The following is a 72,089-nucleotide window of genomic DNA, read 5'->3' as shown; positions in this document are numbered from 1 at the left end:
CTCCCATATTGGCTATGAAATACCAAATCTTTCTTTTACTCTAAAGAATGAAAAATAGTGTAGTTGGTAATCCTATTTGCACAATGGCATGTATGGTAGTAATAATTTTGGTATATATGCTAGTCTTTGAAATGCTTGTATTGCTTGCATCATTACACATTCCTATAATTGGATTTATGATTTAATAGGCTATATGGGACTCGAACCCATATCTTTGTGCAAAATTTGCACATTGCTCTACCATTGAGCTAATAGCCTTTAAAATACGCTAAACAAATACGAGTCTGAAATAAATGACCAAAGTACACTGAAATGTTTCTCATATATTAGTAAGATAAGTAATAGATACACTAAAATGCTTTGTAGTTACACAAAAAGGCCGGTCAATGCATTAAATCTCCTCCACAATCATTTCCCTTATTTAATGCACATAGAACCGTATTTCATGCACATAGAAACTTATTTCATGCACATTTAAAATTGATGTCCTTAACCAAAAGTAATTAGTATTATAATATAACCAACTGATTCAACTGAAGAATTTTTTTTAATGCACATAGAACCTTATTTCATGCACATAGAACCTTATTTCATGCACATATAATCTTATTTCATGCCCATATAAAATTTACGTCTTTAAACAATAGTAATTAGTATCATAATATAACCAACTAATGCAACCGAAGAATCTTATTTCATGCACATAGTACCTTATTTCATGCACATAGAACCTTATTTCATGCGCATATAATTTTATTTCATGCCCATTTAAAACTTATTTCATGAACATAAACCCTTATTTCGTGCACATAGAACCTTATTTCATGCACATATAAAATACATCCGGATACATTCCTCACTGAAGTTAACAACTTATAACATGAACGTTCCTTGTCATTCACCAGCCATTCAGATTATGAGTAATTGGCCTGAAACTAAAATTCCACCAACAGTACTAAACGATTTGCAAGTTATTATAGTCCATATACCTCAAAATGTTTTCACTTTTCCTTATTGTGAAGTGTGTACCTAGCAGACTATAAGTATTAATAACTTGATCAACTCTAACAATAGAAGAAGTTACATAATAGTTAATCGTGTAAAGTAGACACAATTGTGAGAATCCATGATACCAAGATATATGGGTCTAGCACTACACCCAACAAAGAGTAGTAGAAGAGTAAAAGAGACAAAAGCTGTAGAAAATTCATAGAAATGAATGCTCCTGTTTGCTATACTACATTGACATAATATCATAAAATGTTGATGCATAATGATCTAACAAACTCCAATCGTCAATGCCTCAGTTTCCGAGATTTAGTTCATTCTACAAACACTTAAAACAACTTCTGAACATGAAATTATCAGTAGCTCATTGTTAAAGAGTAAGCTCAAATTGCTTCATTTGAAAAATGTTTGAGCTAAGCACAAATGAGGGAGTAGGTCTTGTTTAGGTGTTCTTAGACAATAACTCGTTCATAAAATTTCATATCCATAAAATGTAACTTACTTACTGAAATTCAAAATACTGCAACAAATGAAGGCGAAACAAGAACGATTTATCGGACTGCTACAAATCAAGGAGGTTGTTGTCAACGAGACAAAGACGATTGTTCGCTTCAATTAAATGAGAATTAGTCAAAAAGGATCATACATTGTGAATTAGGGTTATAGAAACGAACTGGTATAAACATTGAGATATATGATTGTGATTGAGATGAACGTGAAGAAAGAGAGAAAGAATCTAATACCTCTGTTGCTAGTAACTGTTTCTCCTTTATATATATCTCTTTCGTTTTCTAATGCGATCAACTGATAACATTAAACGAAACTAGAACATCAACCGGCATCCACAACCTGACCACACCAAAATTTTATCAATTGAAATGCATTTCCTCTTAAATAAACTACAAAATAGATCTAATTCAAGCTCTAGTAAGCAGCATAATTATGAAAATTCACACCAGCAGAACTTATAAACAAGAAAATAAAATAAAAGAACAATCATACTGAACCTACACTTTAGTAGAACATTAGCAAATAAAATCTATCTGAAGAAAATTAAAGATAATTGAAAGAGAGATTATACGATGTTCCTTTATTGTAGATATCAATGGAAACTAGAAGACGTTCAGCGCCAGATCGATTTGAGATGCTTGAGAGTGAATGTTTTGTGTGCAACGATGAACGAAGTTTCGGAAGAGGCGTCATTCTTCAATAAAAAAGAAGAACAAAATCAGGAATGCAACCCTAATCAACTAATTTGCTCATAAAAATTGAGGAATAAGAAATAAATTGGGGAAATTGAATTACCTAAATTGTAATTTGCTCGAAATCGGAAATCAGCAAGAACGAAGAAGGAAGCAAAGTTGAAGTCTGATGTACAGAGTAAGCTTGAAGATGGCCCAGTAATGTGCTCAAAATCATAGCAATGGTGGTTGATTGTCGTAGGACAGCTTGATAATCGAAAGAGGGCGAAGAATGAGTGAGAAAGGAAAGTTGTAAAAATGAATTGAGTTACAGGGGTTGGGGATTGGGAGAGCGTCCGTTTGATGGATTAGAATAGTTTATCAAATCCGTCCAATTCGTCTTAGATCTAAGGTTTATGAGTGGTTCTCACAGTTCTCATTATCTTAGTGGTTCTCATAGGATCCCGAATATATATATATATATATATATATATATATATATATATAGAGTGAGCATCCCATGAGTCTATCATCTTAGATGAGTCTAGCATATCAATAAGGACCATTGGATCAACAAGATCCAACAGCTCTCATTGAGCCACGTCACCCTAAAAAAATCCTCATAAGAAAAACCCATACCAGTGATTTTTCTCATTCACGTTTTCGAAATTTCTAGAACTTTTTTTTTTTCTCTCTCTCTCTCTACCAAAACCCTAAAAAAAGCTAAAATCCCCAAATTCAAGAAGGAATCTGCAAAAATCAATCGAAAATCAATTGAAGATGTAAGAGTATAATCAAAATCTCTCAAAATCAAACATGCTTCTTATTTTGAAAAAGTAAGTCAATCGAAAATCTGCAAAAATCAATCAAATATCAAAATCAAATATGCTTCTTATCATGAATCTCGTTTCTTACACACAAATGAAGAGGTAAGAATCAACTCTCTTTGCGCTATTTTAATTCTTATTTTCTATATATTCGATCTGATATTTTATATGTTCTTATTGTTATCGTCGATTGTTCATATTATTATTGTCGATGTATGTATTCAGAGTGTTTCTGCGAAAAGTTAGGGTTATGAGATGGTGAAATTGAGGAATAATTTTAATTTGTAGTTATTATTGAGGAATATCAGTTATTATTATTAAGGAATATCAGTTGTTATTGAATTGAATCTGAAATATTGGTATAACATTGTTACAAACTCATAGTTTTACTTTGTTTGTTTTTGTTAATTTACGATTAAATTATGTAATGGTTACGATTTTATGAGTTGTTAAATCGTGTTATAATATCATTTTTTACTGTTCGTTGTTGATTCTAAGTATAAATAGTATTTGACAAAAATTTAGGGTTATGACATTGTGAGATTCATATCTGGATTTGTTTTCATGAAAATTGGGGCTAAACCGTGACGATTAAATTATGTTTTGTAAAATTCTCGGCACATGTTACTTTAATATTGTTACAAGAACATTATTTTTATTGTAACATTATTACAAAGAACATTATTATGTAACATTATTATCGTAACATTATTCTTGTAATCAGTAAAATTATTACTTTGTAACATTGTTAGTGTTACATTATTACTGCATGCTATAATGTAGTTATTATTGAGGAATCGTCAGTTACTGTTGAATTGAACTTGAAATATTATTACATCATTGTATATTTGATATTGTGTGATTTAACCTAATTAATTAAATTTGTTGGTATAACATTGTTATTAACTAACAAGAGATGTTGATAATTAATCATGGACCATCGACTTTCACATATGTTTTAATTATTAATGCTACAATGTTTTGTTTTCAATGTCGAAATTCAAGAAGGTTTGAGAAATGAAGCAACATAAAACAAGTCGCGTAACGAAACGGTGTATACAAAGAAGAGAAAGACACCGACAAATCCGTCATGAAGATAGGAGTGAAAAAGGCAACGTTATTGAAGTTGAAATGCTAGTAGAGACTTTTAACATTATGTGTGATTATGATGTATATTTGCTGTAAACTTGAATCAGTGTTGTTATAGTAACATAAGTACTATATTTTTTGTTAACTTAAATCAATGTTGTTATAGTAACATAATTATTGTTCCATTGTTACTTTAATGAGCAAATGATGTTATAGTAACACCGTTACTTTAAATATGTTTAAAATTAATCTTTACCATTACATTTTAGAACTACATTATACACCACCGTCATATAATTTACTTAAATAAATAATACTCGCTTCAATAACATTAATGAATCAATATGTTTACAGTAACACTGTTATAGTAATATTGGTGCACCTTTTATGTATTAAATAATGAAACAAGATGTTACAGTAATACTGTATTACTCTGATAAATGATTGATGTTACTCTAACACTATTACTGTAACGTGACAATATAAAGATTGATTGTATCAGAAATAAGAGAAACGCACAAAGTTCTCTAATAAACTAAAGCAATAAAATGGCGTTCACCATTTAAATAAACAACATTTGACTATATGCCATGTTTGAAAAGATGACAATACAATCTTAAAGTAACTAGAAAGGCTATATGGGATTCGAACCCATACCTTTATGCAAACTTTGCACATTGCTCTCCCATTTGAGCTAATAGCCTTTAAACTAACAATTGGATTATAAGGGAACTGAAACTAGAATATAATACATACAAAACAAGAATACTTGGAGAAAACATGATAAACATTGACAATACCAACTACATTATGTCATGTAGTAACAATAATACAGTAACATTGTTATAGTAACAATAATACAGTAACAATTGTTACAGTAACAATAATACAGTAACATTGTTACAGTAACATGTGCCGAGAATTTACAAAAGCTAATTTAATCGTCTCAGTTTATCCCCAATTTTCATGAAAACAAATCAAGTTATGAATTTCTCAATATCATAACCCTAAATTTTTGACAAATAATATAAATACATAAGATCGACAACGAACAGTATAAAAATGATATTATAACACGATTTAACAACTCATAAAATTGCACTATGAACACCAGCAACATGCAAATTAAACATAATTTTTTGACGAAAAATCAATTACTTAGTTTGAGCAAAACATTAACCCTAATTTTTTTTGTTGAAAACGAAAACCTAAATTAAACAGAAATTAATTAATAAGAACAACCACAAGAACAAGCGATAACATCAATCACAACTAAAATTAAAAGAAAGACATGAATGCAAAAACTAATTAGGCGCATCAAATCTGAGATTCTCGCATAACAACAACACACAAAAAATACTTCAAAAGTATGCGTTAGAAATTGTAGATTAATATCAATTGAGTAAGAAATTCGAAGGACTAGAATTGAATAACAAATGCGAGAAGCAAACGAAAATCACCTGGAAAATCGACAGAAAGTATGCGATGAATTGAATCTGACGAAATTCAAAAATCAATCGAAAATCGATCAAGGTTAGCGATTAATTGAATAATATGACACGACTTTGATTGAATTGTTCAATTAATTGATTCCTGAATTGTTAGGTTTGTATAATTGCAAAGTGGAATTAGGTTTTGTGACGGGAGGAGAATGAATAGATGTAGCAGAGTGAAATTAATCTAGAGGGAGAGTGATTGAAGAGAGAGAAAGTCAACACAAATTATGAACGTGATTGTGAATGACATAGCTTATATACTTGATTCCACATTTAATCTCAGCCGTGTATCAATCACAAAATCTAATGGTTGAGATTCGCGGGACGGACTCACCTAAGATACCTAGACTCACTTGATGCAATTTATATATATATATATATATATATATATATATATATATATATATATATATATATATATATAGAAGAGATCATGTAAGGCCATGATATATATTGAGTCCATAAGGTCTTTTGTGAGCCATTGGATGGAGGGAGATGGAGGGATGAGATGAACCCACCAAAAGTCATTATACAAGCAAATTAACACACTTTACTAATCCACCCTAATTAACCACTAATTTACTATATATTTGTTTTCTACCCACCCATTTCTCTCTCATCTCACACATTTCACTCTTCTCTTCTCTCAAAACCTCAAAAAAAAACCCAAAAAATCCAAATAAATAAAAAACCCAAAAAATCCAAATAAATAAAAAAAAACCCAAAAAATTCAAATAAATAAAAAAACCCAAAAAATCCAAATAAATCAAAAAATCCAAATAAATCAAAAACCAAATAAATCATTCATTTCTCTCTTCCTCATTCACCACCACCCACCACTATCCCAACCGACACCACCCACCGCCCACATCCACCGCCACCTCCACCACCGTCGTCGGTAATTATATAAACTCGTTTTTTTTTTTTTTTTTTTTCCAGATTTTGCGTCTCGGTTTATTTCGTCACTTTTTTTTCTTTTTTTTTTTTTTTTTTTTTAAGATTTCGTGTTTTAAATCTCGTTTTTTTTTTGTGAGATACTTTTTTTCATCTAAGACAATAATGGACTAAAGTTATACAAAAATGAACCAAAGTTATACAAAAATAGACCAAAGTTATACAAAAAAAGACTAAAGTTATACAAAAATTGGACTAAAGTTATACAAAAAATTGGACTAAAGTTATACAAAAAATGAACCAAAGTTATACAAAAATGGACCAAAGTTATACAAAAATGGACCAGAGTTATACAAAAATGCACCAGAGTTATACAAAAATGCACCAGAGTTATACAAAAATGAACCAAAGTTATACAAAAATGAACCAAAGTTATACAAAAATAGACCAAAGTTATACAAAAAAAGACTAAAGTTATACAAAAAATTGGACTAAAGTTATACAAAAAATGAACCAAAGTTATACAAAAATGAACCAAAGTTATACAAAAATGAACCAAAGTTATACAAAAAATGAACCAAAGTTATACAAAAATCGACCAGAGTTATACAAAAATGCACCAAAGTTATACAAAAAATGGACTAAAGTTATACAAAAATGAACCAAAGTTATACAAAAATGAACCAGAGTTATACAAAAATGAACCAAAGTTATACAAAAATGAACCAAAGTTATACAAAAATGGACTAAAGTTATACAAAAATGGACTAACTTTTGTATAACTCTGGTGCATTTTTGTATAACTCTGGTGCATTTTTGTATAACTCTGGTCCATTTTTGTATAACTTTGGTTCATTTTTGTATAACTTTGGTTCATTTTTTGTATAACTTTAGTCCAATTTTTTGTATAACTCTGGTGCATTTTTGTATAACTCTGGTCCATTTTTGTATAACTTTGGTGCATTTTTGTATAACTTTGGTTCATTTTTGTATAACTTTAGTCCAATTTTTTGTATAACTTTAGTCCATTGTTGTATGACTTTAGTCCAATTTTTGTATAACTTTGGTGCATTTTTGTATAACTCTGGTCGATTTTTGAATAACTTTGGTTCATTTTTGTATAACTTTGGTTCATTTTTTGTATAACTTTAGTCCAATTTTTTGTATAACTCTGGTGCATTTTTGTATAACTCTGGTCCATTTTTGTATAATTTTGGTTCATTTTAGTATAACTGTGGTTCATTTTTGTATAACTTTGGTCCAATTTTTTGTATAACTTTAGTCTTTTTTTGTATAACTTTGGTCATAAAATGTATAACTTTAGTCATAAAATGTATAACTTTAGTCATAAAATGTATACAAAAGGTCGTAAATAGTAAAAAAATCAAACAATAAATATGAAAAATATGAAAAAAAAAAAATAATAACAAAAACCAAAAAAACTCATAATAACAAAAACCAACACTAAATTTAAACCAACAATAATAAGTTTAAACCAACAATACTAGATCTGAAAAAAAAACCATTATTAAATAACAACAGTAACATCCAATAAAAAACCAAATCTCAAATTACTAAAAAAAAAAAAGAAAAAATTGGCAAAGTTGTACAAATATGTTATGCAGTAACTAACTAGAGATGGTCTGGGGATTCACTTTTTTAAATATCCTAGAAAAGAAATGGGCCAACAAGGATCTCGGACAATGTAAATGAGATAAATTCGGAATTTCGGCCGCAACAATGCATTATGAGCTGTCAAGGTTTAGAACATTATTGCAACCGTATTTTGAATCTGTATCGATTGCATTTATAGCTGGGACTAATTATTTAGAGATAAAGTTTCAAACCGAGAGTTAATACCACCATTGACATTAATAGATTAAGGTGCAATAACGGTACCTCGCCTTCATAAAAAAAATCCAATTAACGAAAACACAGAAATTTTTTTTTTAAAAAAAAAATTCGAAAACCATCAGTCACAAAACCAACACAAATAAACACACTCCAAAAACAACACCATCGGCCGCCATAAACAACACCATCGGCCGCAACAACCAATAACAATCGACCAACAACCTACCATACCCAGATCTGAAATACACAAAAAAAGGAGGGAGGACGGTTGTTATCGCGGTGTTGGTGCGTCGTCAGTGCGGCGGTGGCGGTTGGAATGGAGGACGGTGGTGGTGGTGGTGGTGGTCACCGAGAAGGAGGACGGTGGTGGAGGATTTGTGTAGGATTTGTTGTTATTTTTTGGTTTTTGGTGGAGGATTTGTGTTTATTTTTTGGTTTTTGTTTTGGTTTTTGTTTTGGTTTTTTTTTGGTTTTGTTTTAGTTTGGGATTTTTTGTATCAGCTTGGGTTTTTTTTTTGTTTAGAGAGGGTGGGAAGAAAATGAGAGAGAAAGAGTGAATGTGAGAAATGAGAGAGGATGAGTGAATGAGGAAGTGAGTTGGGAGATTAGAATGGTGGTAGAGTTATACACAATTAGGTAGAGTTATACACAATTAGGGAAGGAGATTAGGGAGGGAGAATTGTGACCCTTCAATGAGATGTAATCTCATCCCTCCATCCCTTCCATCCAAGGGCTCTTATAAGGACTTAGGGCCTTATATGGTATGAAGGCCTTATAAGAACCCTTCTCTCTCTCTCTCTCTCTCTCTCTCTCTCTCTCTCTCTCTCTATATATATATATATATATATATATATATATATATATATATATATATATATATATATATATATATATATATATATATATATATATATATATAGGATCCGGTGAGAACGATCATTCGGTGAGAACGGTGAGAACGAAGTAGGTACATTGAAAATATATGTTAGATACACTTTTTTTTCTTTTTCTTTAAATCTCAGATACACTTTATAATATCATAAGTATGCTTTTTACAAGAATTCTAGATACATTTTATTATAATGTAGATACATTTTTTTTACAATTTTTTATATACACTTAAAGTCGCTAGATACATTAGAATATATTGTAGATACACTTTTTTTTACCAATTCTTAGATACACTTTGTAATATTGTAGATACGCCTTTTTCCATTCTAGGTAAATATTTCCCATGTGTAATACAAAAAATACGAACTACTTAGAGATGCAAAATATTATTTTAAATACGTAAATAACATGACTCATATTAAAAACATACATATAAAAATAGTACAGTATACTAAAATTACAATCCTTATTCTAAAATTACTAAAGTACACTAAAAGATCCTACAATTTATTCGATGATTTCATCAATTCCCTTCTTTAATTAATGAGAAGATTAACAACTGGGTTCCACTGACATTTTTCATAAAGGTAACTGATCTCACACTCCTTTATCAACATCACAAAACAACAAAAATTCAACCAAAAAAATTGCAATAACTTGATTACAACAACATTTACCACCAAAATCAAACAAATCTCAAATATTTACCTGATAATATCAAACTAATCACAGAAACATCGAAAAATTTACGAATAGATTTACATTGCAAAAGCTAAGCGATATGTTCCTTATAATGCGAGTTAAATTTCTGAATAGATGCCAGTTAAAAGAAGGAGTTGAATCAAATGTCGTCTTCATGAATGTTGTTTTTGTGGGTGGTGGGGACGACGGAGCTCGACAGTGAATTAGTACAGTCGATGGGTAGCTAGTGATGTTAACGTTGTCGGTGATTTCTTGGGTAGATGGCGATGTCAGCGGTGTTGGTCGTGGTGGCTGCCGACGATGGGTGGTTGTGGTTGTGGTTGTGGCCATGGTAATAGCTTAGTCGGGTGTTAGTGAGTTATTGAGGAAAGCATTAAAAGTGATTTGTGGGATGAAACAAAAGATGTGGGTAAATTGGGTGTAATCTCAGCCTTTTATGTCACCCTCATCCAACGGTGTATGAATGTTCTCACTATTCTCACGAGTGGTCGGTATATATATATATATATATATATATATATATATATATATATATATATATATATATATATATATATATATATATATATATATATATATAGAGAGAGAGAGAGAGAGAGAGAGAGAGAGAAAGAAAGAGAGAGAGAGAAGTTCTTATAAGTCCCTTATATTATTTGAGTCTCTAAGTCTTTACTAGAGCATTTGGATCATCTAAATAGATCATGTAGATTTGGAGCAAATATAGGCTTATTAGGCGTGTAAAAAAAGGGAAATAGGTTGAGCGTGAGAGAGAGAGAGAGAGTGTGTGCGTCAGGGAAATAACTATTACCCAATGTATACACACATCAATATACAGACTTCTTAAACTACCTTCCTCAACACAATACTACACAAACCCCACCAAAACATAATTTAAAAAAACCTCAACTTAGAAAATCCTCCTTCCTAACGATAATTTTTAGCAAATAAATATCCTACTTTCTTCCTTCATCTTGAATTAAATAAGAGGACCACGAAAACATACTTCCAACAACAACAAGTAGCCAAACGAAGACCGTATTCCAACATCAACAATGGCTGACTTGAAGATGATACCTTTTATCGATGGTAATTATTGGAACTTTTATTCGTTTTAACCGCGTTAAATATTCCTTATTTGTTTTATAAATAAATTAGGTTAAATATCAAAACTAGGTTAAATATGAAAACTCTCTGTAATTTAGGTTATTTAAAAGCTCTTTTTTTTTTATTATGTGAACTCTTTAATTTTTAGTTTAGACAATTTTGATTTTTAGGATTAATATTTATATGATTCACAATGTAGTGTTCAAAGAATACAAATATTTCATCGTTGAAGCTTATATGATGAACATTTATATGATTCACGATATAATTGGTCGTTAAAGTGAAAAGATGTAGAGAGTAGTGTAGGTTTTTTATGTTATCATAATAGTCATACTAGATCAATGAAGTTCTACGTTTAAAGAATTACACTGTTTGAAAGTTAAAGTTAGACTTATTGTATTAAAATCACAACTATTTTGTCCTATATAGTTAAAGTTACATTATTGTCCTATATAGTTACACTTGTTTTAGTTAAAGTTACATTTTGTTTTTGATATTTGTTAGAGTCACACTTTCCTTTATTAAAATTACATGTTTTTTTGTTTAAAGTTACTGTATTGGCCGTTACAATTACTTTTTTCCTAGATAATATTAGAGTTGTTTGTCATCTGTTAAAATTACACTTATCCTTGTTGAAATTATACATTCGTTGATTGAAGTTACAATATTGTCCTATACAAATATTTTTTTTCCTAGATAAAATTACAGTTGTTTGTAATCTGTTAAAATTACACTTTTCTTTATTAAGATTACAGTCAACATAATAATCATTAAGGTACAGTTAACTGACTACAACAACACAAATAAAGTGTAACTGTAACAGACAAAAGTGTAATTCTGACAAACAAAAGTGTAATTCAACATGAAATAAAAAGTGTAACTGTAACAGACAAAAGTGTAATTTTAACAAACAAAAGTGTAATTTTAGCAAATAAAGGTGTAACTTCAACATGTTATAAAAAGTGTAACTGTAACCCATATGAAGTGTCCTCTACGGGACTATTGATGAGATAGAGTTGTTAATCATTGGACTATTAACAGATACAATTGAGGACAATGGAAAAAGAAAGCCGAATGAGGAAGAATTTTGCAGGGAAGTTGAACAAAAGTTTACCACATATGTTGGACAGGAATTTCTGGAAATCGAGGAGGCAGTGACATTTTATAAGATTTATGCTATTGCTTGAGGTTTTGATGTACGGAAATACACGAAAAATAAACGGCATGGCGGGAAAATAAAATCTAAACAGTTAGTTTGCAACCGAGAGGGATTCACGCATAAGGGACAAATGGAGAGTAGTGGTCGCCAGGATTCGATTAGGAAACACAAAGTCAGATGCGTTGGGTGCAAAGCTAGGATTAGGCTATTTATGAAGAATGGCGAATTTTTGATTGACCGATTTCACAACGGCCACAACCACGTGCTCATATCCGCCAGGGGAGAGAGAGTTTCAAAAGTTGACATGCAACATAACTGATTATCACAAAATGATAATCCTTTATAATTCAAGGGTGAGTATTCTAGTTATTTATTACTTTGGCTAAAATTATTGGTGTTACAGTATTATGAATTAATGTTACACTTTGTAGGGTTTGCTGAAGTTACACTTTTCCTTCCTAAAATTACAGTTTTGTTGGTTAGAGTTATACGTTTATGGGTTTGTTGAAATTACACTTTTCTTTCTTACAATTACAGTTTTTTTTTTTTTTTTGCTTAAAGTTACACTTTTAAGAGCATGTTTGGCCTCGATTCTCAAAAATGAGTTTTTGTTTTTCAAGCTTAATTTTTCAAAAATGTTTTTCAAAAGCAGAAACAACAAATATCTGCTTCTATTTCTATGGGCAAAAATATGGATTTTTAGCTTTTGAGAATTTTTGTTTAACTTTTAGAAAATGTTGTGTTTGGCCAAAAAGTGTTTTTGAGTTCAAAAACACTTTTACAAACTAGGCCATACACACACTAAATATTTCTAAAAGTATGTCATTAATTAACAGCTGAAGATAGGAGTAACAAAGACTTACAAAATGCTGAAGGAACACGTAAATGGGTTTCAGAACATTGGAAGCTTAAATGATTTTAGGAACTTTCACAGAGATATGAAATGCTACATTCATGAACGGGACGGTCAGATGTTCGTAGACCACTTTAAGGAGATGGCTGTTAATAGGCAAGGGTTCTTCTTTTGACTATGTTGTTGACTCTAATGGTAGCCTGAGTAAAGCTATATGGGCTGACGGTATCGCTAGAAGGAATTACTCTGTTTTTGGTGATGGAGTGTCCTTCGATCCGACCTATACTACCAATAAGTATGATATGACCTTTACACCGTTCAGCGGGGTAGATCACCATAAACGATCAGTCACGTTTTGTGGAGCGTTGGTTGCACATGAAGACACGGAATCATTTCAATGGGTTTTCAGCCGTTTTTTGGCTGCGATGGGTGGAAAGGAGCCTAAGTATATTATCACCGATCAGGATCCTGGTATTCTTAATGTGGTACCCCTCGTGTTCAAGACAACGCGGCATCGATATTGTATGTGGCATATCATGAACAAAGTGCCAAGCAAGTATGGAGTGACGAGAGACGATTATTCTGAATTTCTAAAGAAATTGAATGCCATTATATGGGATGAAGACATTGAAGCAGCAGAGTTCGATGCCAAATGAGAAGAAATAGGCAGAAAACACGCAGTTAATAACATTTATTGGTTTAAGGAAATGTACGCTAAAAGGAACCAGTGGGTTATGGCACATTGTAGGGACCTAGAGATGGGGGAGTGTTATGAGGACAACCCAAAGATCAGAGTGTGAAAATAGTTTCTTTAATATATTTAAGAGCAAATCGGGAACGTTAGTTGAGTTTTCGTTGTGTTTTGACAGCGCTATGGACCAATAGAGACATACGCAGAAGAAGTCGACAACGATAACAAGCACACTTCCCCTTGAATGTCGACGCATCTGGCTATTGAGATGTACGGGGCGAAAGTGTACAGTCATAAAGTATTCGAGGAATTTCAAGAAGAGGTCAAGTACTCAATCGATGCTTGTAAAAGTAAGGGGTTTGCCAAGGGAGACTCTATAGAGGTGACAACTGTAAGAGATGCAAACAGAGACAGGAATTATCATGTTACGTATTGCCCAGGTAGACTTGTCTATTGAAGTAAAACATATCTGTAACTTGTTGGAGTTACACAATTATTCATTACGGTTACCATTTTCTTTATTAAAGTTACACATCATAAAGTTACACTCTTTGTTCATTAAAGTTACATTTTGTTTGGTTAAAGTTACACTATTTCTAACTCTGTAAACTAATATTTTACTCTATATTGTTGATCTAGTTACATTTAAAGCAAGTTGTAGCTGCAGAATGCTTAGAAGGAAAGGCATTCTATGCCGGCATGTAATATGGATTTACTCATCTAACGGACTGAAGACTATACCGGAGGAGTGTGTTGTGAACAAATGATGTAAAGATGCAATCCGCTCCAAAATGTTCGATCGTAATGGTGAAGCAGCGGAGAACATTTGATATAATAGATGGAAAACAGATTGCGATGTCAGTAATGTGCTCAAAGGTTCATCAGACAGTTGGGATGTTTTTGGGTAAATGCAAGATGATCATTATAGACCTGGCAAAACGGGTCAACGGGTCGGGTCGGGCCAATTCGGGCCGGGTCTGTTCGGGTCTCTCGTTGAGTTCAGGTTAATTCGGGTCAGGACGGGTCTTTTCAGGTTTCGGGTCTGTTTCGGGTTTGTTGTCGGGTCTGTTTCGGGTCAAGCGGGTTGGGTTGTTTCGGGTCGGGTCATTTTCGGGTCAATGAATAATAGAGAAATAGTCATTTCAGGTCTTTTCGGTTCAATTAGAGTTATATTTTGTCGGGTCATTTTCGGATTTGGTGATTTCGGATCAGGTCATTTTTGGGTCGGGTCAGTTAGGGTCAAGAAAACACGGGTCATGTTCGGGTCGGGTCGGGTCAATTCGGGTTTTTGGGTCACATTCGGGTGATGTAGTTCGGGTCACTTCGGGTCTCGGGTCAGTCTTTTCGGGTCGGGTCAATCGGGTCGGGTTACTTTTGCCAGGTCTAGGCTGATGCCGACAGCTTTTCTACTCTAATTAGAGAGTTTAAGGAGAAGCTATCACCCTGAGAATCACCATTGACTAAAGAACAACAATTGGAGCAAATTCTTTGTCGTTTTGCTAGTCAGGAGGTAACAATTTTTGCCCCCTAAAAAATCAAAAAACAAGGGAAGTGGAAAGAGAATGTTGTCGCTTAAGGCAAAAGCAGTTGCCTTGGCAAGCAAGCCAAAACGCATGTGTGAAAATTGCAAGCGATTAGCTAATCATGACAAGAGGAACTGCCCTAACCCTTTTGCAGAGCACCCACCATTGTCACCATCATTAGAGGAATCGTCGGGAGAAGATGAAGAAGAAGTGGAGGAGGAAGAAGATGACATCTTAGAATAGGAACTATATTAAGTTATTCCACTGATCAATTTTTTTGGATGTATTATGTATCATTTTCACGGAACATCAAACTGCACTGAAGTCTTTTCTTTAGACATCAAGCTACAGTGAAGTCATTTGATACCCGTTGGTACTAAAGCTGATTTTGTTGAGGTCTTATGTTTTTGACAAAACTATTATTAATTGTAACATCAAATTACTGTAATTTGCAAAATCAGAATTGCCTGAGGTATCACTTTAATACATAATCTTACATACAATTTAATGTTATGCCAATTACAGTTACACTTTATCTGATTAGAGTTACAGTTTGTCTGGTTAGAGTTGCAATTTATATTATTAAAGTTACACTTTGTCTGAACTAAAGTTAGATAAGACAAAGTTAGATACACCCACATAGTTCTCAGATAACTTATTGAAGTACCCTGACAATTTTATATTCTACAAAATGTTAATTACACTTTTATGTTATAGCAATTAGTGTTATACTTTATCTGATTAAAGTTATAGTTTATATGACTATAGTTACACTTTATCTATAGTAAAGCCTTTTGACAAAGCTTGGTAAAACTACATAAATATCATTTAGAAACATGACATTGTCTTACAAAATGAGGCAAAGCTACCAAGAAGGATCTGCTATCATTGTTTAACAAAATTAACCGCCCAACGATACCATATATCAGCAAGATATTTACATACACAAGGCATATTACAAAAAATGGTTATCCACTAGCTTTGGATTGTTATTTTTTTTTACAACGACCCTGGATATTTTGCGCTTGAGTTGTAATTCCTTCCATAATTTGTCTTTGTTGTTAATAAAAGCTTTGACCTTTTCCAGGACACCTTCACGTAAGACGTTCATGTCAGCTAGAATAAGGGTAGCTATTAACTGGATCACCAAATAATGCCTTGCTTTCTTCTTCTCTAGGTTCTCATGCTGAAAAGGAACACCCTGATACAATGGCATTGCCATCATGGGTGAACAACCCAGACTCTTGTAGGTTGAGAGTAGGTGAGCCTCCGCTAAAAGGTATCTGGCGGACCGCAAAATCGGGAATTTCTCTTTCTCTAGTGTTATCTCTGGTTTGATCTCGTGATTCCAAATAATCACTCACTGCACTAGCCTACATATGTACGAATTTACGTCAAATTCTGATCAGGGAAAAAACATTGTTTTAAAGAAGATATTGGACGACAACTTACAATTAAACGCGCCGTCTTGCCCATGGGTGACTTCTGCAAATCAGAATGCCGCTGGTGGTCAAGCAGGTCGATCGAACGTGATTTTTAATTGATACATACGCATGAAAAATGGTCGTTGATGCAGAATGGGACAAAAAGGAAATTCGTTTTCAAGTTGACGGTTTGCCCACTGTCCACAATGAAGGTGTCCCAAAGTTGGTAAAGCTTATCATAGATACTGTCGTATTGTGTGTCTGGCTGCTAAAACGTTCCAAAAAATACCAATAGAAGCTCCTAAAAAGGCAAGGAGTGAACATGCTTAAAGTGTTAACTTGTAAACAGGCAAGTAGTGAAATAATAACTCTGACGAACGTAAGTGTAACTCTAAATAACTAAACTGTAATTCTAGTGACAGAAAGTGACACTTTAACAAAGTGTAACTGTAACAAAGAAAACTGTAACTCTAACAAACAAAGGTATAATAGTAGTGGATATCAGTTTAAAGCAGTTCTTTATCAGTACCAACATGTCACATTAATTTCCAACCACTATAATCAAGCTATTATGCAATGGTTAATGGCAGTACCATGTGACGTATACCGAAGAATGACATCCTTGCAAGATCGCTATACTCCCTCTTTTTCTAAATGGTTCAGCAATATCGACCAGCACTCGATGACATTCAACGACATTACATTTTCAGGGGCCAGGGACATAATGTCAGCTCTCTGTAGCGTAGCGTGTCAGCTGAACTAAACCAGTTGTTCACTGCACTTATAATATTAAAGCACTCTTTGATTAAAACATAACTAAATGTGGAAAGCGTATTTTAGAGTATTATTAATTCAGAACAACTGACCGATCATCAAAATTGTGGTCATCTAACAAGCAATAGTCAGCAACGTCCTTTCTCTGCGTTTTAATATCATTGATTAACGCTTGGTTGTTCCGGAGCAGCTTCTACACAACATGAGTACTGTAACCCCCATACCGCAGTGGAGCGAGCAGCCCAAACCGCCCCCTTTCCACGAGGCTAGCGCTTAACAGAGGAGAGAGCTTTACCAGATAGAGTCTGCATGGTAACAGGCGTCGCTTTCATGGCGAGCTCTTCAGAATAAGGAGCGCGGGCACGTTTTGTGGGACTCGTCCCTATGTCACCATCTGTTTTTATCTTACCAACATTCAACTTCCTCGTCAATGGATGCCCAGCAACCTCTTTGAACACATCAATCCAACGCAATATGTCTCGCTTTTGAGTGTTAATGTCACAAAGGACTTGGGTCGCAGCAATCTCAGCACGGTAAAGGTTCATAGCCTCCTCTTTACCGATGTCACATTGAAAAGGCTTCCCGCGGTAAAACATCATATGTAGCATCATGTAAACACCACAGTTATTTCTGGAATACCCGATGCCTTGCCAATTGAACTCAATGTTGACGATCTTAAACACGCTAACCTTTGAGTCTTTAGACAGACCTTCCGACAACAAATACTTCCCCATTAAGTTTGCCTGAACATGAATATACGTCTATGTGTTAAGAATATGTACCTTCAAACAAATAAGAAAGAAGTCCTAAATATTGGACATCGAAAACTTACCGAAATACGTGCAATTCCTCCGTAAGGTAGCTTTTCTATTGGATCATCGTATTTTCGGTTGTAAAGGTAGTCAATCTTCTCAGTTAAGAAGTTTATGCAGCCACAACTGTAATGATCACCATCACCAGATAAGACAGGCAGGAAGACCTGTATCATATATTGCGTTAAATCAAACATTGTAGTCCGTTAAAATGCTACATATTATCTATTTTGGTATATACAATGTCCGTGTCAAGCTGAAATGGTGTAAAACAGGATTCAACCCAATTATCCCAGCCACCAAAAATGTCTTCATCTTTCTTCAACACTTTTCCAAGCTTTTGGGCCTTCCAAATATCCCGCACGGGGTCCTTTTTTTTGAAAAAATAACAGTGTTTTAGGGGGACTTATCATAAAGTTAGAGTTAATTGGTTACTACTATAATGAAGGTATATGTTAAGTGTAACTGTAACAGACGAAAAGTATTACTTTAACAGGGAAAAGTATCATTTTAGCCACAAAGAGGAGTGTAACACCCCCGTATACCAAGGTGCCTTACCAAGGACCACCCCAGTGTATGAAGGTGTTACCATCTCGGTTGCCCGAGGTAGTAGATCAAATAAACAATAAAAGAACAATTACTAAAATAGTTTAAGTCTTTACAACATAGAACAGCGTGGCAAGATACAACAGGAATAACTATAAAGACTACTAAGCTTGAGTGTCAGAGACATCTACTCCGGTAGCGTGGTAACTCGATTCCCTTCCAAGCCCGCAAGCAACAAGACCAACTGTACCTGCTAAACCAACTGCTCAACATCCCGGAATGGATCACCACAGTTTTGAAAACACAATACGGGGTTAGTTTACTGAATAACCAAAAATAAGACAAGTACGAAAACACAAACAGCTGATCATCATCCACCTCCAACTCCCAATCACATAAAGTAACTGACTACACACTAAAGTGTGTAGCCCTGCCAGATTACCCATCGCAACGGATAATCCTCACCGCCAGTGGGGGACCGCAGCCTTTCCCACCTAAGCCCCGCTCATTAACGAGCGATAACCCTGTTCATTAATGTGCACATCCCCTTCTATGGTGGGTTCCACAGAGTGCGAAACTATGGCGTGAAGCCACTCCCGCAAGTGATTCCACTCAGCCGAGGACACACCTGGTAAACATCATCATCAACCATCACAACACCAACAACAATTACCACACAATCTTATAACATTTAAACAGTAAACCGAGTAGGGAAACCCTACCTTATCGCTAATCCATAAAAATGCACCCAACAACTAGCCAGGCAAGAGTCCGAGATGAATCCTACAAACGATAACCACATCCTATTACAAAACTACCCCAAAGGCCTACTGAAAGACAACAACGAAAGGATAACTTACCTTGAGACGCGGACCGAAGTCGACAACGATGACATCCATACTTGAATACTCGACGCATAAACCATTCCCCCTTCTTGGGTTAAAGTCTAGGCTAGGTGAGAGTGTATAGAGAGGTGGGTGATAGGTGAGAGAGAGTGGTATTAGGGTTAGAGAGATAGGGAACCGTTGAAAAATGGAATAAGATTTACCAACTTGCGTTTTATAATAACGCGTCGACAGCGGCTATACTCGGTCAAGTACTCTCATACTCGGCCCAGTATGCCTTACTCGGTCGAGTGTTACCACTACTCGGCCGAGTAGTCTCTACTAGGTCGAGTAAACAGATATATAAGTCCCTTATCCTCTCACCTATCCCCTCCTAAGGTCTTCTCTGATCAAACGGTCGGTCAAGGGGTCCTTAAACAAGGCGGGTATTACGAGGAGAACTTCATCAGTGGCTAAAAAGTGTAACTTTAACAATTAAAAGAGTAATTTTAATCAGAAAAAGTATAACTTTAGCAGGTAAAAGTGTAATTTTAGTCACAAATAGTGTAACTTTAGCAGCTCAAGATAAATGTAACTTTAACAGGAGTTAGAGTAATTTTAGACAAAAAAAAGGATCACTTACAGTGTGATTAAGGCCAAAGAAACAACAGGAAATGTCCGAAGGTTTCATGATGTGGTTGAGAAGTAAGCACCAACCATCAATAACACTAGTCATGATTTGCTCCCCAGGATTCAAAGTTCCAATCTCTTCCCGGCTTATGAAATAAACTTTGCTAAATGATACCAATTTTTCCCTACAACATAGTTATTTAATTAGCAAACCAAATTTAATTAATAAGGAATGATAATGACTCTTTGCATAAAATAATTGACTTACCATTGGTTAAACGCATCTGATTGATTAAACACATAGTCAATAACATATTTCCTTTCACTAAACACTGGCGCGACGAGCTGCTGACTAAATGTCAGGCTTCTCGTAGGAAAGCACTGATCAAGAGCAGGTGCCCCACAGTCAATCGAACACCCGATGTTCTCAATTCAAAGACGTGATCCATGCACAATAAGGTCTCGCTTGAGTGAAGTAAGAATGGATGGTGGTAAGATCACTATGAGGGACGTACGGTTTCGGGATAGAAATCTCCACATGGTCTGACTCTGGTAATACAGCAGAAGTTGCCTCGCCATGATCGAAAGCCCCTTTATTTTTTTCCGCAACCCCATGGAAAGCCTCGTGTAATTCTGTAGCAAAATAAATTGTGCTTGTAAATTTTAGAGACTTGACGGCCGCATCCTCCGCTGCCGCATCTGTAACAATAAAGGAAAATGTCAGCAGACCATAAATTGTATTTTCATACAGAATTGAATTTTCAACCAGGGAGAAAAAGTGAAATACTAAATCCAAAGAGTATAACTTTAACAAAAGAAAATGAAATTTTTAACAAAGAAAAGTGTAACTTTAACACAAACAAGTGTAATTTTAAGACAGAAGAGTGTAAATTAATCTGTCCAAAAAAGTGTAACTTTAACAACAAAAATAGTAATTTTAGTGGAGAAAAGTGTAACTTCATCAGGAAAAAGTAAAGTGTCACTTCAAAACTCTAAACTTCAATGGATTACCTCCATGATCCTTCAGTGCCGTATCAACCACCACATTCTCCACCACCTCCTGAGAAGTTACATCCATGCTTGGTCAACATTCTGCCCCCTGGCTAATCGAGAGCACAACAAGATTTTGGGGCCCCTTGATAAGAAGCGTTTAATTTCGCACTAGAATAGAGGGTACTTGTCTATTCTAGGTCCATCACATCCTTTCTCTACACCATATTCGTAACTTCCGGCACCTCGACAACCTTTACCGACAACTCCCTGGACACGTTGCATGGGCCGGGTACAGGTACCTCTCCAGATCCTTGAGCTTTTGCTACGGACAGTTCAGCTGTGCGCTGTGCTTCACTAAGCTTAGCAGATGAAAATAAGAACTGAGTTACAGGGGGCTCAGATTCCGTGGACTTAGCCTTCACAATTCCATTCTCCGCTTATTTAGAGTCCACCACAACAGGCCCCATTAAAATTACAGATGTTGGGGCCCCTTGATAAGCCTCGTCTAATTGCGTACTAGAATAGATGGTACTTGTCCATTCTAGGTCCATAACAGCGTTATGTTCCCCAATCTGGTCGACATCCTTATCCATCACAACATTCGTAACTTCGGTCACATCATCAACCGTTCCCGACAACTTAGCGGACACGTTCCAAGGGGCTGGTACTGGTACTTCTCCAGTTCCTTACTCTTCTGTTATGGGTTGTTCAGCTCCGCGCTCTGCTTCATTAATCTCAGCACTCGTAAATAAGAACTGAGTTAGAGGGGGCTCAACTTCCGTGGACTTAGCCTCCTCAATTTCCTTCTCCGATTTTTCAAACTCCCCAACAACAGGCCCCTTCGTAATTACAGGTTGCTCTTGTTCCTTCTGAGCCGCAGTAATCGCAGCGAACTGTTGGAATATGTGTCCTCCGACAATAATGCGATCACGACTGTTGATCATGATGATCACATGTTTAAATCTCATTATATAGAATACAATTGGGAAGTAATTTTTTGTTCACAATGGTCAACATATATCGGTAATGATTGGCTGACTAGAGTTTGACATTACTGTCGTGTGACGGTGGTGATCAGTTGACCCCCTAGGTCATACCTATAGGGCAACACTCTTAATTGATTATTTAATTAATCGTATAATGTTACGAGTTAATTAAATTACTTGAAAATTGACGGAAGATTTTGGAAGTAAAATTTACGTATCATATTGAAATGTGATTAAATAAGATACGGTCTGAGTAATTGAATTGTATCATTACTCGGATGAAATAATTGTTTAATGTAACAATTAAATTGGATGAATTGTTATAAATACAATCAGTTGTAATTTATAAATGGTAAAATATTTTGGCACAAGTAATTATAAAATTACTAAGTCGATTTTTGTATGTGACGTATTTTTGATAATACGTTGATTTTTAATATGTTAAAAATTACATAACAAATTTATGTCACATATGACATGTGACATATTGACAATTGACAAAAATAATATGGAATCCATATTATGTAAAGTGCCGAAAAATTGGAGGAGTATTAAGCTAATTAATTGTTTTATTTAGTGGTAAACACAATGATTAAAAAGCAAGCCTAGCCATGCAAGCCTATTGTTCATTGTGAAGAACAACTTCTCCATGCATTGGCTCCCCTAATGCCCTCCTCTTACACGGTTTTGAGAAGGCAAATGCTATCATTGTTTTTCCATAATTTTACCTAATAATATACTTAGTGTAGTGTATTATTGATTTTATGCTATCCATCATCCAAAAATACAATTTTAGAGAGAATAAAAATCCTCCTCTCTTTCTCTCTAAAAACCGAAATATTAAAAGTGTTAAAAATATTTTGGTTCAATTTTCTACTTGATTAATATTATACTAGTATTTGTAATATTAATTAAAATTAAGAGAAGCCTTGGGTATAAAGCTTAGGGAGAGATCTTATACTTAGATCTTGTTCATCCATAAGGAAAAGCTCAAGATCAAAAGAGAAAGGTGATCTCTTTTGTGCCCTTAAATCCGAAATCAACAATGTAAGGACATGATTTCTCTTCTATTATATTATTTGTTTGCATGCATAAAATCCGTTTTAATTTTATGACAAATTAATTTAGACATATATGAGTATGTTAGTATGTATATGAATCTACATTTCCTTCAATCGGTATCAAGAGCCACGGTTGTTTGCATGCAAATTGGTTAAAAGTTTTTCCGAGTTATAAGAATAACAAATAAAACTTGTAAAATTTGTGTTATTATGATATATCACGAAATTAATCCATGCATGTTAATATTTCTGGTCCTAAAATGTTTTAGGATATTTTGGTTAATTTTTCGGATTTTTATTGTTCATAATTTACAATAATGGCATTTAAATGTGATTTTATGAGTAAAAATGTCATTTTTGGTCTAAAATTAGCTATACTTCGAATTTTCACTTGCTTTTTTGGATATGTTGTTACATATATTATTTTGAGATAACCTGTAAATTTTCATAATTTTTGAACTTGTTATGCTCGAAAAATGAATTTCACATTATTAAATTCGGATTTAAGTGAAAAATAGGTTAATATGAGTTAAATTTCGAATCTGGTCATTGAAAATTAATATGTTGTCACATGCAATTTTACAAGATGTGTGTAAAATAATTGGCTATAAAGAAGTCTTTTTGCATGATTTATGAATTTTTGAAGAAAAACAGCATAAATAGTGACATTATTAGTGGAAAATTAATAAAACATAATCTATGACTTAGGAAAAACGTCTAATGTTGCATTTTATTATATGTTTCAGATCTAAAATTGAAAAGTTAATGAAAATAATTTTTCCATGTTTTTTATGATTATTTTATTAAAATCGATAAACCGCAACATTGTTTTTCCGGAAAAATTTCGAAATTTTTAACCTAAGATTTTGAACATTATGAGTGTCATGGAATTTTTCCAGAATGTTCATGAGTTTAAATTTCAAATTTTGAATTTATTTGAAATTTTGTGATTTATTTGAAGTTTAATAGCTTATTTTTTGTAATTTTTAATCCATTTATGAACAATTTTATAAAATATGGGTTAATTATGGTCAAATTATTAGTGAAGACTAAATTTTGAGTCCTAAGAGGTTAGGGTAATTAACCTATGCATAAATATGAGTTTATGTATTTTTGTGATTGTAAAATGTTGAAATCACGCAAATCCGTAAAAACCGGGTAATATACGATATTGGCAATTTAAAGGCGATTTAGCATAAAATTGAGCATGTTCATACATATTATAATGCTGCATTTTCTTTATGATTGTCATAATTTTAATTTATGTAATTTTTGAATTATGTAATTTTACTTAGTATGGCCTTAGATTTAATTGGTATTTCCCGAAATGTATGGGAATATCGATTCGGTTGTAATTTTTATTGTGATCTCGTATCACCGTTTTGTAATTTAATAGATTTATTTTATTTTAGTTACAAATGTATAATAGGAAATTATGTAATTTATTATGTAATTTTATTCATTCCGGAGTTCCAAAAGACGGATTTCTTCAAGAATGACGATACATAAAGACGGTGTTACCTCGAGATGCGTGCCACAACCGAAGTTCAAGGGACCAATGGAGTTGGTTTCCGAATATGTAATAGTTAAATAGTTTTTCTATTTTAGGAAAGGCCATACTAGGATTTATTTATCTTTATGCTTGCATTTTATTTTATGTCACATGCATCGCTAAATCGCCATAACTAAAACATGCATCCTCATTTTATCGAGTTTATCGACCGTGTCAAATATAATTATCGTAGTTCACCGCTTTAGTTCACTTAAAACGTGATAGATAATAATTTGACATGACCTCTCGCTAAAACAATTAATTGAGACATAGCCTTACCAAAGAGTAGAAACCATGAAAACCTATTTCGTGAGGGAGTGCACTCGGCCACACCGGGGTACAAACCTTGTTACGTAGGGGAAGTGGGTGATAAATGTCTATCCACCGAATTCATGTTGATGAGGGTTTCATCGGCCACACCGTGCCCAAGTTAATGTGGGTTTTGATCATGGACACATTTATTCGAAATTTGGATTGAACTCAACAAAAGTTTTTCAATAAGGGTTTTATCGGCCACACCGTCCCCTTGTTGAATGTGTTTTGGGCTATAGATAAATGTTAATGTAATATTATCGACCAAGAGTTCTAAAAGTAGAATCGATTAAAACGTTAATCCACCGAGTTATATTGATGAGGGTTTCATCGGCCACACCGTGCCCAAATTGATATGAATTTGGGTCTTGGAATCATTTATCTAGTTGGGTAGAGGTCACTAGAAAAATGCATAAAACTTGTTTAAATCATACATTTTTACGAGTATTATTAAAACGACAATTGTTTTATTCCTTATATTTTATTTTGTAGACCACTTCTTTTTCATAACAAATGGCAACATCAACACCAACTCCTAATGCTACACCACTCGCTAGTTCGTCTTGGCTCCGATCCTTTATGGATCGATGTAAACTTGAAAAGAATGGGTCAAATTTCTCCGAATGGGATGCCCAACTCAAATTAGCCACCGAAGGTGACGACAAGCTTCGTTACCTTACCGAGGCCTCTCCACCCGAACCCTCCACTAGGTCCACCGCGGCCACTAGGGAAGCCTATGAGACTTACCAAAAGGAGTCCGCCGCAATGAAAAATGTCTTGATATTTGCGATGGAGGCGGACCTCCAAAGGAGAGCCTTCAAAATGGGCAATGCTAATGAGATTTACTCCAAACTTGTGACCATGTTTTCACAAACTCCGCGGATCGTCCAATATGAGGCGGCCGCGACATTCTTTGATCTAGACTTCAAAGAGGGCCAAAAGGTTAGCCCTCATGTGCTCAAACTCATGGAGCTTGTCGAGACCTTGAAAATTCAAAAGGTTGAGATCCCCAAAGAACTCATCGTAGATAGGATTCTACACTCCTTGTCCAAAGTCAAGGCATATGTGCAATTCCGGGTGAATTTCAACATGCAAGACAAGGATGTGTCTCTTGAGGAGTTGCACAAGTTACTTGTGCAAGCCAAGAGGGACATGGGGTTAAATGTGAACCCTCCCAAGGATGTGCTTAACATAAGCACAAAGAGTAAGGGGAAGTTCAAGAAGAATGGGAGAAAGGGCAAGAAGCAAGCTCCCACATTCACCAAAGCTAAGTCTTGTGAAGCTAGCACCTCCAAAGTCAAGAAGGGTCCTCTTGATAAGTGCCATTATTGTAATGGCATGGGTCATTGGAAAAGAAATTGTTCCAAATACCTTGGTGATATCAAAGCTGGAAAGATCACTCCAGTAGGTAAATGACTAACCTTCTTTTATGTTTCTAAATTCAACTTTGGTATTATGATGCAAAGTTGTGATAATGTATCTCCCTTTTTATTGTAAATAGGGCCTCCACCAAGCAAAGACAAAGGAAAAGAAAAGCAAGCATAAGAAACCATGGAGAAGCTAAGGATAGCTTTTATGGAGCTTTGTTTTTCATTGTCTTATTTTAAGTAATGTTTTGGATTTTAGAACTTTAAGTTTCCGTGTTTGACATGGAAAAGTATTTTGGATAATGAGTTGTATTTTGGATAATGGTGACTTGGTTTGCAACCCAAGTCACCCGTTTTATCATTTATCCTTTTAATGTTCTAAATTTCATCTTTAAAATGCTTGCGTTTTGAAACATAAGATTATTCACTTAAAGTGATCTAATAGACAAATATAATGACGGGTTTCATTATATGTCCACATGCTTAAGGCTTGTGTATGATCATTTACGAAGCGATTTTGAGTCTATGAACTCTCTTAAAGGTATGTCAATCACCAAGTACACATATGAAATCAATTAGTCTATCTATGAGATAGTTCTCCTTATACTTCAACATCATTAATTTGTGTCTCATATGCTATCTTTGAATGTTTAGTGTATTTATTCTAAAGATAGAGTGGGAGAAAAATGAGGACACAACACACAAGGCAAGATAAAATTGTGTACTTGTGTAAATGAAGATCTACGCAAGAGAGAATGATTTGAATGAAGGTATATCTATTTACATAGTATGCCGAATAGATGAGATCTATGGTCTCTAGTAGGTTCTATATGACTAAAGAGACCAAGTGTAGTAATCATAAGAGAATTTGTGTAAAGATAACTACACGAGGAGACCAAAAGAAAGTTTTGGAAGAAAATGACTAATGTAAAGTGTTAACAAGTTTTTGACTAAGTTTATGAAGCATTTGACCAATAGTTTCAACCTTGAGATTTACTTAAGAGCCTAAATGAATCATAGTAACATACTAGTTATGATCGAGTTGCAAGGATTGATATACCGATATCTTCAATAGCCAAAGTTTTAACCACGTAGATGTCATGCTTAACCTCACTATGAAATGGTTAAACCTCCTTCCAAAAGGGTATTTGCGAAGGACGCATTCTAGATATTGTTTATACTTGAATAATGACATTGCTACACATCATTGTGACATGAGTGTGTTGGAGATTTAAAATCTCTTTACGTAAGGTTAAGATGAGACCACTTCAAAATAGGTATTTTGAAGGGATATGATGGGAACATATATGGTTCTATCTTAATAACTTGGCAATGCAATTTTATATTTCAATTATTGAATAAATTTCGATCGAGAAGTCAATTTCGAAATATGTAGAATTGAGTGGGAGTTAGGAAATTCTCATGTGAAGACATGGAATTTAGTGGGAGCTATCATCCTTTGAATGTTTACAACTCATCACTCATTAAAGAATGACGAGCTAATACCTTCTTTCATAAAGAAGCTTTTGAGTTTTCAATTCTGGATGAAAATGGACAATGATGGATCCAATTACACCAAGGGATGTTGGATTAGTATTAAGAGATACACATCACATCAACATACACATAGGTTATTCATATGAATGAAAATGGAATTACCATTAGCAGTCATGGTCGTCCATAGAACCCACGAACGGTTGATCTCATGATTATTAGTAACTAATGTTTCCGCCATTAGAATAATCATGTACATGTCCAATTATGAATCATATGCATAAGAGCATGATGATTGAATTGGTGAGCCATAATGGAAACGTCATGTATTCTCAAGAAGAATCCGATGAGCGATTTCGGTGTTTGACGGAATACTCCATTATGTGATAAGAAGTTGCACATATTGTAGAAAATCCGAGCACATATGAGGATTTATGAGAATCCTAAATCTTTCAAGCCCAGAAAGAGAAATGAGAAGTTTTGGAAAGATGCTTGGTTGAATAAGAGGTTATTCAAAAACAATCTTTCCTAGTAAAGCTAGGACTTGTGAGAAGTGCTAAGCTAAATAATCTTGTCAATTGTTACAAGATTCTACAAAACATATACCTAGTGCATTGTGTGTGGATGGAATACTTGATCGGTACAAGTTGTATTATTCATCGCAAATTCGTTCGTTATGAGATGATCGATAAGAAAGTTCTTTCAAGTTAAAGAACCAAAACCAAGGTCGAGAACCTTGATGTGTACTTGGTAAGATTCATGCTATGAGAGAGAATATGAATGTGAAGGAAAAGGCAAGTGTAAGAAGTTTGAACACATGGACACATGGGATGTTAAACTTCTATTGCTATCAATAAGTGTTTACACTGACGATAAACATCACAAGGTTGTAATATGATATTGACTACCCGAGTGTGATGTCGACATTTGTCGTTTGAGTTATTATTAACTCACCTTGTACATTGTTATATCCAAACGGGTTGTGAAGACAATTGAACCCCGTTAAAGTGAACATGGATTAACATTGTATTTGCCCATAGTTACTTGTATGAGGTGACGTCTCGAAGTGACTAGAGTGTGATGCGATTGATGACAAGTTCAAGTGCCATAGAGTCATGTGAGATGACTAGTCGATCACATAGGCAGACTGTTAGGAACATTTTGTCGGGCCTAATGACCGCTTATAGAGTTCTGGCAAATTTATATAGCCTGGTCGTGGCGAGAGCTACTAAAGTATTCAAATGAGTCGATTCTTTTGACTAAAGACTATTCGCCTAAGATGGCACAGTTCCAGATTAACTTTGATTTGTGTTACTACGACCTTCGTAAATGGGGTCAAATGGGCATATTTTGGGTTATGATGGCTGTGGCTAGTCGAAGGGAATGAGTGCGATAGGAATTGTCCACCCCTAGTCAGGGTTATAACAATATCTCGGGGCCACTCGAGGAGTAATGAATTGGAAATGCGTGGCCACGCTCGGATGGCATCCAGAGTGGATAAATCCGGTCAATCGTTATTCTCCGGATCGAGGAAACCACTCTCGATATGATCACTTGCAAGTACGACCGAAAGACACCTTGCATTGAGTGGGAGATAGAAATAGGACAAGAGAATTGGTGACGCACACTTGTCGAGGACAAGTGGGAGATTGTTGGAATATGTGTCCTCCGACAATAATGCGATCACGACTGTTGATCATGATGATCACATGTTTAAATCTCATTATATAGAATACAATTGGGAAGTAATTTTTTTATTCTTGTCAACTGGTCAACATATATCGGTAATGATTGGTGACTAGAGTTTGACATTCCGTCGTGTGACAGTGGTGATCGATTGACCCCTAGGTCATACCTATAGGGCAACACTCTTAATTGATTATTTAATTAATCGTATAATGTTACGAGTTAATTAAATTACTTGAAAATTGACGGACGATTTTGGAAGTAAAATTTACGTATCATATTGAAATGTGATTAAATAAGATACGGTCTGAGTAATTGAATTGTATCATTACTCGGATGAAATAATTGTTTAATGTAACAATTAAATTGGATGAATTGTTATAAATACAATCAGTTGTAATTTATAAATGGTAAAATATTTTGGCACAAGTAATTATAAAATTACTAAGTCGATTTTTGTATGTGACGTATTTTTGATAATACGTTGATTTTTAATATGTTAAAAATTACATAACAAATTTATGTCACATATGACATGTGACATGTTGACAATTGACAAAAATAATATGGAATCCATATTATGTAAAGTGCCGAAAAATTGGAGGAGTATTAAGCTAATTAATTGTTTTATTTAGTGGTAAACACAATGATTAAAAAGCAAGCCTAGCCATGCAAGCCTATTGTTCATTGTGAAGAACAACTTCTCCATGCATTGGCTCCCCTAATGCCCTCCTCTTACACGGTTTTGAGAAGGCAAATGCTATCATTGTTTTTCCATAATTTTACCTAATAATATACTTAGTGTAGTGTATTATTGATTTTATGATATCCATCATCCAAAAATACAATTTTAGAGAGAATAAAAATCCTCCTCTCTTTCTCTCTAAAAACCGAAATATTAAAAGTGTTAAAAATATTTTGGTTCAATTTTCTACTTGATTAATATTATACTAGTATTTGTAATATTAATTAAAATTAAGAGAAGCCTTGGGTATAAAGCTTAGGGAGAGATCTTATACTTAGATCTTGTTCATCCATAAGGAAAAGCTCAAGATCAAAAGAGAAAGGTGATCTCTTTTGTGCCCTTAAATCCGAAATCAACAATGTAAGGACATGATTTCTCTTCTATTATATTATTTGTTTGCATGCATAAAATCCGTTTTAATTTTATGACAAATTAATTTAGACATATATGAGTATGTTAGTATGTATATGAATCTACATTTCCTTCACGAACTTCTTCTCAGCTTCATCAACCTCTTCTTTTGTATAATATTCTTCATGAGTGTCACGATCAAATAATTGTGGTGCGTGTGAAACTGGTTCTCCAACATCCACCGATTTTTCAACTACTTTCGGCCTTTGATAAATGCGATGAATTTCCCGAGTGTTATAAAAGTCCAACGAGTGCACGTTACTCTCCTCCACTATGTCATCGGCTTCGTTAAATTCAGCCATGTTGTAAAATTGCACCGCCTCCATAATCTGTTTTGTAGACACTTCGCACGCTTTAGCATTGACTGCTTCATCACATCCAAGTGAAGCGGCTACACCGCCTTCCAAATCTCTGCCATCATCTACATGAACCTCTTCCTCCTGCTCCTCATCCTCATCCTCCACTTCCTCACCCTCCTCCTTATTCTCCCCCGCCTCCTCTTCCTCCTCATCACCCTCCTCTTAACCCTCCTCCTCACCCTCCTTAACGTCGACCTCCTCATCGTCCTCCTGCTCCCATGTATTGACAGTTCCTGACCCACCTTGTTGCAGCACATGTGCTGATTTCACTGAATTATTTATTCGTTCAGCTATCTCTTTTCATTTCCACAGCATATTCCTTCATCTTTTGGCTTTGAAAGAATGGTTGGGTGCATTGTGTAGGGACGAGGTCACTTGAAGAATTAACACCAGATGTTAACCCTTTGAGCGTCATGACTGCATCTGCATACCATGAATAGAAGACGATAGCATTCCTCTGCATCTTTAAATAATGCTCATGGACATCCTACATTCAAAAAGAGACCAGAAGATTAACTCCAAGAGGCTTGATTCAAATGAAAAAGTACAGATAAATTAAAACTGTAATAGAGAAATAGTATAACTTTAACAAAAAAAAAGTGCACTTTTAGTGCAGAAAATTTTAATTACAACACTCCTAAAAAAGTGCAACTCTAACTAAAATAATTGTAATTGTAGTGAAGAAAAGTGTAACTTTAACCATGATAATTATAATTTTAATGAAAGAAAGAGTAACTTTAAATAATAAGTGTAATTATAATTGACAAATGACCAAAGAACACTTACATCAATAGTCCGAGCTTTCAACTCTTCATCATCTTCAACACCCAATGGGAGTTCATTCTCGAGGAACTTCTTCTTTTAGGAAGTCGAAGTCAGCTGTTTTGCCGCATCAGTAACCACATCGCCGATGGCCAAAACTTTGTTATCAATGGGCACACCACCAATGGTTAACACTTCGTTTTCCAGGAATAGAGGATACTTCACCGCGGACCAAGTTTGGCGACCCAAAGGATTATTGTCTAGCTCACCATGTAACCTTGCAGAAAGCTTTTTTCGGTCCCAGTGCTTAATGAGAGGGAGGTCGTGGGGGCAGCTCTTACCACGGAAATCAAAACGTTGAAAATATGTAATCATTAAGAAAGGGATACAGCCAAGCAGGAACAATGTTTTTTCACCAACAGATGCCGCGGCCTTAATAATGTTTTCTCGAATATAACTACACTAGTCATACTGCGAAATAGCCTTCACATCTTCAGTGGCTTTCAAAAGCTTGAAGTCAATCCCGCTGTATGAAGTTGGAGTGAGGAATGATGACATGGTGAGCATAATAAACAGCCTGTAAAATTAAGGACCTCCATCTTTGTATTTTTTTTTGTAAGATATCTTTGAACACAATCCCTAAATTTACCGAGTCGTTACCCCCTTTAACATAGTACGCTTTCAGCCATTTATCTTTCAAACGCTTGTTCTCCGGAGCTTGAGAATCCTTTTGGCGGCCCGTAGGTACTAGTTCAATGGTTTTAGGGCCAAGCGGTAACATGAAACAATCATATGCACCATGCTTCGTGACCATAAACTCTTTCCGTTTAGAGGCCCGAAAAACATACGACTCATCACTAAATGCATTGAGAAATTCTCGAACATAACCCAGCGGATATGATTTGAGCTTAAGATCCAAAATCCCTCCAAAACTAATCCTCTGTACCGCCGCTCGCTGAGCATCATTAAGCTTTTCAACTAGCTCAGCAAGCTGCTTCGGGCGGCACTTGACAAACACCCTAGAAGTAGCTTTTTTGACTTCTTTCGCCTCCTCATGATCTGACATCTAGTGAAGAAAACAAAAATTAAATTACAAGGTAAGAGATTGAAGTTACATAACACAGAAAATAACGTTTTCAGACGAGCATAATCATAAAGTTACAGTTAACTGATTACTACAACACAAATAAAGTATAAATTTAACAGACAAAAATGTAATTTTTGCCGACAAAAGTGTAACTTGAACATGTTATAAAAACTTTAATTGTAACAAAATAAAGTATAACTTTAACAGACAAAAGTGTAATATTAGCCAATAAAAGTGTAACTTCAACATGTTATAAAAATGTAACTGTAACAAAAATAAAGTGTAACTTTAACAGATAAAAGTATAATTTTAGCAAATAAAAGTGTAACTTCAACATGTTATAACAAGTGTAACTGTAAAAAGAAGAAAGTTTAATTTTAACAGATAAAAGTGTAATTTTAGTCAACAAAAGTGTAATTTTAACACTTAAAAGTGTAATTTTAAAAGAAAAAGTGTAACTTCACGGGTTACAGTTATAAAGTAAAAAAGACCAGTGAATTGTTCTGACATCATCAACTAAACCAATAATAATGAACCTAAACTGAGAAAAACTGATGTTCATAATGTATAAATTTGCAAGTAGACTAAAATTAATAGAATAAAATTGAAAATGTATCAAAATTGGAATAATGGCTATAAACATAACAATGGCTAATGAAGATAATCAACTTTCAAAATAGTACAACAACGAGTATGAAAATGTGCTAAACAATCTGTGTAATCTGAATTAATATGAACATAACAATGGCCAATAAAGTAATCCAATAAAATAGTACAAGAACGTGTATGAAAATGTGCTAAACAATTTGGATAATCTGAATTCATATGAACATAACAAAGACCAATAAAGTAAAACTACAAAATGAGCAATTATTAAAAATCGATAATCAAAATAAATGAAGAAAAAAAACCATAAAACTCTAAAAAGCAAAAAACGATTACCTTTATAACCTAAAAAAAATAATCTGAATGGAGAGGTTCTTTAGTGAGAATACGAAAATGGCAAGTTGCAAGTGAGTGAAGAAAATGGAGAAGAAACCGGTACTCAAGTAAGAAAAATGTGATAGAGTGAGGAGATTTTGAGAGTAGTTTATTTTTTAGAGCAGTAGAATTCTATTGGGGTTTAATTTTGGAAGGAGTTTATTTTGAATAATTGAGTGAAATGAGAAAGCAGGGGGAAGATAATGGGACGTGTATGATGGTTGATTGACAACCTGCATGCATGCTCATGACCTATGAGAGGTAGGATGAGAGAGGTAATTACAATAGCCATTATAATAACATTATTAGTTGCTTTTTACTTTTCATCTAAGCCATCCATATCCAAGGGTACACAATGGTACTTATGGACTCACACTTAGTAGAAGGAGTTAGATGATCCTAATACTATATATATATATATATATATATATATATATATATATATATATATATATATATATATATATATATATATATATATATATATATATATATATATATATATACATATACATATATATATAGATAGATAGGGGCGGGTTCAGGTACGAACCGAGTTACGGTGCAAACCGTACGAACTAGCTTTTTGTTTTTTCAGATACACTTTGTGTAAATTGTATAAAATGTATCTAAGAGCTTTTAACACATACACTTTTTCCACACTAAAATTCTAGATGCACTTTTACACTTTTTTAATACTAATTTTTTTGGGAGTTTTAAGATTAACTCCGAGATACATTTTATACTATTTGCGGATACACATATCAGTATTGTCAGATACACATGTCAATACTCCTAGATACGCATATCAGTACTGCCAGATACACATGTCAATAATCCCAGATACGCATAACAGTATTACCAGATACACATGTCAATACTTCTAGATACACATATTGTATGTGTATCCATACTTTCAGATACACATATAGTATGTGTATCCAGTAGTATTCATATACGTATCTAGTAGTATTCATACACGTATCCACCCCAAACACTACTTCCCACCACCATGCACCACCACCACCAACCACCAACACCACCGACTGCCACCACTACCTCCCCACCACCCCACCACCGCCACAACCCCATTGCCACCACCACCACCGTCATCGCCATCACTACACCCCACCATCAGCTCGTACACCAGTGACACCACAACCTAACCTGCCGCCACAACCACCACCAGCCCTACACATTTCGTATCCAGCACCACCATTGACTCTCTCATACCAGAACAGTCACGCCACCAACGGCTGCAACAACACCAACACCGGCACACGACTGATGTCGCTCAAGACATCAGCAACCACCGCCATACAAACTCACCATACACCACGACTAATCGGTATACACCACGACTAATCGGTATACACGCCGGAAACTTCACCGGTAATAAAAAAACATGAAAACATACCACCATCATCACTTTCACTGGCGTCGGCGTGTATACTGAAAATGAAGTAGAAATTCTACTCAAAATGTGCCGACATGGCCATAATTACAACTTGTTTTTCGAATTTCTACTTCATTTTCAGTATATCTATAGTTAAAATTATAATTTTTTGACTCACCTTATCACTGCTCCCCTCATCGTCGCCGACCATCATTACTAACTCAACGACGACCACCCAGATCCGCGACATCCCAAGAGCAGTCAACCTAGGACCTACCTCACCACAACGAAACCTTGAACCACCCTACCACTGACCTTATCACCATTCTTCATCATTTCCGACCATCCCTGCTTATAAATTAGTAGATCTGGTAATTGTAAATCATGGTGGGATGTCGGTGTGTGAAAAGGTAACGACAGCGTTGTAGGTGGTCGAAGATCGAAGGTTGAAAGACGAGAAGTGCTTTACGTACGAAATGAGGCACAATATCGGGTTGAGATGTGCACCGGTGATGTCGCCGGGGAATTGCGGCGGTGGTAGACAGCGTCTGATAGTGGTGGCCACCGGTCTCTGGCAGTGGTGGTGGTAGAGGTATATGTGAGAGAGAGTAAGAGAGGTTTGAGGTTTGGGGTAGTGCGACTGACTGTGTATATGTGGAAGGAAGGAAATGCGGCTTTAAATGGGGACCATCGATCAACATTAATCTAGGGCTATTATTGAGTTCGTACAGTTCATACCGTAATTTAGTTCACACAGGATCTCGATTCTATATATATATATATATATATATATATATATATATATATATATATATATATATATATATATATATATATATATATATATAATAAGAAAGAGGAATCTTATGTGTATATTCTCTTTCTTATTCTTAAGTGTATATATATATGTATATATATATATATATGTATATTCTCTTTCTTATTCTTAAGTGTGTATATATATATATATATATATATATATATATATATATATATATATATATAGAAATAGAATCTCGTGCGAACTTAAAGTTCGGTGCGAACTGTGCGAACTGATAAAACCAATAGACTAATTAGACTAAACAATTTAAAGGCCCAAACCACATCTTCCCCGTACTCTTTCCTATCTTTTTCAAATAACAGCCACCCAAACAATTAACCTCGTCATCACCGGTCACGCGATAGCCGACGACCAAGTTGGGTTGCCACCGCCGTCACCCCTCCGACAACCTTGACGTCGGCGCTCCTCCGATGACCCAGATGCCAGCAACGACGAGCTGTGTCACCGAATTTATCGCGCCGACGCACTTCTGGTTCCCATCATCACCGACGAGTCACTATAGCTGTATTTGTCACCGGAGTTTCACCCTCACACACACTACCATCATAGATATGTGATTTCAATCACAATTTTTTTATAAAAAAACGAGATCTATAGTAGTTGTGACTTGTGAGGCGCGTCAACTGGAGTGGAAGGTAGTGTGGTTGATGTTTGATGGAGTTGTAGGTTGTGGTGGAAAAATGAGGGCGTCAAGGTGGTGGTTTCGGGATAGTCATGAGAACGACGCCTTCTAGTAGCTGGTATTGTTGTCTAGTTGTTGTTGGGCTGGCCGGTGGGCGCGATTCCAGGCACCGTTGTCGGCGGATGCTTGATCGTCGACTATGACGATGCGTTGGTGGTGATGTTATTAATTGGTGTGTCAGTGGTGGTGAATGTGTGGCGGCTTTGACGGTGGTAGTGAAACGAAGTTCATGATGTGATGGTGGTGGCGGTTGTAGATGGATCTTGTGGTTGGTGGTGGTGGCGATGGTGGTGGCAGTGGCCTTGATGCACAAAATTGACCCTAGATACACTTGGTCTTATTACCGGATACGTTTTGTATTACTACTAGATACATGTGTATGACTCGACAAATAGAGGGGTGGAAAAGTCTCGCTTTACCGCTGTGGCGATAATGGAGCAATTTCAGGGTGTAGGCTTTGATTTAATGTTACATTTTTTTCGGGATTTTCCAGACCATGTTGTCACTGGAAGATTTAGTAATGGCTTACTTTCTAGTGATTATATTGGTGAGTACATAGTAACATTATTTTAAGCGCAACTTAAAATAGTGTAATTTTAAAATTGCTTGGATTAATTAACACCCTCGAGGCCTCGATCATATGTTGTCTTGAAACTTACTGTAATTTTAAAACTGCTTGGTTTAGGATCTAATTTAGGTAAAATGTACAAAATCTTCATTTTCGTTTCATCTCCCTCACTGTTTGATCTTTAATAGCTTCTCTCAGTCTCTCACGAATCCTCTAAGTACTAATGAATTAAGTGTGTATGTGAAATGAAAGCCATGGAGCAACGGGAAAATGCGGAATTTGAAGCATCGGGTTATATGTAAGGATGTTGGGATACGTATGTCGATTGCGATAATCATAACACCACCGACTGATGAGGACATAAAAGCTCATCAGAAATTCATAGAAGGTGACAGTCCACCTGAATACGTTCCCTTCAATTATGCAGAATTCAGGAAACTCCGAGCTGCAAACAAGTTGTATGCTGGTGAAGCCCTTGAACTTCTACGTTTGAAAAACTAGCTAGTTTCTCAATATTATGGATGCAGGATCTTAGCTATAAGCATATTTTGGCCCGTTTCTCTTCACATAAGTGCGGTCCGCATCGTTTTATAGTATCCAAAGTTGAATGTGTGCCCTCATTTTTAAAATGACAACCGTTGTCTATCCGCTTGTATGTATAATACAATTATATGATACTCGTACAACATTTCTTTTTTGTTACTTAAAATGCACAGCATAGAGCAAGCAATTTTCATTATAGAACGATCTTCAATTGATTAATTTTACATATTTAATAATTTTTAAGTTACTAGATACACTCTTTTAAGTTAATAAATCAATCGTTAGCCGATATTTATCTTGGAAGCTAGATACACCCCCTTTACATTACTAGATACATACATCTACCTTACTAGATACACATCTTTCACAAGGTAGATACACTCTTTTACCTTCCTAGATACACTCTCTCACCTTATTAGATACACTCATTTACCTTACTAGATACACTCAGTTACCTCGTTAGATACACATCTCAAATAACCTAGACACACTCTTTTACCTTGCTAGATACACATAGCTAGATACACTTTTTTACCTTGCTAGATACACTCCTTTACCTTACTAGATACACTTATCTTGCTAAATATACAACATTATAGGCGGTCCTTATATATTTATACTCATTAAATTGTACATTTTTTTCTATTTTGGAAAATACTTGTGGGAGTACTAAATATACAAAATATAATAATCGTGCAATAATTATTTTAGGACTGAAGTTTTCTTCTTGTTCTATGAACACATTTTATCAAAAATGTTCTTTTGCAAGAAGTAGGAACAGGAACTGGGCTAGTTTTGCACGATAACAGGTAAATACTATTCAATACCCGAATTCAGAACTTTGTGTACTAGGTGTAAAAGGCTACTGAATCACAGAGCTTCTGTCAATTAATGTCGGAATTCATACACCACAAACTCAGTCCTCGCGGTAAGAATACTGATACTCCTTCCACTAAGAGCAACAGAAAGTGCTGTAAATAAACTAGGTCATGAGTACCATCATACAGTGAAATTATTGGCTCACTGTTACTGATTTAGAATGGCCTTTAAATGAGTTTACAAGATACAAACTTTCATTCAACCATCTCAGTCAAGTATAAGATTCATAGTACTCCGTATCCGACTAGTTTAATAACCAAATGGTAATTACTTCTTTTTGTACATTGATTAGCTTCCTTAACTAAAGCTCAACCCCCTCGACTATCCGCAGTGAAACCTAAATAACATCTCTCTCACGAAGTCACAACTCACCGATCTTTGCCAATCAATATTCTCGAGGAGAAGAAGGCCGCGGGGTGCTCTCCTCATGCCTGGACTGCTTTGTTGCTGGTGGTATATTATACCGGTTTGAGTACAGTGTCAATCCTGCCCTCTCTGTGGCAAAATTGTGTGGTGGGACCTGCACTCTCGCAGGATCAGATCCCGATGACGTCGTTGTACGTCGAGCTAAGTACCTACTCGACAATGGCTTTGGCCGTTACAACGTTTTCAAGAACAACTGTGAAGATATCACTATTTATCGCAAAACCGGGCTTGTAATTATGGACCAAGTGACGATGGGCCAGAGTGGATAAGCAGTGTCGCTAATTGGCGGTCCCCTTCTTCTTTGTTATCTCTTCACCTTTGCGTCTTTTTACTAGCAATGCCTATGGGATGGCGGTGATGGCAGTGAGTGTGTATTGCACAAGCGGGGGTGGCGGTGACATTAGCATGAGGAAGGATGTTGTGAACTTGGAACCAGCAGACTTAACCAGACGTCTGACTCTTGGGCTTCAAGTTTCTCTGCCTTCATAAGAATGTTAATTTAATCGAGTTTTTATACTCGTTTCAACTACACGAAATAGCGAAATTTCAGATATTGCTTCAAATAAAGAAATACACAAAGTTCTTACAGGACTAAATCCATTAGACATGCTAGTGATCTATCAGAGTATCTCAGTATAAAGCATGGAGTTGTGCCGCCGTTATGGTAATCGATATGTTGTTATATTCGATCATGCATGAGAGACATATTTGGTGTACCCATCATCCGTAAAACAAAACAATTAAGTGTTCCTTGGTCGGGGCTCGGCCTTTCCTCTTTTATCGTGGAATTTTTTTCACAAGTTTGACATGTTGGCGCACACATGTTCAACTATCTAAACAAGCGCATTAACCATGAATATAACACCGGTCTTTCTAAATTTGTTTAACATAATCGAATCGAACTATCTACAATAAAGCTCTCTATTACCTACAAAGCTACGAGAAAAATACATCGACAAATAGGATAATTGTTTACTTCTATACCATGCCAAGTTGCTTGGTGCCCAGATTTAGCTGAACTACATTCTTAGTCATTGAAATAGGAATATTGTACAAGTCGATGGCCCAAGTCCAAGCATGGCAAAACTAGAGCGACCAGCAAGTTATTACTTCAGCTAGTACAGAAATAGAAAATATTACTTTATATGAAGTACATATTACCTGTGTCAATTTGTACTTTCAAGTCAAGTTAGACTCGGCCATGCAAGGAGGAGCCGAAGGTTTCGCTGCAAGTTTGGCAGACTTGTAATCCTCCGGAGTTGAATAAATCGAAATAAAACCAACGGATAAGTTTTACAAAGAGCGCAAATGAAAGTAAGTCAATAAATAGTTATTTATTTATGAGAACAAAAAAACACCAAGGACTTTATTATCCGTTGACTAAGCTATAGTGCTACGCTTGCAATGCAATAGTATATACTTATTTACAGACACGAGGACAAATGGGTAGAAGTTGACACACACAATTAAGAAATTTAACCGCAGTACACGAACCACATCAGTTTTTGTGATGTATTAGCCAATCATAGATCTGGACATGAGCCTCCACCCCCTCGACATTCCCCAGATGAACAATTACATCTATCTTAACTAAGGAGATAAATGAGCAAATATGACAAGGATGCAAAAGAGAAAGATAAGTGGAAATTTACATCGGAAACATCCTCTCCCACCAACGATACACAACCTGACCCTCTGCACTTTCCCCTTCACTAGTGCATCCTTCATCCCCAACATGACACGCCTCAACGTGCCACCATCGGAAACCACGAGACCAAGCATTGATATTTTTTTTGCATAATTCAATTGAAATCGACGTATACAATAAACAAAGTAAGATTCAGAAAAATAATTGCACCGTAGAAATCGGAAAACTTAGAGCCGAAATTGAAATTCATGGAAGTTGTCATAAAATTCATAACTTGGTTGCTAGCAATAAGAGCGACAAAAGATCGGCGGCTTGCCACCACCACACTTACTGCCAGATATAACTACCGGATACACATGGTATTACTACTAGATACACAAATCGATTTGTGCATCCAGTAGTAATATCATGTGTATCCGTACTGGTATTTCGTGTATCCACGATCTAAATATCAAATACAACCACCACACTGGCCACCACAAATGTCAATAGATTCTCAAGCAACTTGACAAAGCGGTCATCATGAAGTACGAAACGAAGCAGCTTAAGAACAAAAAGCAAGCAAGAAACAAAGATACTATACAAAACTCATACCCACCCATTATGTGCTAAATAGAAACTTGAATGATTGGACAAAAATGAAATAAAAAATCAATTAAAAAAATGAAATTTGTAATGAACAAATTTTATAAACCCTAATTTTTTTTTTTTTTATTATAATCTTCGGTTTTCTCATAAAACTACTTCTCAAATCTTTACAATGGAATAGATTCAAAATATGAAACAAATCTTCAGAGATTAAAATAAGAACTGAAGCTAACCTTTCTTCTATAATAGACTGAAATCGGTTCTTGGGAAGGGTGGAAGAAGCGGCGGTGGAAATGATGGCCGACGGTGGAATTAGCGGCCGACGGTGAGATTGGTGCCGACAGTGGAAGGGTGAGAGGCAAAGGAAGTAGAGTGTTTGTGGTGGGAGGGTATGAAATTGTTTTAGTTGAGTAGAGGAATAGGAAGCGCGCTTGAGAGGGACTTTAATTGGGTAGTTAAACGGTTCGCACCGTACTTTAGTTCGCACACGACCCGACCCTATATATATATATATATATATATATATATATATATATATATATATATATATATATATATATATATATATATATATATATATATATATATATATATATATTTATATATGCGATATTTACATGAGATTCCTCTTTCTTATTCTTGAGTGAGTTCCCGAGAGGGCTTAGTTGATCCATGATATCTCTTTCATTTATTTCGAGAAAAGAAAGATATTGATCAATTCCGATTCATTCTTTTTTCTATTGATTCTTTTCTGGTCGAGATGTATGGATCCATGGATCTAGGTGTCTATATAGATACTGTTCATGGATTAACGAAAATGTGTAAAAGCTTTATTTACTTCTGCCATTCTATGAGTCTCTTCCTTTTTGCGTATGGCAGCTGTTGGAAATCTATATCTCATTATATAACATATTCTTATATGTTTTAAATTTATTTAGTCATAAAATAAATTCTAGATCTTATGCATGCAAACTTTAATAAAAGGAGATAAGAAAATCAATTTCTCACCATGTGAATTTCGGTCAAATGGGCACCAACAAGATCTCCTTCTTGTTAGTTCTTGAGCTTTCCAATATATTAAAGGATGATCCTCCAAAGACTTCAAGTGTAGAAGCCACTCCTCTTGATAGCACCCAAGATTATCCCATATCTCTACTAAATAATATGTGCTAGATATTTATTTAATAGTTTACCTTAAAATTGATTACTAATACTCATATATTACATTAATAATTTTAGTAATCTTTTATGAACAATTTGGATCAAAAATCTCATGTTTTGATGAAGATAAAGAGAGAGAAAAAGAATAATGCATGAACTTGCATGTGTTAATGAATGAATGAATATAAGAGAACTCATATTCTCAATAAGAGGAGGAGGAGCACGGTTGGAGGAGAAAAAATGCCAAGGATGGCATCTTTTCTTTATGCTTTTTCACTTCTCCAAATTGTAGGCATGTAAGTCTACTTAGTGTAGGTGTGTAAGCTAGTGTAGGTTAGCCATGATTAGGTCATTTTATCTCATAAAATAGTTCACCCACTAACACCTTCCACCTCCATTATTTCGGTCCATATTCATAAAATGGACTACCTTTTTATTTTGTCAATTTGTCATTTGTCACACAATATGTCACATGTAGTATGATACATGTTATTAATTAATTAAATGCATATTTATCACATAAATATCATTTTATAAATTAATTAAATTACATTCAACAAATTGACTAGTGATACTTGATCACATAAATAAAATGGGTCATTTGATTATAATTCACAATACCTTGTAATTATAATTAACCATTCATTCCTATCTCTATTGTTTCTCAAACAATAAATAATTTTAGTAACAAAGCATTTTATTACTAAAATAAATCTTATTTAATCCCATTACAATAAGATATTTATTCTCTCTCACAAATCGAATTGTTCAATTTTAAGGAATTGATCAACTTGCATCGTCATACAATTAATCAACTTTATAGATAAGGGCATCATCCTTTAGGTGTGACCTTAAAGGATCAACTGACCACCACCGTCCCACGACAGTAACGTCAAACTCTAGCAAGCCAATCGTTACCGATTAATGTTGATCAGTTGACTATATAATTGAATCATCCCTTATGTATTCTTTATATGAGATTTAATAATGATATTTAAATCATGTGATCGCACTATTGTTGAGGACACATTTCCCAACAATCTCCCACTTGTCCTCGATAAGTGTGCGTCACCAATTCTCTTGTCCTATTACTATCTCCCACTCAATGCAAGGTGTCTTTCGGGTCGTACTTGCAAGTGATCATATCGAGAGTGGTTTCCTCGATCTGGAGAATAACGATTGACCGGATTTATCTATCATAGATACCTTCCGAGCGTGGCCACGCATTTCCAGTTCATTGCTCCTCGAATGGCCCTGAGATATTGTTATAACCCTGACAAAGGGGTGGACAATTCCTATCGCACTCATTCCCTTCGACTAGCCACAACCATCATAACCCAAAATATGCCCATTTGACCCCATTTACGAAGGTCGTAGTAACACAAATCAAAGTTAATCTGAAACTGTGCCATCTTAGGTGAATAGTCTTTAGTCAAAAGAATCGACTCATTAGAATACTATAGTAGCTCTCGCCACGACCAGGCTATATAAATTTGCCAGAACTCTATAAGCGGTCACTGCCCGACAAAGTGTTCCTAACAGTCTGCCTATGTGATCGACTAGTCATCTCACATGACTCTATGGCACTTGAACTTGCCATCAATCGCATCACACTCTAGTCACTTCGAGACGTCACCTCATACAAGTGACTATGGGCGAATACAATGTTGATCCGTGTTCACTTTAACGGGGTTCAATGTTGTCTCTACAACCCGTTTGGATGTAACAAGGTATAAAAGAAGAGTTTTAGAGTAAAACTCAAACGACAAATGCGATTATCACATATGAATAGTCAATGCCTGATTACTATTCCATGTCCTATAATCTAATTTGATCTTGTATGTAGTTGTTCATTTCAATTCAATTGAAATGACATGACTCATCATGTTTAGCCTATAAGAAGGCTTTAGTTAGTAGGTTTTATCAACTTCTTGTACCTTACTTAACCTTACTACATATTCGTTTTTCCTTTGTAATGTATACATTTGCATCACAAAACTTTCTGAGTACGTGTCGAGATCCAATCAAGACATAGGTCCTCTAGCCTAAGAATGGCTCCCACTGTTTTCACAGTGTGCGGGACTCATCCTTCTTGCACATCTCATGATTGCAAGTGTACTCAATTTCCGTTGTAAACATTTCTCATTGTTCTTTATTGCCTAGAACGATTCTAGAAAATCTACTTCTTAATTAACATAGCCACAATGGTATCTTAACCATCCCAATGTGTTTTGATTATGGTTTTGTCGGAAACCATGCGCAATCTCAATTGTCAATTGTCACTTGTGTAACACCCTTACACAAAATTGCATCATAAACACTTTGCTTTACTTCCTTAATGCTTCTGCAAGTACTTAAGGGTAATCTTTATAGCTTACTAGGTAAAGATTACTTAAATTCGATTTTGAAAACAATTCATCATACTCAAAGTATATGAAGTGTTATACATCATTTCCTTTTAATTGATTTGGCAGCGGAAGCAAATGGAATCAATCAAATATGTTCAACTTGGTTAAACTAGTCATGAATCTTATCGACATAAGACTTCTTATTGACGCTAATATCATGTGGATTTATCTTCATAAATCCGGATATTAAAGATGTATTATAATACTCCAAAAGTCTTATATCATTCGCAATGATCAATATGTCATCCACATATAAGACTATTAAAATTTCCGTAACTCCCACTAAACTCCATGTATAAACACAACTTCTCGACTTATCGAGAAAAGTTTTATAACATGATCAAAACATTGATTCCAACTCATTGATGTCCTACTTAAGACCATCTCTTAAGTTGCACATTATCTTAGGATTGCAAGAATCTATAAAACTCATTACATGTATTGAATACATTCCTTCTTTTGAAGAAGTGGGTTTTAGATTCACATGCTGTATGCGTATCCTCATAATGAAACACAATCCCTAAGAAGATCCAAATAGACTTAAGCATTTCAATTAGTGCAAAACCCTTTGCAACCAATCTTGCTTTGAAATCTCTCTTTATTAGTGCAAAACCCTTTGTCACTAATCAAGCCCTTTTGTTTCGGATTTTCATGGCTCTAAGCCTTGTATTGAGTTGTGACTTAAACACTCTTATGTAAGTCATATGTTCATTACTTTCTAGAAGTAATCAACTTGAATCAAACAATTTCTTTTGTAAGTTATAAGCTCTTTACTTTCTTAAAAGTAGCATGAATTCATCATTTTTAACAAGTGACGAATTTAACCTCCTAGGTTTTGAAGAAACAATGTCTTACACAAAACGTCTCATGTAGCCAAGAAAGACCAGTTTCTTGTGACATAACATTCTCTGTGGCATTCTTTGTGGCTCTTGAATAATTTCTCCCACTCTGTCTTCTAGAAATAAACTTGTATTTTAGAAAGACGACTTCACGAAGCAAAACCCGTCGTACTCGTGATAATTGAAAAGGGAAAAATGAGCATTTGTTTCTTGTGAAAACTTACAAACATGGTATCCTTACCATTTCATATCTCATATGATTCAATTTAGTGGAAAAATAATTTAGACAAAATGATAAAATCCCCAAAAGGATCAAGTAACTCAAAGAAACTTGATAGGAGTCCAAACCATATCGAATAGCGTTTGATTTCTTATCTAATCACACATTATTCCATAATGCGTGCTAAGAGAGATTAACTTGTGATACTATATCACATTTCCTTTGGCTTATATCAAAGTCTTCACTTTGATAATCCTATCACGACTAAATCGTGATTCCTTGAACTCTTTGAAATTCTTCAAAGATTTCTCTATTTACCTTATTAAGTGAACATATTAGCATCAACTTAAATCGTTGGTAAAAGAAAATGATCAACCTATTATGGATCAATGATTTACAACCTCGATCTCCTTTTCAACCAAAAGGCACGAGACATCTTGCTTTGAATGCAAGATACGCATATACCATTAACAATCTAATGGTTTCAAGAGTACTCGATAACTCTTTGCGTTTATCATTCTAGAATTTAAGGTGTAATCTTGGGTTACCAATTTGATTCTTACATCATCTACATGATGTGTCATTCTAGTTTGGTTTAGAATATTATCACCTTGATAATGGGCTAGCCATATATCAAATCGTGGTGTATAGGGTCACATAAGTGAAACCTTTTTTGTATCTTAACAAGTTTGTATTCTTATTTAGAGTTTATGTACTTAATAGTCACAATTAAGTACAACTCCAAACCCGAAAACTAGATTTAGTACACAATGACTCTATCTCTCGACTTCGTTGTTGCTAGTCGTCATATTCTAATCATCCTATGTATCAAACATAATGATGAAAACCTCCACTGGTTTCTAATATTGACGAAGTGGTACTAGCAAAATTTATGTTTAATCAAATAAACATTTAAAGAAGAAGGTCCCATTAGATGTCCCACAACTAACTTGTTGATTCTTCAATAATTTGGGGTAGTTTCCTTTCTCGTGTCCAACATTTAAGACAATGGAAACTTTATCGGTCGGGATTGATAGGTTTAGTATCGTCATTCTCAACAACTTTACCTTTAACATTACCTTGTATCAATTCCATTATAATCTTTACTTCTTGAACCTCGTCCTCATCTTAACGGTTTAAGAGAATCCTCCCACTCATTTCAATGAGTCTTTGCTTTGAGAAGCAAAATTGAATTCATGAAGATTACTCTTCATTTGTTCGTTTTAGTCTTAAAACTTTCATTGAAGTGGTTGCGTTATTTTGGTCAATTACGAATTCTTGACAAAACTAATTACCAAAATAATTTATCGCTTCAAGATACTTAATTCAATTAAGTATATGAATAACAATCCATTGTAAGTAGATGTGTTAGTCAAGAATCAAAAACCTGTTTGATAATGAATAACTTTAATCTATACTCTATACAAGAGATCCTTAGCAATGGTTCATATGAGGTTTTAGAAGCAAATTCATATTTGTCTTTAGTTACGATGTTTTAATGGAGATTTGAATCAAAAATCGAAATGATATCGTATATGAATTGTGGTAAAGAAATAGAACAATATGATAACGGAATAATGGAAAATTTAACATTTATCGTTTTATTAATACTTGTAAATAACAAGTAAAGCATTTACATAGTGACCTCTACCCAACTATGATAAATGATTCCGAGATCCAAATTCATATTAACTTGGGCACGGGATAGCCGATGGAACCCTTATCAATATAACTCGGTGGACTAACTCTTTAATCGATTCTACTTTTAGAACTCTCGGTCGATAAAATTACTCTAATATTTATCTATAGCCCGGAACACATGCGGTTACGGTCGCGAATACTTCCGTTGAGCTCAATCCAAATTTCGAATAAATGTGTCCATCATCCAAACCCACATTAACTTGGGCACGGGATAGCCGATGAAACCCTCATCAACACGAATTCGGTGGATAGACATTTATCACCCACTTCCCCTACGTAACAAGGTTTGTACCCCGGGATGGCCGAGTGCACTCCCTCATGAAATAGGTTTTCATGGTTTCTACTTTTTGGTAAGGCTATGTCTCAATTGATTATTTTAGCGAGAGATCATGTCAATTTATTATCTATCACGTTTTAAGTGAACTAAAGCGGTGAACTACGATAATTGTAATTGACACGGTCGATAAACTCGATTAAAAATGATAATGCATGTTTTAGTTATGGCGATTTAGCGATGCATGCAACATATAAATAAAATGCAAAGCATAAATTAAATCCTAGTATGGCCTTCCTAAAATAGAAAAACTATTTAACTATTACATATTCGGAAACCAACTCCATTGGTCCCTTGAACTTCGGTTGTGGCACGCATCTCGAGGTAACACCGTCTTTATGTATCGCCATCTTGAAGAAATCCGTCTTTGGGAACTCCGAGATAAATAAAATTACATAATAAATTACATAATTTCCTATTATACATTTGTAACTAAAATAAAATAAATCTATTAAATTACAAAACGGTGATACGAGATCACAATAAAATTACAACCGAATCGATATTCCCATACATTTCGGGAAATACCAATTAAAAACTAAGGTCATACTAAGTAAAAATTACATAATTCAAAATTACATAAATAAAATTATGACAATTGTAACATTTCGTGTCTGTTATATTTAATTGATGTGTCAAAAGTGTGTGTTAACTGTGTTAGAAATGCGTGATGTCCGAATGTACGATATAGAATACCCCTTTTTATGTTTGAGTACGGGAGCGAACTTCGGGACGAAGTTCATTTTAAGGGGGGAAGACTGTAATACCCCGTATTTTATATAATCGATTAAACGGATATTATTATATATTAGTTATTATACATTTTATATTGGTTGCATCGTAATATCGTGAATGTTATTAAGTCGGGTTTGTATCGTATATGTTGAGTCGGGCTACATCACATTTTGTCTTTTGGGTCAAGAACCGTATCACCCATTTACCCATCTATATTTACCCAATTACCATACCCGTTTAAACCATTTGCCTTACCCGGAACATGTAACCATCATTTACCCTAAACCTAATCTAAGAGCCGCTCTCCCTCTCCCCTCTTTTAACAGTTGAGTCATTTCTAATTTCATTTTATCATTCATAAAACCATTTCTAAACCTAGAGAGAGGGAGAGGAAGAATAATTGTCGAGCCTTTCATTTGATTGAAGATTTCTCATCGATTCCAACCTAATTCGATTTCCCTGTTTGTAAGTCGATTTCATTCCATTGTTTATACTATTTTAAATTGTTCGTCTTCAAAAAGTTTGAAAAGAGAGTCCTGTTTATTTGATGTCTAATTTATGCATATAAAATCTCGTAGTCAAATTCTTTATGGTTTGTCCTAGGTGATTTATTTATGAACATGTCGCTGAAAAGTCCGCGAATCTGATTTGGTTGTGGAAAATGATTTGAAACCCTAATTTTTATGTCGATTCAGTTATGAGGCTTCTTCATACATCATCTTTGTATAGTCTAGATGATAATAGGATTTGGAATTACAGCAAAATAATGTTTTAAACTCGTTTTATGAATCAATACTTTTTATGCGACGGTTTCTGTCAGTGTTTGGAAATCAGTCTGAAAACCCTTGATAAATTTGGAATTTGAGAAAAACACATTAGATATAATTTGTAGCTAAGACTCATGGGGTTCCAATCCAATTGGCCTTGTATCAATTTGATTTTTCTGGAATTAGTTATGTATTTTATTCCGAGTCTGTCATGTGCTGGAAAATCAGGAAAAATCGTGTTTGTCCTTTAAGTTGATATTCCTATTAAGTTATGATGAGTCTAGGTTATGTGCATGATTATTTGATTGAGTAGGTGGTAATTATACATAATTATTTTATGTAGGTGATGGATATGTGAAGGATCATAATTGATTGCTTGTGTGCTTGGATTGCGAAAAGGTAGGGAAATACACTTGACTTATCAGCGTTGTTGTTAAATTGTATTGACTTGTTGTGTTTCATATGACCAAGCTGTGAACGTTGACTTGTTACGTGGTTGTTGGTTTATGTTATGATTCATATCTTTGGAATGTGGATGACTGAATTGATCGTGTTGAGTATGTTATCACAACATTTGGTAGCTGGCATGATTTCATTCATTGATATACATATTGTGTTGCATTGATTTCTGCTGAGCATTTCATATGCATTGGAGTTGGAGGACGGTGTGGTAGTGACGATGTTTAGATACGATGTGATGTTGTGATAAGGCCCAGTGGTTCTGCGGGACTTGCCCCTGGTGTCCCTGTTGTTGGTGGTATATCGACGACGGTCGATTGTTGTGCCTGCTAGGGGATCGGTATGGCGGGCGTTCGGGTTATGAGAAATGAGTTGAGACGGAGATGGAGGTGACGGAGGAGCATGCATATCATATTTTGTTGTTTCATTGTATTCCCTACTCAACCTCGTGGTTGACCCTGTGTATTCGTGAACATCTGTGATGATCCAATTATTGGTGAGCAGACTTGACAGGTTTATGAGATAGGATGGGAGCTTGATGGGCGTGAGACACTGGATCAGAAGACTTAGTAGCTAGATCATTATTTAGAAGACTTTCACTTTTATTTATGTTAGTTCTTTGTAATTTGATGTAGAAGAGGTTTTGTAATAATTAAGTTAAAGTAATTATATAATTTGCCTTGGAGTTTAATTTGTTATTCACTACCTCGGGAAACCGAGATGGTAACAGTCCGGTTTATTAGGGAATGTCTTGCTAAAGGCTCCTTCATAAATCGGGGTGTTACAACAATCATAAAGAAAATGCAGCATTATAATATGTATGAACATGCCCAATTTTTATGCTAAATCGCCTTTAAATAGCCAATATCGTATATTACTCGGTTGTTACGGATTTGAGTGATTTCAACATTTTATAATCACAAAATTACATAAATTCATATTTATGCATAAGTTAATTACCCTAACCTCTTAGGACTCAAAATTTAGTCTTCACTAATTATTTGACCATAATTAACTCATATTTCTAAAATTGTTCATTAATGGACTTCAAAAATATAAAAATAAGCTATAAACTTCAAATAAATCACAAAATTTCAAATAAATTCAAAATTTGAAATTTAAACTTATGAACATTCTGTAAAAATACCATGACACTCATAATGTTCAAAAACTTAGGTTAAAAAATTTCGAAATTTATCCGGGAAAACCAATGTTGCGGTTTATCGGTTTTAACAAAATAAGCATAAAAACATGAGAAAAATTATATTCAACAACTTTTCAATTTTAGATCTGAAAATGATAATAAAATGCAACATATGATGTTTTTACTTAGTCATAGAGTATGTTATATTAATATTTCACTAATAATGTCACTATTTATGCTATTTTTCATCAAAAAATCATAAATCATGCATAAAAACTTAAATAAGGCCTATTATTTTACACACATCTTGTAAAATTGCATGTGACAACATACTAAATTTCTATGACCAGATTCGAAATTTATCTCATATTAACCTATTTTTCATTTAAATTCGATTTTTAACATGAAAAATCCATATTTCGAGCATAATAACTCATAAAATTATGAAAATTTCCAGATCATCTAAAAATAATATATGTGAAAACATATCCAAAAAACACTGGAAAATTCGAAGTTTAGCTAATTTTAGTCCGAAAATGACATTTTAATCATAAAATCATATTTTTAATGCCATTATTATATAACATGAACAATAAAAATCCATAAATTAACCAAAATATCCTTAAAACATTTTAGGACCAGAACCTTTAACATTCATAAATTTATTTCGTGATATATCATAATAACACAAATTTACAAGTTTTATATGTTAATCGTATAACTCGGAAAAACTATAACCGATTTGCATGCAAATAACCTTGTGCTCATGATACCGATTGTTGGAAATCTATATCTCATTATATAACATATTCTTATATGTTTCAAATTTATTTAGTCATAAAATAAATTCTAGATCTTATGCATGCAAACTTTAATAAAAGGAGATAAGAAAATCAATTTCTCACCATGTGAATTTCGGTCAAATGGGCACCAATAAGATCTCCTTCTTGTTAGTTCTTGAGCTTTCCAATATATTAAAGGATGATCCTCCAAAGACTTCAAGTGTAGAAGCCACTCCTCTTGATAGCACCCAAGATTATCCCATATCTCTACTAAATAATATGTGCTAGATATTTATTTAATAGTTTACCTTAAAATTGATTACTACTACTCATATATTACATTAATAATTTTAGTAATCTTTTATGAACAATTTGGATCAAAAATCTCATGTTTTGATGAAGATAAAGAGAGAGAAAAAGAATAATGCATGAACTTGCATGTGTTAATGAATGAATGAATATAAGAGAACTCATATTCTCAATAAGAGGAGGAGGAGCACGGTTGGAGGAGACAAAATGCCAAGGATGACATCTTTTCTTTATGCTTTTTCACTTCTCCAAATTGTAGGCATGTAAGTCTACTTAGTGTAGGTGTGTAAGCTAGTGTAGGTTAGCCATGATTAGGTCATTTTATCTCATAAAATAATTCACCCACTAACACCTTCCACCTCCATTATTTCGGTCCATATTTATAAAATGGACTACCATTTTATTTTGTCAATTTGTCATTTGTCACACAATATGTCACATGTAGTATGATACATGTTATTAATTAATTAAATGCATATTTATCACATAAATATCATTTTATAAATTAATTAAATTACATTCAACAAATTGACTAGTGATACTTGATCACATAAATAAAATGGGTCATTTGATTATAATTCACAATACCTTGTAATTATAATTAACCATTCATTCCTATCTCTATTGTTTCTCAAACAATAAATAATTTTAGTAACAAAGCATTTTATTACTAAAATAAATCTTATTTAATCCCATTACAATAAGATATTTATTCTCTCTCACAAATCGAATTGTTCAATTTTAAGGAATTGATCAACTTGCATCGTCATACAATTAATCAACTTTATAGATAAGGGCATCATCCTTTAGGTGTGACCTTAAGGGATCAACTGACCACCACCGTCCCACGACAGTAACGTCAAACTCTAGCAAGCCAATCGTTACCGATTAATGTTGATCAGTTGACTATATAATTGAATCATCCCTTACGTATTCTTTATATGAGATTTAATAATGATATTTAAATCATGTGATCGCACTATTGTTGAGGACACATTTCCCAACAGCAGCGCCACTCCCTTTGGCAACATCCACTAATTCGGAACTTAATTTGAAAGCCATATTTCGACCCGGGCATTTTCGGGCTGCCCCTAATAACCAATGAATGGCAAGTGCTTTTCCTTGTGTGGATCCTATTTCAATGGGAACTTGATGAGTCGATCCGCCTACACGTCTTACTTTTACTGCTATATCGGGAGTTACTCCACGTATTGCTTGACGTAAAACAGATAGTGGATTTGTTTATGTTTTTTTGTTAAATCTTTTTCACGGCTCGATAGATAATTTGATAAGCCAATGATTTTTTTTCCGTGTTTCAGAATATGGTTAACCAACATGTTAACTAATCGATTACGATAAATTGAATCGGATTTTGCAGTTTTTTCTTCTACAGTACCTCGACGTGACATGAGCATTAAAGGGGTTCAAGAGTCACTTTTCTTTTTATAAGGGCTAAAATCATTTATTTTGGCTTTTTGACCCCATATTGTAGGGTTGATCTCGAAAGATATGAAAGATCTCCCTCCAAGCCGTACATACGACTTTCCAAAGAATTTGATATGTATCTATGAGATCGAGTATGGAATTCTGTTTACTCACTTTTAATTGAGTATCCGTTTTCCTCATTTTCCTGCTAGGATTGGAAATCCTGTATTTTCCCTATCCATACAATTAAGTCCTTGGGTTTCCGAAATAGTGTAAAATGAAGTGCTTCGAATCATTGCTATTTGACTCAGACTTGTTCTAAGAAAGTCGAGGTATTTCTAATTGTTTGTTGACACGAATAAAGTCAGGAAAAACCTCTGAAATTTTTTCAATATTGGACCTTGGACATATAATAGTTCTGAATCGAATCTCTTTAGAAAGAAGATCTTTTGTCTCATAGTAGCCTGCTCCAGTCCCCTTACGAAACTTTCGTTATTGGGTTAGCCATACACATCACATGTTTCTAGCAATTCACATGACATCATCAAATGATACAAGTCTTGAATAAGAATCTACAACGCACTAGAACACCCTTGTTGACGATCCTTTACTCCAACAATATCTAGGGTCCCTTGAACAATGTCATATCTCACACCGGGTAAATCCTTAACCCATCCCCCTCTTACTAAGACTACAGAAGGTTCTTGTAAATTATGGCCAATACCGGGTATATAAGTAGTGATTTCAAATCCAAAGGTTAATCGTACTCTGGCAACTTTACGTGATGCAGAGTTTGGTTTTTTTGGGGTGATAGTGGAAAAGTTGACAGATAAGTCACCCTTACTGCCACTCTACAGAACCGTACATGAGATTTTCACCTTATACGGCTCGTCACTCAATTCTTTCGAAGCAATTGGAGATTCCTTCCATAATTCTTTAAGTCCCATAGGTTTGATCCTATAGAATATGACCCACTTTCTCATTGACCGAAGGGTACAAAATAAATCTGATTTATTTTCGATTAAAAGTACTATGTAAATCCTCGGGTTTCGTCTTCCTCTATCCCATAGGTAGAGCGTTTGAATCAATAGAGAACCTTTTCTTCTGCATGAATCGATTACATCCCAATTCCTTCCCGATACCTCCCAACAAAAATCCTGAATTGGATCATCCCAAATTGACGGGTTAGTGTGAGCTTATCCATGCGGTTATGCACTCTTCGAATAGGAATCCGTTTTCTGAAAGATCCTGGCTTTCGTGCTTTGGTGGGTCTCCGAGATCCTTTCGATGACCTATGTTGTGTTGAAGGGATATCTATATGATCCGATTGATTGCGTAAAGTAAAACCCGCGGTAGCAAGAGAACCGGGGAAAGTATACAGAAAAGACAGTTCTTTTCTATTATATTAATATTTTTTTCTATTAGATTAGTATTAGTTAGTGATCTCGGCTCAGTGAGTCCCTTCTTTCGTGATGATTTCGTGATGAACTGTTGGCACCAAGCCCTCCATTTTTTTTTGTCTCCGTGGGCCGAGGAGAAGGAGGGCTCGTGTGTGTGTATATATATATATATATATATATATATATATATATATATATATATATATATATATATATATATATATAGATTTAGGATCCGGTGAGAACGATCACTCGGTGAGAACGTTATTAGTCTAGGGTCATTATTATATTATATTCACAAACGTTTCCATTCGTACAAGAAAACCAAACATTTCCATGATTAAACAAATAGTAATGCTCCATCATCATCACCATACACGACATCCATGATCCACAACCAGTCCCACTCCGGCAACAACCCCCAACAACAACTCCCGCAACCTCCACCGACACCCACCCTAGCAGCCGCCGCTGACACGACCCTGGCAGTCTCCACCATTCATTTTCACCATAACCTCTTAATCCGTAATCACCCCTCATCTTCTCCGGCCCCATCATCACTCATCGTCCACCGTCGCCGTTAACAATAACCAGAAACACCACCCGTACTGTCGTCGGCGACGACTACCTCACCTCCCCCCTTCGTTGGTTTCCCGTATATTTCAATGTATGTACACTACTTTTTTATGAATCTACCCACTATTTTAATGTATCTTATCATAAATACACAAAATTACATACTAGGTACATTAAAATTTATATGAGGTACATCAATATAGAAATCAGATACATTAATTCTATGAACCACAAATTGTATCAGGGATGTTCGTCAGTGATTGTCGGCGTTGCTAGTGATCGGCAGCGGCCAAAGTAGATGATGGATGGTTATAGTTTAAGGAGGGAGGGAAAGTTGGGGTACTTAACTTTTTCATCCTGGAGGCGTCATGGTAGTGCGACGACGTCTAGGTGGTCGGGGATGATGCGGCGTCTGGCTGGTCCGAGGTAGGTGACGACGTCTGTTGGTGGTGAGCTGGCATCGAATGACAATGGTGGAAGATGAAGAGGTATCGAGAGTTGAGAGAGGACAGGGACATTGCGTTTGGAGTTTGGGCTGGGTATTTTTTAGATTTGGGTTTTATCGTGTGATCTAAATGGATCGTGGGTCATTTATTAAAGTTCAAAGGGTTATTCTCACCGTTCTCACCGAGTGGTCGTTCTCACCGGATCTTGACTCTATATATATATATATATATACATATATAGAGAAGAGATCATGTAAGTCCATGTATATAGATTGAGTCCATAAGTCCTATAGAGAGCCATTGAATGGAGGGAGATGGAGGGATGAGATGAACTCACCCAAAGGTGGTTAAAAGCCTAATTAACACACTTCACTAATCCACCTAATTAAACACTAATTTGCTATATATTTGTTTACACTCACTCATTTCTCTCTCATCTCACACATTTCACCCACCTCCTGTCTAAAACCCCAAAAAAAAAAAAAAATCCAAAAAATTCAAATAAATAAAAAACCCAAAAAAAAAAAAAAAAATCCAAATAAATCAAAAACCCAAAAAACCCAAATAAATCAAAAAACCCAAAAAAATAAAAAATCCAATTAAATCAAATTTTTTTTTCCTTATACACCACTACCTCACCCAACACCACCCACCCACCGCCACCCGTCTCACCACCCGATCTCGTTTCACATTCAGTTAACGTTTTTTTTTTTTTTTTTTCGATTTTGTGGTAAATTATTTGTTTGGAGTTGTTTTCTTCTATTTGTTAGTATTAATCTTAGACATATTAAAGTTATTATAATGCATATTTTGACATTTCAAATATCGTCTTGTTTTTTATTTTTTCAAATGTCGTTTCTTTAAAATTCGCCTCGTTATATAAATTTTTAAGTTTTAGTATTTAAATTTAAATGTATATTTATTTATTTTTCTCAAATATCAATGTTTATAATTTCAACCTCTTGTTTTATAAAATTATTTAAAATCTTGTCTTGTTAAATTTCGTCTTATTTTATAAAGTTTTCAGTTTTAGTATTTAAACTTCAACGTGTATAACTTCACTGACATTATGTATAACTTCAATCCACATTATGTACAACTTCAATGCATATTATGTGCAACTTCAATCTCATCTTCTTATTGTGTTGGTTTCAAATCTGAATTTATATTTATACTAAAGTTATACAATTTTGTACTAAAGTTATACAAAAAATCATTAAAGTTATACTATTATGGACTAAACTTACACGATTTTGGATTAAAATTATAGAAAAAAGGACTAAAGTTATATTATTATGGACTAAAGTTACACAATTTTGGACTAAAGTTATACAAAAAATGACTAAAGTTATACTATTATAGACTAAAGTTATACAGAAAAGGATTAAAGTTATACTATAGGTAATTTACAGAACAAGTTTATATAAATTGTCATACTGTAATTGTAGTTTTTTTTTTTTCTGTAACTTTAATACAAAATTATATTACCTTAGTAAAAAATTGTGCAACTTTAGTCTAAATAAAAAGGAGAAATGAGAAGAATAAGAGATTTAATATTATAAATTTATGACTTTAATCCATAATGATATAACTTTTATCCTAAATATTGTAACTTTAATATTTAAAGGGTACAACTTTAGTCCATAATAGTATAACTTCAGTCATTTTTTGTATAACTTTAGTCCAAATTTGTGTAACTTTAGTCCAAAATTATATAACTTTAGTCCATAATAGTATAACTTCAGTCATTTTTTGTATTACTTTAGTACAAATTTGTATAACTTTAGTCCAAAATTGTATAACTTACACAAATTTGTCAGTGAAGTTGCATAGTATAACTTCAGTCATTTTTTGTATAACTTTAGTCCAAATTTGTATAACTTTAGTCCAAAATTGTATAACTTTAGTCCATAATAGTATAACTTCAGTCATTTTTTGTATAACTTTAATACAAATTTGTATAACTTTAGTCCAAAATTGTATAACTTACACAAATTTGTCAGTGAAGTTTCATAGTATAACTTCAGTAATTGTTTGTATAACTTTAGTCCAAATTTGTATAACTTTTGGATTATTCTATAACTTTAGCACAAAATATGGAACTTTAAACCAAAATTGTATAACATAATTTATGACATTAATAGATTTATTTTTATATTGGTGATACGGTTTATTTTGATATTGGTAATACGACTTCAGTCATTTTTTGTATAACTTTAGTCCAAATTTGTATAACTTTAGTCCAAAATTGTATAACTTACACAAATTTGTCAGTGAAGTTGCATAGTATAACTTCAGTCATTTTTTGTATAAATTTAGTCCAAATTTGTATAACTTTAGGATTATTCTATAACTTTAGCACAAAATATGGAACTTTAAAAAAAGATAAATAAAAAAACCGAAATACTGAAAACTAAATCTGAAAGTTTTGTAACACTGAAAAAAACAACAATAATATTACAAATAAAAACCCATCTAAACTTTAGTCCAAAACAAAATTTAAAATAAAAAAAACGATAAAAAACCAAGATCTAACAAAAAAGAATTAAATAGCAACCAAAATTGCACATAATGCGATTGTAGTTCCACATATTGTCAACAAAAATTAACAATTTAAAAAAAAAGTAAATATAAAAAAAATAGATCTAAAATTTAACCCTTAAAATATTAAATCTCTTAACTTTAATTTTTCAAGGGTGTAACTTTAGTACTAAATAGTATAACTTTAGTGGTAAATAATGTAACTTTAATGTTTAAAGAGTATAACTTTAATCGTAAATGGTATAACTTTAACCGTAAAGAGTACAACTTTAGTCGGAAATAGTACAACTCTAATTCCAACAAAGTTCTAAAATAAAAAAAAATATCAAATTAATATATAGTAAGACTAAAATCTAAAATAAAGTTACACTAATTCATATTTTTATATAAAAATATATAGCAAGACTAAAATCAAAAATCGACGACAACAACTATATTGAATCTACGACAACTACACATAATGAGAGAATATAAAATAAGATGATATTTAATATAAGAGATATGAAAAAAATATACTAGATCTGAAAATACGATATTTTAAAAAAGAAAAAAATGTAAAAAACCGATTCTGAAAATAATAACAACGAAAACAACAACCCCAACAACAATAACAATAACAACACCAATTAAAAATCTGAAAAATGAACAAATAACAAAAACAAAACAAACAAAACAAAACAAACAAAAAATAAACTGAAGAAAAACAAAGAAATTGAGGAGGTAACAAAATATCTGAAAAATGAATAAATAACAAAAACAAAACAAAAACAAAAACAAAACAAAACAAAAAATAAACTGAAGAAAAACAAAGAAATTGAGGAGGTAACAAAATATCAGATCTGAGACGGAGGTGACGCGTGAATGGTGGCGGCGGAAATCTGGTGGTGGGTGTTTGTCGTGGTTGTGTCGAGGAGGAAGGAGGATGGACTGCAGGGGGCGGCAAGGAGGAGAGGAGTAGGGAGGCGGAATAAGGACGGGGGAGTGGAGGCTGGTGGTCGGCGTGGTGGCTTCAGGAGGGGAGAACGATGGTAGGGTGTTGGTGTTATTGTCGGCGTGATGGCTTCAGGAGGGGAGAACGGTGGTGGGTGATGCGGTCGTGCAGGGTGGTGGTGGCGGGGTGGTGGAGTTCTGGCCGGTGGACGTGAGGTAAGGAGGGTGGTCGTGAGGTGTGTGGGGTTGTGGTGTGTCGGAGATGTGGTTGTGGGTGGTGAGGTGTCGGTGCGGCGGTCGTGTTGGTCTGGTGTGGTGGTGGTAAGGGAGGGAGGGAGCATTTTCAGTTGTAAAATTTTTGTTTTGGTTTTTTATGGTTTTTTATGGTTTTTTTTTGTTCTTTTTGTTTGTTTTTGTATTGTTTTGTTTTGAGAGAATGAGAGAAAAAAGAGAGATAATGAGGGAATGAGAGAAGTGAGAGAGAAGAATAATGAGGAAGTGAGTAGGGAGATTAGAATGTGGAAGAAGTTGTACATAATTAGGAGTTATACAGGATTAGGGAGGGAGATTAGGGAGGGAGATTTGTGGCCCTTAAATGAGATGTAATCTCATCCCTCCATTCCTCTCATCCAAAGGCTCTTATGAGGACTTAGGGACTCAATATATATGATGGACTTACTAGAACCCTTCTCTACATATATATATATATATACATACATATACATATATATATATATATATATATATATATATATATATATATATATATATATATATATATATATATATATATATATATATAGAGGCGGGAGCTCGTGAGTTGGGGTCTTATGGTGAGTTGTGAGTTGGGAAAATCTGGACCATTTGAAAAGTAGAAATAGACGGCTGAGATTCAACCTATAAAAAAAAACAAAATCACGCGTCTCCTGGACCCATCTCTCCCTCCATAAACTCAACTCTCTCTCTCCATAAACCAAACTCTCTGTCAACAAAAATCCCAAAAAAAACTCCACATATCAGCTATGGCGTCCTCAACCAAAGACAAAGGCAATAATTCATTGAAATCTTCACCTTTATCCACTTCCTTGTCCTTTCCGACAATCACAAAAATAAGTTAGGAATTAACTTTTACTTCAACGATGTAAATGACAATCACAATCGAAGTCGATCTGTCCGACAACGAGAAGCAGGCGACATCGCCGACGGAGTGTTCGAGCTCGAACTGTTCGACAACAATGGCGATTCCTCCGCTTTATCCTCCTATTCCTTTATCGTCGTCATCTTCTTCTCAGTACCAGATGATTCTCAGTACCAGATGAGGACGGCGAGTACGGTGGAGAGAACGTCATCTCCGGCAACGGTGTCGACGCTAATTGTTATATGTAATCTATTCGCTAAGCCGAATTGGAATCCGAGAGGTTTGCTAATTTTATGTTGATGAAATTAAATGAGATTTTTGTTTGTGCTTAAAATTTGATGTGAATTGTTGGATGCAGTTACTGATTTGCATTTGATACGTATCTTTAAAAAACGTATACAATCAAATTGAACGAAGTCAATAGATGCTGAACAGATGAGCATGAGATTGATAATAGATGCTTTTCAAATTTAATTACTCCGGTATAAATTGATCGCAGTTTTTTTTTTTGTGTGTGTGAAATTTGATTGCAAATTGTTGGATGCAACTAGTGATTTGGAGTGTATGTTATAGGATTCTGAATGATGAGAATGATATTGATAAAAGAGTATTTTTTAATTTTATTGTCATCATCATCATCATCAATGACAATCACCCGACTATTAAATGGAATAATGCTGTCGTGATTCGTGTCTTGGTTTGGGCCTTGACATAATGCTCTAGTTGGTTCATCTTCACAGGCCACTTTGATTAAAGTTCTTTCACTTTCAGTTGGTTCAATTTTAGGAATATTGGCCGCTACACACTCCGAGATCGTATTCATTTCCACATTGGGCTCGGCCAAATTTTGTTCCTTGTTTTGCTCCCTAGCACCGTCCTCAGACTTTCCTGACCCCCCTTCAGGCGCTATCAATGGACTCGTAACCTTAAGCTGCCCAACTTCATTGCCTAAATTCTGATTTGTGAATTTTGATGCAAATTCTTGGATGCAATTAGTGATTTCGAGTCTATGATACAGATGCCGAGCAGATGAGAGTGGTGAAGGAGGCGTTGCATGTTTTGACATCTCCATCTGATTGTTTGCAGCAGCTCTCAGTCCGTCGGGGTGTTCATGGTGGATGGCAAATGAGTAAAGGAGATGCTCGAGTAGGCCTAGAGACAAGACATGGACTCTAATTCCGACTCCTGAAGAAATAACATCACAATAACAGTAGAATAACAATAGAATAACAGCACAATAACACCCGGTAAAAAAAATCAAAGTGGCACCGGAATAACATCACAATAACAAAAAAATCAAAGTAGTAAAAAAATCAAAGTGACACCGGAATAACATCACAATAACAGTAGAATAACAGTAGAATAACAGCACAATAACACGGGGTAAAAAAATCAAAGTCATAAAAAAAATCAAAGTGGCACAGGATTAACATCACAATAACACCAAAATAACAGTACAATAACATGCGGTAAAAAAAAAGTAAAAAAACAAAGTAGTAAAAAAATCAAAGTGGCACCGGAATAACATCACAATAACAGCAGAATAATAGTAGAATAACAACACAATAACACGTGGTAAAAAAAAAATCAAAGTCGTTAAAAAAATCAAAGTAACAGCAGAATAACATCACAATAACAGCGGAATAACAATAACATGTGGTAAAAAAAGAGAAAAAAAATCAAAGTCGTAAAAAAATCAAAGTAAAAAAAAAGCACAATAACAGCATAATAACACGAGGTAAAAAAAATAAGAGTAAAAAAAATTCAAGTAAAAAAAAATCTGGTATAAAAAGAAAAAGAAAAAAATGTAACATAATGAGAAAATTAGAGAAAAACATAAGAGAAAAAAAATCAAATTTTTTTTAAAAAAAAAGCATAATAACACGAGGTAAAAAAAAAGGAGATAAAAAAATTAAAGTAAAAAATAAAAGAGTAGCCCTAGAAAAAAGAGAAAATAAATAAATGACAATGATTTTATATGACAAGTCACATTAGATCTTGACCACCCATCTCTAATATAAACTAGTGGCTGAGATTCCCCCAACTCACAACTCACCATAAGAACCAAAATCACCAAATCCAATATATATATATATATATATATATATATATATATATATATATATATATATATATATATATATATATATATATATATATATTCCTTGTGAAATTGTTTGATGGAATGAAGTAAATGATTGCATATATATTGAACATTGTGGTACTTGAGGCATGATTATATGTTATTACTTGGATTTCAGATAGTAGTAACATGTTTAGGGGCGGTATATCTATGGCTATATACGTTTTGCAGTCAATGGGTAGCTCGTTTTGGCATGATTCGGCCGAGCAGGGCGGGTACTCGACCGAGTAGGGGATACTCGGCCCAGTAGCCAAGTACTCGACCGAGTGTGGGTTCGTGTGTTTAAAGCAGTAGCTACTGGTTGTGATCACTTGGCCGAGTAAGAGGGGCACTCGACCGAGTAAGGCATACTCAACCGAGTACCTTGTGTACTCGACCGAGTATGTTTTATGTGATTTGGAGGTCATCTACTGGAGTGGGATACTCGGCCGAGTAGTCTTAGTACTCGACCGAGTAGTCCTTACTCATCCGAGTACTTTACAGAACTCGACTGAGTACTTTACAGAACTTGACCGATTACTTCTTTGGCGGGTGATTTGTCTATTTTGAGCCGTAGGCTTTATGCTTACGTTTTCTTGGTTATATCAGCTAAAAATGCCGTCAAAGAGATCAACTGCATACATCCAAGCTACTGAGATGAATTTTGATGAGATTGCCAGAATGATTGAGCAGCAAGATGCGCTCATGGAGACACTCAAGAGTGTGGGTAAGGGAGGTGAGAAACCGATGGATGCATCTCAGCTGAGCATCACCATTTCTCGCTTCCACCCCTCTACATATGAGGGCGCCGGTGAGCCGAAGATGCTTGACAATTGGCACCTGGAGATGGAGAGTTTGCTAGAGGTGGTGAAGTGTCCGGAGGATATGATGGTGGAACACGCTGTGTTGTCCCTATGGGATGAGGCCGGGGTATCGTGTCGGAACATGAGGGAGGAGGCTCGGGCATACTACAGAAACTGGGGAAAGATGTTATCCCATGGGCAGGTTTCAAGAGCGCTATGAGAGAACACTTCGTGCCGGAGCACATTCGCCATAAGCTGAAAGCTGAGTTTGATTCCTTTTCCATGGCTGATAACATGACCGTCAAAGATTACTATCACCGTTTTATAGAGTTGTTACGGGACGCAGAGGATATGCAACTGGGTCAACGGAGTTTGGCTCTTCGCTTTGAAAATGGGTTGGCACCGAAGATCATGGAAAGACTACCAGTTGGGGTACTCATAGATCTGAAAGAGGTATATGAAAGAGCAGGGCACGCTGAGAGGTTAGTGGACTTTGCCAAGGAGGCTAAGGAAAGGAATGCTGAGAAAACAAAGGCAAAGAGTGAAGGTGGCAACTAGTCGAGTCACAAGAAGGGCAATCACAATCAGGCTGGGACCTTTTCTGGTGGATCTAGTTATGCAGGGGGATCTTGAACTTGGGGAAGAGGAGGCGACCGGAGTACTAGTGATAACTTAAATCTTACCTGCTTCAACTGTGGTAGAACGGCTCATAAGAGGTATGAGTGTACCAGTGCTGCTACAGGAGGATGGGCTTTTCCAGGGACATATCAGGGAAACGTTTCCCATGATCCAAGCTAGAGCTTTGCTAGCAACAGGCCAGCTGGGTTGTTGAGTAATCGTGGAGGACAGAACAACAACAGTTGCGGCTACAACCGCAATAATGGAGGATCATATCAACGTCCAAACAACAGTGTGACGCATAACTCAGCAGCTAAGCCGACTACTTCGGCTACAACGGTTCAGGGTGTAGGCTAAAAAAGTAGTTGGACACTCTTTATGATGGGCAAGGAGGAAGCGGAGAATGATGCTCACGTTGTTATCGATACTTTTATTGTCCATAACACGCCATCTTTAGTACTGTCTGATTCGGGGGCAACCCACTCTTTTGTGTCTAGGAGTCATGCCTTAGCTATGGGTTTGGGAGAATATGAACTGGTGAAAGATAATGTGTTTATAACTTCGGGACAGTCAGTGTCATGTTCTAAGTTGTATATGGATGTGTCCATGTTAGTGGGAAAAGTAGACTTACCAGTCAACTTGTTAGAATTTCCTATGGATTGGTTTGAGGTTATCGTCAGGATGGAATGGTTGGGCAAGTGTGAGGCTAAGATAGATTGTCGGCAAAAGAGGGTGTCTTTAAAGGGACCTAAGGGAGTCAAGGTATCATATAGGAGGTTCATAGTAAGACCTAAGATGAAGTTGATCGTGGTAATGACTTTAAAGTCATGTTTGAGGAAGAAGTGGCCTTTAATCCTTTGTCATGTGAGGGATATGCGTGTGTAGGAGTCGTCAGCCTCTGACATACCAGTAGTTGGGGAGTTTGGTGACGTTTTTCTAGATGAGATACTGGGGTTACCTCCTAAGAGGGACATCGACTTCAGTGTTGAGCTCAAACTGGGGACGTGACCTATATCTAAAGCACTGTACCGGATGGGGCCTAAGGAGTTAGAAGAGTTGAAGAAGCAGCTAGATGAGTTGTTAGACAAAGGGTACATTCGACCTAGTGTATAACCTTAAGGTGCCCCAATTTTGTTTGTGAAAAAGAAAGACGGGATTATGAGGCTATGCAACGACTATAGAGAGTTGAACCATGTCACCGTGAAGAACAGGTACCCTTTGCCAAGGATTTATGATCTTTTTTACCAGCTGAGTGGCGCATGAGTATTTTCTAAGGTTGATTTGAGGTCGGGTTACCACCAGTTGAGGATAGAAGATGAGGATATTCCAAAGACAGCTTTCGGTCGCGGTATGGTCACTATGAGTACGTGGTGATGCCTTTTTGGTTGACTAATGCACCAGCAGTTTTCATGGATCTTATGAACCGGATTTTAAGCCCGTTCTTGGACATGTTTGTGGTCGTCTTTATTGATGACACTTTGGTCTACTCTAAGACTAAGGAGGATCCTGAGGAGCACCTAAGGTTAGTATTGCAGACTTTGTGAGATAATTAGTTGTATGTCAAGTTATCTAAGTGAGAGTTTTGGTTAGAGAACGTGGCTTTTCTGGGCCACGTGATATCAAAAGAGGGTGTGTCGGTGGATCCTAGTAAGATTGAAGTAGTGACAAACTGGGAAGCACCGAAAAATGTAGCCGAGATTCGAATTTTCATGGGTTTAGCTGGCTACGACAGGAGGTTCGAGAAAGACTTTTCTAAGATCACCAGACCTATGACAACTTTCATGAGGAAAGAAACCAGATTTCGTTGGGATGAGAGTTGTTAAAAGGTGTTCCAAACCTTGAAGGAACGTTTGACCACAACTCCTTTTCTAGCTCTACCTGAGAAAAGTGAGAACTTTGAAGTATACACCGATGCTTCAAAGAATGGGTTGGGTTATGTGTTGATGCAGAATGGGAAGGTTATCGCTTATGCGTCGAGACAGCTGAAAACGTATGTGGAGAACTATTGATGCAGGAGCTTACTCGGAACAAGCAAATGAAATCCTTATTAATCGAAATGTGACTCAACTAGTAAAAGGGTTTGAGCTTGGATCGAATAATGTGTTAATGCTGAAATGGGAAGGCGTTGGAGCTGCACATCACGGCTCCTAGGTCGGATAGGATACACGATTTCCTAAATCGTGTAGGAATAATAAATTAGTTTTATTTACCGTTTCCAAATAAAGTTAGGAAAGCTAGATTTTCCTAATCCTAGTTTAATTAGAATACCCTAAAATCTGATTGTATTCTAATTATTAGCATTTTAATAACTTTCCTAGTAAGTTTAGGAAAGGGGAAGATAGCTTGGCTTGCAAGCTGAGGAATTAGGACTCGGGTCAAATTGTGACCTCGATTAGGAATTATAAGTAGAACCGTGTAATCAGAATTACACACATTGATTTCCAGAAATAAGATTGTTTACAATTGTGAGCATTGATCGATTAGGTTTGCGAGCATAATCTTTAGGTCATCCTTGCGAGGTTGATTGCGTGAATCTGCGTTTGATACCTTGCGAGGTTAGGACTAGGAATTCACCATACTATCCGGTTACTTCAATATTCACGAAATAAACAGTCCAAACAACTCAATTTCCGCTGCAATTTTACTAATTACATCAACATACACATCCACGAATTTATCAATCTCAAACGAACAGTTCCACGATCTGTTCAATCTCGTTTTCTATATAGTTTTACATCAAATTGTTTACCAGAGCTTGGTTCAGATTTATTCCTTAATAGATCTGTCTTGGGACGTTGCTAATCATGGTTAAAGACGGTGATGAAGCTCCGAAAACATGGGAAGACGGTCATAATGAGTTGAAGATTGAGATGGCTCAGATGGCTTATGTGTTGAAGAACATAGCAGCCATGTTGAAGGATAAAGAGAAGAAAAAGAGTTCGGACATCCCATCCGAATCTGAGGAAGACAAGACCAAAGGGAAAGTCAAGAAACAAGAACGATGATGATCAGGGTTTAAAACTCGATATTCCAGACTTTGATGGATTCGGAAAAATTTCTGGATTGGATAAGACAAGCTGAGAGGGATTTCGAGTATAAAGAGTATGATGACAAGAAGCAATTTAAAGTTGAAATATTGAAGCTTACAAAGTATGCATCTTTATGGTACGAAAACCTGAAAAAACAAAGGAAAAAGGAAGGCAAAGAAAAGATCGAATCTTGGCTGAAATTAAAGAAGCACCTAATGAGACGATTCCTACCCAGAGACTACGAGCAAGAAAACTATCTAAAGCTTCAATCTTTGACGCAAGAAAGTATGTCAGTGACTGAATACATTAAAGAATTCGAGAAGATGTCAATTGTGTGCGATTTAGAGGAAAAGGAAGAGCTAAGGGTGGCGAGATTCATCACGGGACTAACACCCGCACTTGCAACGAAGGTAGAAATCCAGAATTATGACGGGTTTAGCGACGTTTGCAGATTGGCATTAAAATTTGAAAAGCATGATAAGGCACGAAAACCTTATGCTTACTCCAAGGGGTCGAGTTCAGGAGCAAGTTCTTATTCCAGGCCAGCTCCTAGCAAGCCTAAAGAAACCCCGAAAGAAGAAACTAAAGACAAAGGGAAGGGTGTTGTCGAGCCAAAAGGGAATTCTTTGAGGCGTTGTTTCAAGTGTCAAGGCTATGTTCATATTGCAAACGAGTGTCCTCAGAAACGAGCCCTAACAGGTCAAGAATTGTATGATATGATCCCTGTATTTGTCACGCAGTAGGAGGAAACGATTCAAGAGAATGTTGGAGCTGATGGTGAAGGAACGGTCCATGATATGGAGCCGTTAAGTGAAGAGGAATGTCTGGTGCTGCGTAATTTGCATATGGGAACGGGTTCAGCTGAAAACGAACAACGAGAACAGATCTTCCACACTCGGTTCAAGGTAAACCGTAAAATTTGCAATCTTATTATTGATAGTGGGTCGTGTGCTAATATAGTATCTAGGGACCTTGTTGATGAGCTGAAATTGCAAACTAGAGACCGAGTTAAGCCATATAAATTACATTGGTTGAATGGGGAGAATGGGATACAAGTAAAGAAGCAGGCCTTAATTTCGTTAAGTTTAGGACCCTATACTGATGAGGTGTTGTGCGATGTAATTCATATGGATGCATGCCACATTCTATTAGGTAGACCTTGGCAATTCGATAGAAGGGCTGAACATGACAGGAGATCCAATGTGTATAGCGTGATGAAGGGTAATGTGAAATATAATTTGAAACCTATGTCACCTAATAAGATTAAAGAGTCAAAACTAAATAAGGGGAGTATGTTTATGGAGGCTCGGGAGGTTGAGGAGGCTTTACCTCGTGGGGAACAAACCTATGTGCTGATGGTTCGTGAATTGGGGTCCGTTGGTGTTAGTGATAACCGTGGAGTACAGGGGCTGTTACAAGAGTTTCGGGACGTGTTTCCGGATGAATTACCAATTGGGTCGCCTCCTTTACGTGGTATTGAACACCAAATAGATCCGATTCCAGGGGCGGCATTGCCTAATAAGCCGGCATATCATTGTAATCCAGAGGAAGCAAAGGAATTACAAAGACAAGTCCAAGAGTTGATGGATAGGGGATATGTACAAGAGAGCTTAAGTCCGTGTGCAGTACCTGCGTTATTAGTGCCAAAAAAGGAAGGGACTTGGCGGATGTGCATTGATAGTAGAGTGGTAAACAACATTACAATCAAATATCGCTTTCCTATGCCAAGACTTGATGATATGCTCGACGAACTTTCTGGTTCGAGTGTCTTTTCTAAGCTAGATTTGAGGAGTGGTTATCATCAAATAAGGATTCGAGAAGGGGATGAGTCGAAGACCGCGTTTAAAACGAAGCAGGGGTTATATAAATGGCTCGTGATGCCATTTGGTCTTTGCAACGCTCCTAGTTCGTTTATGAGGCTGATGAATGAAGTGTTAAGGTCTTTCCTTAACAAATTTGTGGTGGTCTATCTTGACGACATCCTAATTTATAGCAAAGATGAAGAGTCGCACAAACAACATTTGCGAGCTGTGTTTGAAGTTTTGCGAGATCAGAAGCTCTATGGTAAACTAGAAAAATGTACTTTTATGGTATCAAGTGTTATTTTTCTTAGTTATATTGTGGGTAAAGACGGAGTAAGTATGGACCCATCCAAGGTCGATGCTATTCAAGCCTGGCCGGTTCCTAAATCAACTACAGAAGTGCGAAGCTTTCATGGTTTAGCATCATTTTATAGACGATTCATCCGGGGTTTTAGCTCGATTATGGCTCCAATTACAGAGCTAACCAAGAAAGGAGAGTTCGTGTGGACTAGCAGCGCTCAAAAGGCGTTTGAAGACGTGAAGCACAAGCTGTGTTCTAGGCCTGTTTTAGCTCTACCTGATTTTAATAAGTTGTTTGAAGTTGAGTGTGATGCAAGTGGTGTTGGAATTGGTGCTGTGTTATTACAAGAGAAGAGACTTATTGCATACTTCAGCGAGAAATTAAATGGTGTAAGGCTGAACTATTCAACCTACGACAACGAGTTTCATGCAATCGTGAGAGCATTGGACCATTGGAGTCATTACCTACGTCCGAAGCCGTTTATATTACATTCTGATCACGAGGCTCTTAAACACATTCATGGACAGCAAAAGTTAAATCCAAGACATGCTAAATGGGTCGAATTCTTACAATCATTTACGTTTTCTTCAAAATACAAGACGGGAAATTCTAATGTCGTGGCTGATGCTTTATCACGAAGACATTCGTTGCAGATTGAGCTGGATGCAATAATTCTTGGTTTCGAACATATCAAGGAACTGTACAAATCTGATCCAGAATTCTCGAAGGAAATTATTGATCCAACAGGTTTGTATACTGTTCAAGATGGCTATCTTTTCAAAGGTAATCAGTTGTGCATTCCAAATGGGTCGATTAGGGAGCTATTGGTACGTGAAGCTCATGGCGGGGCTATTTCTGGGCGCTTTGGAGTTAATAAGACAAGTGACATCCTAAGTGAGCACTTCTACTGGCCGAGAATGAATAAGGACGTGCAAGAAATCGTGGCGAAGTGCGTGGTATTTCAAAAGGCTAAAAGCACGTTCAACAAAGGCTTGTATACACCTCTGCCCGTACCTGTGCAGCCTTGGAACGAGGTAAGCATAGATTTTATCCTTGGTTTACCGAGAACTCAGCGGGGTAAGGACTCAATTATGGTGGTAGTTGATCGATTCTCGAAGATGGCGCATTTTATTCCGTGACACAAGACTGATGATGCAACTAAAGTGGCTGATTTGTACTACAGAGAGATCGTTCGATTACATGGAATACCTCTTACTATTGTTTCAGATCGAGATGTGAAGTTTTATAGTTACTTCTGGAAAACGTTATGGCGTTTGATGGGAACTAAGCTTCTTTTCAGTACATCACACCATCCACAAACAGATGGTCAGACCGAGGTAACCAACCGTACTTTGGAAGTCTATTGCAGGGATTGGTTAGTAAAAGCACGAAAGATTGGGATATCAAATTGGCTCATACTGAATTCGCTTATAATCGTACACCATCGATGACTACTGGACGAGCTCCATTTGAGGTTGTCTATGGCGTGAATCCATACATGCCCATTGATTTAGTACCCATTCCAAAGAAAGATGTGTTGAGTTTTGAAGCCAAGGAGAGGCAAGCAGCATTTCTCCGAGTGTGTGAACAAGTTCGAGCTCAAATTGAGAAGGCAAATGCTAAATACAAGGAGAAAGATAATAAACATCGTAAGCAGCCCGTTTTCAAAGAAGGTGATCTTGTGTGGTTACATTTGAGGAAGGAACGATTTCTGTCCAAAAGGAAGAATAAGTTGATGCCACGAGCAGATGGTCCATTCAAGATCCTCGAATGTTATGGTTCTAATGCGTACAAGCTGGAATTGCCGAGTGAATATAGTGGGGTGAGCGCGACATTCAATGTAGGCGACCTGTCACCGTATTTAGAAGACGAGGATTTGAGGGCAAATTCTCAAAAAGAAGGAGAGAATGATGCAGGAGCATACTCGGAACAAGCAAACGAAATCCTTATTAGTCGAAATGTGACTCAACTAGTAAAAGGGTTTGAGCTTGGATCGAATAATGTGTTAATGCTGAAATGGGAAGGCGTTGCAGCTGCACATTACGGCTCCTAGGTAGGATAGGATACACGATTTCCTAAATCGTGTAGGAATAATAAATTAGTTTTATTTACTGTTTCCAAATAAAGTTAGGAAAGCTAGATTTTCCTAATCCTATTTTAATTAGAATACCCTAAAATCTGATTGTATTCTAATTATTAGTATTTTAATAACTTTCCTAGTTAGTTTAGGAAAGGGGAAGATAGCTTGGCTTGCAAGCTGAGGAATTAGGACTCGGGTCAAATTGTGACCTCGATTAGGAATTACAAGTAGGACCGTGTAATCAGAATTACACACATTGATTTCCAGAAATAAGATTGTTTACAATTTTGAGCATTGATCGATTAGGTTTGCGAGCATAATCTTTAGGTCATCCTTGCGAGGTTGATTGCGTGAATCTGCGTTTGATACC

At 35.4% G+C, this 72,089-nt stretch overlaps 2 protein-coding genes, 1 long non-coding RNA gene and 1 pseudogene across 3 annotated transcripts; all 4 read left to right on the top strand.

Moving 5' to 3' along the window:
- Nucleotides 1-13,071: 13,071 nt before the first annotated feature.
- On the top strand, nt 13,072-13,714 carry LOC141654975 (protein FAR-RED IMPAIRED RESPONSE 1-like). Its single transcript, XM_074462081.1, has 2 exons — nt 13,072-13,171; nt 13,215-13,714. Exons 1-2 carry the CDS (start codon nt 13,072-13,074, stop codon nt 13,712-13,714), a joined length of 600 nt encoding a protein of 199 aa, XP_074318182.1.
- A 23,747-nt stretch (nt 13,715-37,461) lies between these two features.
- On the top strand, nt 37,462-38,251 carry LOC141601827 (uncharacterized). The gene is made up of 2 exons (XR_012524368.1): nt 37,462-37,544; nt 37,818-38,251. It is a non-coding gene; the product is annotated as an uncharacterized LOC141601827 (long non-coding RNA).
- Nucleotides 38,252-38,999: 748 nt separating this feature from the next.
- Nucleotides 39,000-39,971, top strand: LOC141654966 (protein LEAD-SENSITIVE 1-like; annotated as a pseudogene).
- A 24,917-nt stretch (nt 39,972-64,888) lies between these two features.
- Nucleotides 64,889-65,515, top strand: LOC141654956 (uncharacterized). The gene is made up of 2 exons (XM_074462065.1): nt 64,889-65,269; nt 65,393-65,515. Exons 1-2 carry the CDS (start codon nt 64,889-64,891, stop codon nt 65,513-65,515), a joined length of 504 nt encoding a protein of 167 aa, XP_074318166.1.
- The last annotated feature ends 6,574 nt before the right edge of the window (nt 65,516-72,089 follow it).

The sequence above is a fragment of the Silene latifolia genome, chromosome 1 (genome assembly GCF_048544455.1).
Source record: "Silene latifolia isolate original U9 population chromosome 1, ASM4854445v1, whole genome shotgun sequence".
Taxonomy (NCBI): domain Eukaryota; kingdom Viridiplantae; phylum Streptophyta; class Magnoliopsida; order Caryophyllales; family Caryophyllaceae; genus Silene; species Silene latifolia.
Note: the sequence above shows the minus strand (reverse complement) of the source record. Positions and strands in the feature narration are given on the sequence as shown.

Coding starts and splice junctions, on each gene's coding strand:
- LOC141654975 (XM_074462081.1), top strand. CDS start 13,072: ATGCTGAAGGAACACGTAAATGGGTTTCAGAACATTGGAAGCTTAAAT. Junction 13,172..13,214: donor CTACATTCATGAACGGGACG/GTCAGATGTTCG, acceptor GGCTGTTAATAG/GCAAGGGTTCTTCTTTTGAC.
- LOC141654956 (XM_074462065.1), top strand. CDS start 64,889: ATGGGCAAGGAGGAAGCGGAGAATGATGCTCACGTTGTTATCGATACT. Junction 65,270..65,392: donor AGGGACCTAAGGGAGTCAAG/GTATCATATAGG, acceptor ATGCGTGTGTAG/GAGTCGTCAGCCTCTGACAT.